Source organism: Mustela nigripes, chromosome 12 (assembly GCF_022355385.1).
Source record: "Mustela nigripes isolate SB6536 chromosome 12, MUSNIG.SB6536, whole genome shotgun sequence".
NCBI lineage: Eukaryota > Metazoa > Chordata > Mammalia > Carnivora > Mustelidae > Mustela > Mustela nigripes.
The window spans coordinates 4,290,302-4,362,390 of NC_081568.1; the positions used below are offsets into that span (position 1 = coordinate 4,290,302).

At 47.5% G+C, this 72,089-nt stretch overlaps 1 long non-coding RNA gene across 1 annotated transcript; it reads right to left on the reverse strand.

The window, feature by feature from the left end:
* Window positions 1-30,138: 30,138 nt before the first annotated feature.
* LOC132027714 (uncharacterized) lies at window positions 30,139-41,406 on the reverse strand. The gene is made up of 3 exons (XR_009407173.1): window positions 41,172-41,406; window positions 36,363-36,719; window positions 30,139-30,499 (listed from the first exon to the last, which is right to left on the reverse strand). It is a non-coding gene; the product is annotated as an uncharacterized LOC132027714 (long non-coding RNA).
* Window positions 41,407-72,089: the final 30,683 nt, after the last annotated feature.

The window sequence follows — 72,089 nt, forward strand, 5'->3', positions numbered from 1 at the left end:
GTTCTGAAGTACTGGGCATTAAGACTTCATGTGAATTTGGAGGTGACACGATTCAACCCATAACAAGATGTATTCATTCTTATTGCCATTCTACATATAAAGAGCTTAACACGATTAGCTGTGGTTCATCGAGGACTATAGAAACCACATCAGTTATTTTAGCAGAGAAAACTTAACACAGAGAATGAGTTAAGTAGGTACTCGTCATTGAGAAGGTACAAAAAGATCCTAGCATGGAGAAGGACTCACAGAGCACATGCAGGAAGCAGTTACCCACCAAGGACACTCTATAAGCCTCAGAGACTCGGATGAGGATGTCAGAAGCTAGCCCACAGTGGACATAGCTCTGGAGTTGGGGCCTCATGACAACGACCATCCAAGTTTACAACTGGGGTGCTTCTCTCTCTCAGGGTGCACCGGGTCTGGTTTGGGGAAAGGTGTCAAAACTGGAAACTAGAATGAAGAGGCAGAGCCATGTGGCAAAGGTGGATTGCCAGGACGGGCACATGAGAGGCCTGGGCCCCCCAGTCTTCCTGCCTGGAGGTCTCCCCCAGCTGTCATCTTCAGCAGAGTGTCACAGGGAGAAACCAGCACAGCAGAGGAGTGGTTTGGAGAGCGCTGGCCTGCAAAATCCAGAGTGGGAGTCAACAGTTCGATCACAACAACCCACCCAGATTCAGAAAGACTTAGTAGGTGGGGAGGGCCAAGGTCTACACCCAGGTCTGAGCCGTTTCAAACTCAGATCCTGGCTCTTTTATTTACTTCCCCTTCAGACAGATATTTAAGAATGGGTAAGTGTGAACTGCTTTCATTAATTACACTATAAACTTGGGAGAGCAGCAATTTATTAAACAGAAAAGAAGAACCATCTACTCAGTGACCAGGCTCATTAGCCAACCCTGGATCACAAGTGAAAAGTCGGCTGTGCTCCATCAACGGCAGGGCAGAGGGGAAGGAATGCTCTACAGAAGAACAGCAACTAGAACCTTGCTGACCTCAGACCTAGGCGGGGACACACAGGGTGAAGAACCCTAGTAAAGTCAGTTCACTGTTCTCAATCAAATAAAGATCAAAAAATGGGATTTATATTGCTATCTGTGAAAACAATCTAGGAGAAGGTGAGATGCTCTTCTGATAGAAAGCCCACTAAATAAATCCTTTTGTAAAAACTGAGGAGACTACCCATTCCAAATCACAAGTGGGGCTTCTATTTTTTTTTTTTAAAGATTTCATTTATTTATTTGACAGAGAGGGAGAGAGAGAGATCACATGTAGGCAGAGCAGGGTGGGGGGTGGGAGAAGCAGGCTCCCTGCTGAGCAGACAACCAGATGCAGGGCTCGATCCCAACGTCCTGGGATCATGACCTGAGCTGAAGGCAGACACTTAATAACTGAGCCACCCAGGCGCCCCACAAGTGGGGCTTCTTAATGTCGGTTATACTGCTGTCTTTTGGGGACAGCCTTACCTTTAATCCATTAGCAGATATTTTCTTGAGATGTTGAAGCTGAATGTTTGCAAATCAAATCATCCTTTGTTTTCACTTCTGTTTTGTCGCCCGAGCTCTCTAGTTTACATTCAATGAACCAGTAATAAAGCCACCCTTAGTGTCTATGCAAGCATGAATAGCATGAAAGAAACACCATAATTATTTACTTTTTCCATATTGGTGACCTTGATACAGGACATTTGTATGACTGCCACAATTTCCCATTGTTTTCTGCATGTTGTAAGTCGTAGAAACATTTCAGCCTTCTTTTCTGCGTTTGTGGGACCGTGACAGAATCGATCTGGTACCCGCTCATTTACAGCAATTAAACCCCAACAGTGAAACAGCACTATCTTTGTGTAAAGGAGATGAGAGGCACCAACAGAAGCTGAGGAGGAGGCAGACCCTTTTCTTGATTTCCTGACTTCTGACTGTGGTGAACCCTCAGTCTTGACAATCCACAGAATTTCTAACTTCTGCTTGTTTCTGTCTCAAGATAAACCCAGACCAACAACCACTCATGTGCTGCCGCCAAGGTCCATAAACCCAGATTCCATCAAGATCATCTCTGAGCCTCTGACTCCGTCAGCCTCCTCCCCAGGGAGCTCACCCTTGCGCACCCTTCCTCTTCTCTGAGCCCCTGACCCATTCCCTTCCTCCCGGGGGTACTCCCTGCAGCATGCTGACTTGGTACTCTGAGTATATTTAAGAAGAAAGAACATGGCTTCAGAGTTCAGCAGAACAGGTCTCCAACTCTTGCTCTATCACTTTCTCCCCTTGAGGGTCTCTCTTTGCTGTGTTCATCTGCATAGAGAATCGGATCACACCTGCCTCGGAGGGGTTTTGATTAAGGAAGGGCTATGATCAGATGAGCTCCATGAAGAAGTACAAACAGCCCCTCTCTCCAGCTCATCGTCCTACATCAGTGAATGTGGTGACTTGGGTTCCTGGATGAGCAACGCCTCTCACGGACAGAGGGACGGAGCCCTCGGACAGCTTAGCTACCACCTCTCTGTCTTCCGGTCTTCCTTTCAGATACTGAAGGCAGTGTTGGAATAAAACCCAGGTGTACTTGTCCAAGTCATGTTGGTGCAGACAGACAAGTGAACTCTGATTCAACAGTGTTAAAGTCACATTATGCAAGCATTCGATCACCTGTACCCGTGTCCTTGCTTCCCAGCGAGGAAGCCAGCTCCTTCACATTAAACTGTGACTACCTGGCTCAGTCCATGTAGGCTGCTGGAACACAAAGCAGCTGGGAGGGGTGTCATAACACACATGTATCTCTCACAGCTCCAGAAGTGGGGGTCTGGCACCCTGAGGTCAGGTGAGGGCCCTCTTCTGGCTGCAGATGTCTCACTGTCCTCCCATGGTGGGAAGCGCTGTGTGAAGAGCCTGTTCTCCTCTCCCTTCAGGAGAAAGAGATCAATCCGAGGAAGAGCAAGAAAGATGGAAAGAAAGGATACTGCAAGCCTCATTAGCTGAGCCAGCTTCAGGGTCTGTGCGATGAAAGGTCACCAAGCCCCCCCCCATCCCCCGCAAAATATGAGCCTTGAGAACATCGGTTTGTCTGAGAGCTAATGGTTCTGGTGAATTTTTCTTTTAGTGGCCTGGGAAACATAAGTGAATGAAGAGATAAGGTTAGTCGACAGGGAGAAACTTGACAGACTGAAAGCCCAAGCCTCTTATTTCTTCCAGATTAAAGAGGAAAATAGTCAATCACCAGAGTGCAGGTAAATGGAGTACAGGTCAGAATGCTGACATTCTGGGAAATCAAATACAGGTTGACTGCAAAAACAGAGCCGTATGGATTGATGTATTAAACCTCTCCCCATGGGTACACTTTCACCACCTTGTATACATCCTGGAAATCGATGGCACTATACAGCTCACCAGGCTGTCTTTAAGCATAATTAATTAATCTGGCAGTAAGCTACTGGAATGAAATCTACTTTTCATTACTTGTGTTCTTAAAAAATGCATGACTCAAGGGTATTTAACAATTGTTAGAGTTTTAAGGTGATTATACTTTATGTTATATGAAGAAAATTGATTTCATTTATGTGAAGTTCTCATTTTTATACTAATTTCCAAAAAAAAAGCTCAGATCATATGATAAAACTGAAATGTCAAATTCTTTTTAATTTCAGGAAAAATTTCAGATTTTAATTGTGACATCACAGGTTTATTCTCCAGAGTTCTGACCGTGGTTATAAACTTTAAGAATTATGTTAGAAATCTCATGGTGTGGGGTTCTCCTTTTTATAACCTCTATACTTCGCATTTGTGAGATGTTGAGAAGAAAGGTCATTTACTCACATTCCATGGAGGGTCTGAGCTCCATTCAGGTGTGACTGCAACCAGCCCCAAATCCACTCCCGCACCCTCCCGCCCTCACCAAGACTCCTTTCCAAGCATCTAGCCCTGACCGCGTATTTCCATCGTCTGCCCCGCCCTGCCACACCTTGCGAATCTGCTTCTTTCTCTATGATGTCATTTCCCATAACTCTCCTTAGCTTCACAGGTGGTTTGGCCATACTTCTTTTATCTCTTCAGGCTCAAAAGTGTCATTAATTTCAAGCAAGAAAAATTGATATAAATGCACACTAAGATTATTTTTAAAAACTTTAAAATCTCTGAAGAAGGGGAAATCCTAAAAACAGCTAGAAAAAATACATCTACATATATACACAGTGTGTGTAGAAAGAGACAGAGATAGTCCTTCCAGTGAATAAAAGTAACACCTGACTTCTTGCTAACAGCCACAAAAGCCAGAAGACACAGAACTGACATTTGTAATGGGTGGGTGGGGGAATAATTTTATACCCAGTGAACATATCTTTCAAGAACAAGGCCTAAATAAATACTCTTTACACAACAACAAAAAGCAACAGCACTGAGAACAGCACAGTAAAAGAAATTAGGGTAGAATTCAGGTAGTCAAAATTTTCCAGATAGTAGGTTTGAAATACAAGAAGCAAGTAATGCAGATAAAGTAACATACATATATATTATATATATATATATATATTATATATATATAATAAAATTTATCATATAAATATAATATCTCTGAAAAATTAAAACAAAATAAAATCTTTAAAAAGAACAGTGACAATAAATAAATTGGGAGAGAATAAAAGAATTAAAGCACTCTAACTTCCTTCCATTGTTCAAAAAGAGGGTAAACATAATTATTGTAAAAGTGGTGAGTTGAGTAGGAATGGTGCAATTTCTGGGATAAGCATTAAGAGAACAAAAGCAAAGTGCATGACTTTAAACCAAATAAGAGGTAAAGAGATTTGAAAAATACTTAGTTAATCTAAAGGAAGTCATAAAAAGAGCAAAAATATATAGATCAGGTGGGGAAAATCCAAGTCACAAAGTAAGATGTTACACTTAAACTCAAGTATGCCAGTAAACCCAGGAAAGAATTAAATGTCAACAGAATTTTTCCATAATAAAGAACTAAAAAATCTCCTCCCAAGGAAACCATTAGGTCCAAATGTCTTAACTCAGACTTTTTTTCCTCTAACAAAACAAACAAACAACAACAACAAAACCCAAAATGTAAATAAATTCATTTGGAGAACAATAAATGTCATTTTCTGAGATGAGCTTAGCATTAATGAAAAATCCTACAAGAACAATAGGCAAAAGAAAGTTATAGGCCAAATCTTTCTTGAATATATATCCAAAAAGTCTAAACAGAATATGGACAAACTGAATCCAGCAAAATGTATAGATATCATTACTAAATTAGTTTAACTACACAATGCAAGTTTGGTTTGATGGTGGACAATCAGTCAATGTAATTCAAAACCTTAACAGAACAAATGAAAAGTCACAGATGCAGAAATAGCACTTGATAAAGCTTTTCATGATAAAAATGACAAATTGCCTAATAAATTAAGAATAGATCTTCTTCAGTCTAATATAGAGATTTTATCAAAAAATATGCAAAGCATATTTAATGGTTAAAAAGTTGAAATCTTTTGGGCACCTGGGTGGATCAGTGGGTTAAGGCTCTGCCTTCAGCTCAGGTCATGATCTCAGGGTCCTGCTAGGATTGAGTTCTACATAGGGTCCTCTGCTCAGCAGGGAGCCTTCTTCCCCCTCTCTCTGCCTGCCTCTCTGCCTACTTGTGATCTCTCTCTGTCAAATAAATAATAAAATCTTTATTTTTTTAAAGGGGGGGAAAAGTTGAAATCTTTTGAGATCAGGAACAAAACAACAATACCTTATAGTGCACATTGCTTTCAACACTGTAGTGGAGAGCTAGCTACCAGTAAGGCAAGAATTGCAAAGAAAGAGAAAAATGTAAGACCTGGAAAAGGAAGTGATGTCATTTTGGAGATATTATGAATTTTTTTATGTAAAAAGAACCCATAAAATTTAATTAGAATTAAAAGGAAAATTTAGCAAAATTGAAAGTTTATTAAAATTCAACATGTAAAAATAAATTTCATTTCTATGTCAACAATAAAAGTCTACAAAACAAATATTAAAAATGCCAGTTTTAATAGCAGTTAGGAACACTGGAGAGCCACATGAAAAAAAAAATGAAACTGGACTACTATCTTATACCATACACAAAAATAAAGTCAAGATGGATTAAAGAAAGATCCACATATAGGACCTAAAACCATAAAACTCCTCAAAGAAAATGTTGGCAGTAAACTCTCAGACATCAGTCTTAGCAATAAGCAAAAATAAAGCATAGTTTCCCCCTAAAAATCTTAAAAGTATTAAGGCTTTTACCAAAAAAATACAAAATGTCAGTAGGAGATATTAAAGAAGACTCAAATAAATGGATAGCATTCATTGACAGACTCAATTTTGTAAAGATGTCAATTCTTCTCAGATGTACCATTAATGAAATCTCAACTAACAGTACAGCAAGATTTGGGTAAACTTGACAAACTGGTTTCAAAATTTATTGGGAAATATAGAGGGATTTGGATATGCAAGTCATTCTTGAATACTTGGAAATGGGAAAACTGTTCTGAAGCTTTATTATCAAGTGTAGCCACCAAGACAGTTTAATACTTGTTTGTGCAAAGACTAATGAATGAAAGGGAACGAGGTAGGACCTGGAAGCAAATCTGTACCTCTATGAATTCTTAAAAAAAAAAAAATTATGGCTCCATGTCCTTTAAGTTTTTAATCTGATGAGTGAAAATACCTTTTTTTTAATTCAAGTATAATTAGCATACAGTGTTTATTAGTTTCAGGTGTACAATATAACAATTCAACAATTTTATACATTACTCAGTGCCCGTCATGATAATCCTTAATCCCCATCACCTACTTCACTCATCCCCACCACATCCCTTCTCGTAAACCGTCAGTTTGTTCTCTGTATTTGAGAGTCGGTTTTTTAGTCTGTGTCTTTTTTCTTTGTTTGTTTTGTTTCTTCAGTTTCACATATGAGAGAAATCATAGGGCATTTGTCTTTCTCTTACTGACTTATTTCACTTAGTATTAGTATTAGTATCTCTAGATTCATCCAGTTCTTATAAGATTATGTTGTTTGTGGGAATGCAAACTGGTGCAGCCAGTGGAAAACAGTATGGAGGTTCTTCAAAATATTAGAAATAAAGTTCCATTTGAACCAGTAATTCTACTAGTGGGTGTTACCCAAAGAAAAGAAAAACACTAATGTAAAAAGATGTATAGACACCTATATTTAGTACAACAACTTACAATAACCAAGATATGGAAGTAACCCAAGTGTCCATCATATATAATTATATTATATATATTAAGTTATATAAATATAAAATTTATATAAAATTATATCTTATATATATTACTCAGTCATAAAAAATGGAATCCTGTACTTGCATGAACTCTTGGCATCAATCTAGAGTGACAATGGAGGTATAATTTTGATAAACACTGCTGAGATAGTTATCCATATGGAAAATCATAGATGAAATCAGAGTACTACTTCATATACCATATATCAGAAACACTTGCAGGTATATTAATGTCACTATTGTTAAAGGTAAAGGATAAAACTTGTAGACAATTATATAGAAGAACACATTCATGACTTTAGGTAGAGAAGAGTTTCATTAACAAGACAAAAAAAAACCCCACTAATCCTAAATTTAACTATATTACATTTAAGTACTCACAATTTACTAAAAGACAAGATAGAGACAGTGAAAAAGAGGGTTTCCAAGATTTTCCATTTGTTGGCTCACTTGTTATTGGCACAACTGGGATAAAGTCAGAAGTTGACAAAAAAGAGGAGACCAAATGGACATATGAATTTGGTTTGAGCATATTGAACTGAAGATGCCATGAGATGCCCAAGTGGGATCCAAACTCTTGTAGCTTTTACAACAGAAAGAGTTCACTCATGGGAATCCCGTTGCCTTTGGAGAATAAGCTTTTCCAAAGTTGTTATTCTTCATCGGCCTCCTTCCCATGATCTCACTCATACTTGTAGCTTTCAGTGTACCTGCAAAAAGGCAACTCCATAAATCTACTTTTGCTAGTTACCCGTCTCTCACCATGCACCCTTTGCCTCTGCTTACTGGAATTCATCATCTGTAAACACACACAACAATTTTCTCTCCCAAACCATATTGTCCTCTTGACTTCACATTTAATCATGTTTCTCATCATGCCGACATAAAACCCTCAAGTCACTTTTGATTCTTTCTTCTCCTTTCCTGCCTCCTCCTATAGCCAATCAATCACCAAGTCTTAGGGAGTGTTCTTTGTATGGTTATGTTTGCAGTTTCTATCCCTTTCTTCCTATTCCCACCATCTACCCTCTGGACCATGCTATCTTCAACCTCTCATTCTTGAACTCCCACAAGATACTTCTAAACCATCACTCTGCCTCCGATTCATCCATTCTCAGGTCATTTCTCTCATGACTGTATCACTCCAGTGCTCAAAAATAACCAAGGGCAGCCATTGCCCAGAGCAAACACCAGGGAGTCTGACCACATTCTGCCATTAACCTAGTGTGTTCTGTGTTCTGTGCTGCCATCAGTCATCACTGGAAGCTGGTCCTTCCTTCTGCTACCCTCTACCTCTTCACATATACATCTCCTAAATGTTCTCATTTCTGTTTTCTGAAATTCTGCTTATATTTTTTTATCATCTTGTTTAAATTGACCTGTACATGAATCACCCAAGTTAAATTAGCTCATGTCTGAAATGCTAGACTATGTCATCTCTCCTTACAAGACTAAAGTGATGTGGTTGCAGTTTCTTGTGCATGTTTTAATCTTGACTCACTAGAAAACGAGCTGTCTGTGATCAAAGGCACAAGGTCATGTTGTTTTGTATGCTTAGTGATACTCAAAAAGGTATTTTCCACATAATAGATGATAAGTAATTACTTAATGAAGAGTCCATGCTTTTAACTATTCTCTCAATCAAAATACTCACTGAATCTGGAATGGCAACTTTTTCTAAAGGTTCATCTGGTTGTCTTCTATGGGAAAGTAAGAGGGTAAATATGTTATGAATCCCTCTGAGCACCACATTTGAAACACAAAGAGATGACTTGTTTAAAAAATCCTTACTATGGGTTTCTATATCTTGAGCATGTATATACCTCACTGATAAGCATATGTCCTCCTTACATATTTAAAGGTTTTAAGAAACTATTTAAGAAAGCCCAACTTAGGGGCGCCTGGGTGCCTCAGTGGGATAAAGCCCCTACCTTTGGCTCAGGTCATGACCTCAGGGTCCTGGGATCAAGCCCCACATCATGATCCCTGCTCAGCAGGGAGCAGGATTCCCCCTCTCTCTCTGCCTGCCTCTCTGACTACTTGTGATCTCTCTCTGTCAAACAAATAAATAAAACCTAAAAAAAGAAAGAAAGAAAGAAAGCCCAACTTATTCTCAATGTGCAGAGAGACTCAAAATTGAAATATTTATTGCCCCCTCCCAAAAATTAAAAGCTTCTGCACAGCAAAGGAACAGTCAACAAAACAAAGAGGCAACCCACGGAACGGGAGACGATATTCACAAATGACAGTACAGATAAAAGACTGATATCCAGGATCTGTAAAGAACTCCTCAAACTCAACACACACAAAACAGATAATCATGTCAAAAAATGGGCAGAAGATATGAACAGACACTTCTCCAATGAAGACATACAAATGGCTATCAGACACATGAAAAAATGTTCATCATCACTAGCATCAGGGAGATTCAAATCAAAACCACATTGAGATTCCACCTTACACCAGATAGAATGGCCAATATTGTTGGAGAGAATGTGGAGAAAGGCGAACCCTCTTACACTGTTGGTGTGAAGGCAAGTTGGTGCAGCCGCTTTGGAAAACAGTGTGGAGATTCCTTACAAAATTAAAATAGAGCTTTCCTATGACCCTGCAATTGCACTCCTGGGTATTTACCCCAAAGATACAAATGTAGTGAAAAGAAGGGCCATCTGTGCCCCAATGTTCATAGCACCAATGGCCACAGTCGCCAAACTGTGGAAAGAAACAAGACGCCCTTCAACGGACGAATGGATAAAGAAGATGTGACCAATATACACTATGGAGTATTATGCCTCCATCAGCAAGGCTGAATACCCAACTTTTGCATCAACCTGGACGGGACTGGAAGAGATTATGCTGAGTGAAATAAGTCAGGCAGAGAGAGTCAATTATCATAAGGTTTCACTTATTTATGGAGCATAAGAAATAACATAAGAAATAACATGGGGAGATGGAGAGGAGAAGGGAATTGGGGGAAATTGGAGGGGAAGATGAACCATGAGAAACTGGACTCTGAACAACAATCTGAGGGTTTTGAAGGGGCAGGGGGTGGGAGGTTGGGGGAGCCTGGTGGTGGGTATTATGGAGGGCACGGATTGCATGGAACACTGGGTGTGGCACATGAACAATGAATTCTGGTACACTGAAAAGAAATTTTAAAAATAAAATAAAATAAAAAGAAATAAATAAAATCATTTAAAAAATTTAAAGAATTACTAAGTCCAACAAGAAAATATAATTTACAGTGGTTTTGAGGCCATTAATCTTTTGATTTTCTATAGTTGAGGTTAATACCTACTTTTAAAATGAGGAAATAAAGTATTATTTGGCACAACCACAAGAACAGGAGGGAAAGAAGGAATAGGAGGAGGGAACAGGGAAGAAGGAGAGGATGAAGCCATGAAACGTGAGTCTAACTATACCTTACATCACATTTTGCCTTCTTTCTTCCATCTTTGGAAACAAAATGCTTCCTGCAGCAAAGCAGGCTTTGCAATGACAGGCTACTTGGGATGGACATGTTTAATTATCTGAGCAATCAGGATAAGGAGATAACAAACAGAAAGTCATAGATTATCCAGAACACTCATTTTTGTTATTAGCTTGGATTTAGTCACATCTCAGGCTGTCACCTAGCAACATCCAAATATCTATGTGTCTATGATCAGTTCAGCAGAAGTTACCTCTTGCACAGTGAGCAAAACCAGGTACAGAAGTCATATTCTTACATATTTAAATTCCTCTTGTCTATTCCCAAGCAAGGGGCCCATGTGTACCCACTTTTACTTCTAGAAATCAGCGCATATCTGGGTCATCATTTCAGACTCTCCTACCAGGTAAGCAAACTCAGCCCTCTTGGAAGCCTCTGCGTCCTTGAGGGAAGGCTCCAAGAGCAATAAGACAATCAGGACATCTCAAGATTCTTCTGGAAGAGTTCCCATGTCCTGGGTTATTTACCAGAGAAAATCCACAGCCCAACCCTGGAATAAGTCTACACTGTTCACTACATCAAGAAGAGGTTCTTGAGCTTCTGTGCTGTCCAGAATCGCCAGTACTCGTAGCATGGCATGGTTGCTCTCAGGAGGCTCCCTACTGGCTGCATGAGTCTATTCTCATCCCAGCAATCCAGCATCAGCTGGGGGGTACTATTCTAGAGTCTCCAGGGAAAAGACCAGCGTCCTGTCCTTGAGGTTCTGGAGTTTCTCAGAATAGTCCTGCACCTCAGCTGTCCTGGGTTTGGCTGTGGCTTGAGGGACCATTGCCAGCTGGGGCTGGCTGAACATGAATGGCTGCACTGGAGGCAGACCTTCTTATGCCCTGTCCTCAGTGAGCATACTGTGAGGACATCTGGGTCTTTTAACCTTCCTTTTGTGTTAGGCTCTTACTAAAGACTTCTGAAGATCCTGGGCTACAAAGTACATGAATGACTAACTCCATTAGCTGCTCCCGCCAATGGTCCTAGCCACTCTCTTCCTAGAGGAAAAAGGCAAGTGAGCCCCCCAGTAATGGAGTCTGTGGAAGTTACTGGAGAGAGAGAAGGGAGAAAAGCCCTTCATCTCTGAGGAAGATAAAAGGAGCGAGACCATAAGCCCTGTCTCTTAAGAAATCCCTAGTCTCACAGCCCCTTGGACCAAGTCCGCAAGGACAGACATCAGAGGTGAAGGTGTACAGCATTGAACATAATTTCAGTACATAGACATTGTAGGAGAATTCAGAACAAAGATAAAGATTTGTCATTGTAGAAACAAGGCACTTTGGAGCCCCATGTAAAGTGACAGCTACTGTCTAGAGTTTATATGTGTATGTATCCGTTGGCTTCTCTCTTCAAAAATATAGCAAAAAGACCTAGTTGCTAACTGAACATAATTACAAAAATAAAAGACCTAGTTGAACCATGGCCCCCTCTCCTCCAGGGTGTCAGTGCAGCTAGGGGGTCAGCGTCTCCAGGAGAGGGTAGAGCAGACTCTTAGGGCTGCTCGTTGGCCCTGATTCCTCATCGCCCTCTACCAGTTAGTCACCTGGAGTGGCTACACCTTCAAACCCCACTGGGACACCTTCCTTACTGGGCTGGGCTGTTCCCAGCTTCCTCAAGGGCTGCTTCACCTTAACCTACCTTATACTGCTTATCTACCTCATGGTGGTCCCAGGGCTCCTCATCACTCATCTGACTTCCTGTTCGCAGCTGTCAAGGACCCACATGTCTGATGCTACATATAGCTAGATTGGTCCTGACCTCTCCTTTTCTCCCTTAAGTCACGTAGCTTCTACACTAGCATGGTTTCCAACACTTTCGAAAACACTCTTTGTCCTGTTTCCAGCCTAGGTGTCTAGGGCCCATCCCAGGGATCTGACAGCAGGTAACCGCAACTCCACGAATGCCACCCAGATGGCTGGCCGGGACGTTGTGTCTGTCATCTAACCGCACTCGGCTCGAAGACGAATCTATTGATCATGGCATTCCCTCCGTGAAGCAAGCATGACCACGCCTGAGAGAATCGCTAAGCGGGTCTGATGCTGTTAGCAATGAACGCAGAGAGGAGACGGGCTCAGATTTACAGGAGGACGATAGAGCTGGCCGCCCTCACCTCCGCCCATCCTCAGCGAAGGTTCAGTGAGTGAAGTTTCATTTTCCGTGATACTGCTCCACTTGTTCCTTCCAAAATGATCCTGAAAATGTGTCTGGGGCTGCATTTTCTCCGCACTCTAACTAAGCTATTTGTTAGTTTTCCCGTAGGCTGCTGACATTGCAGACTTACAAGAAGGTGTGTTCGCAAGGCGCTGGGCGGGTGAATTGAACCGAACCTGGTCCCAGAAGTGGGGCGGGAAGCAGGTGAAAACCCGTGTTAGGTCAGGGCTTCACCTTGGTGGGACGTGGGGAGGTCTGTCCTGTGCCAGCCCTGGGGGCTTGGTCAGCCACCCCGGGGGGTCCTGCATCCTGTGAGCAGTGCAGACCTGGACCTCCAGCGTGTGCCCTGCCCCCTGCCACAAGCCCCAGTTTCCGCAGTGAGCCCTCCTAGAGGGCACTGGTCAGGTGTTTGCTAAGATCAGTCAGGCTGCCTTGCACACCCACACTGAGAACTAACTCCAGGGCCCCTGACACTTCCAGCTGCCGCGTTCACCAGCCCCCAACACATCCCACCCCTCCCCCACCCCCCCCCCCCCCCCCCCCCCCCCCCCCCCCCCCCCCCCCCCCCCCCCCCCCCCCCCCGCAGGCCCCTCCTCTCACTGCCTTTGTTCCTGAGTCCGGGAAGGGAGGGACGGCTGTCCTATCCTAACCGTAGCAGCCCCGTGCATTCTCGAAAATGGTTGATTCCATCACTTGACTAAATATTCCTCTTCGTCTTTCCCTCAGATTCACAGCTCTTCAAACACTAAAGCCTGTCGCTGCTCTCTGAGCGACCCTCCGGAGGTAAATTGCCCGGCCCTCACTCTGCGGCCTCTCAGGGCGGGCGCTTCTCTGGGTTGGCCTCTCCTTACGGGAATGGGTATAATGATTTAGCTGAAGCCTTTCTGTCTGCATTTTAATAAATATTCGTCACTACTTCCTTGCCTCTTCCTTTTAAAGGGGCTGCTGCCTGCTCAGCTCCCCCGCAGACGCCCCTCCTCACTAATGAGCTGGCTCTTTGTGCTAATTAAGCCCCACCTGCTCCTCCCCTGCCGTCTGACTCCTGGCCTGAGAGATGCTGGTGGGTCCCTACAGATGCCTGGAGATGGTTGCCTCCTCACCCACGGAAGTCAGCTGGCCACTTCACCAAGGTCCCTAGACACAATGACAGCTAAAGGTGACAGCAAACTCTCAGCCTCAAACCACCTCCCTGAAATCTCCCCAAACAGAAGAAAAATGAAAAATCAGCAAGAACTATCCATCCACATTTCAAAAGTAGTTTAGTTTAACAATGTTAATAGACTTACAAGAGTTGTAAGGGGTAAAAAAAGAAAAAACAAAAAAGTCTTGATTTTCATTTTTACAATCATTAGAATTATTTCTCCGGGTATTATGGAGAGAGTACACCTCTTCTCTCGGCCCCCTTACCCTTAGCAGAGTCATCGGAGATGCTGCCGGGTTCAACCCATCAACCCATCCACCGCTGATACACCGAGGACTCTGCACCTGAGAGGGGCATCCTGTTCTGACCATTGCCTCGCCTTGCTCGAGGCCATTTCCGGCACACATTCCTTACCCGACACACGAGGAGCCTCGTCACACTCAGTCTCTATTGATATCTGCCTCATCATCTAATGCTTTTCCCAATGATGTGCTGTTCCATTTCAGGCTCATGACTTTTTTCTGATGTTTATCTAAATGTATGTAACGACAGACCAATGTATATAACATGTCTTTCTATAGCCAATGCTCTTCAGCCTTCAGAACACCCCTGCCTCCTCTTTATCTTCTCCATCCTAGTAAAAGCAGCAACCTTGCACGTCCTAGCAGCACCCAGTTTTCCAAAGACTTGAGTACTGTGTCCCCTTCCTTCATAAAGACTTCTGCTCAGGGCTTTCCTATGTATACAGATTGGATCACGGATCATGATACATCCGTCATTCACAAGGACACAGCCTTGGGGAAAGGTCTGCCTAAAGGGGGTGGTTAATCTGGGTTGGGTTTTTATACATTCTCTTGCTTTACTGAAACTGAACACATCCATTGACAATGGACGGGCCAGGGCTGAAGAGCTTTCTCTGGACTGAAGATGAAAAGAAAATACAACTGACCCCAAAACGCTGGTATTGGATGGCCCACACTCCAGCCAATTAGCGGAACTGGCATTCAGCCCAGCTTTGTCTCAGATACTAGAAAAGGCGTTACAATTAGATTTCCCTGTCCTTGTGGCAAAATAAGGGTCAGTTGTCTTGCATGTCCAATCATGAGTGTGCCACCCTTATTGCAGGCTTAATCCATATGCCAAGAAATTATATGGGGATCAAATGCATGCTGGCATTAGAGAATGACTCCAGATTGTTCTCAATGGTAGGATTTCATCTGAAAGTAAGTGCTGATTTACATGAATTTACATCTAAAATACAAATGACAGGATTCCCCAATGGAGAGCAGAAGGAAAGTTGAAGGCAGCTAGCTTCCCCCTTTATCTCAAAAGCAGAGGTCCCATTGGTCTTTAGAGTGGAAAACCCTCAAAGACGTCTCCATAGGCAGCCCCATACACAAAGTGTAAACTACCCGATTCCGTGCACTCGGGCCCCGTTCTGGTCCCCAGTGGTAGTTCCGAGCCTCTGTCCTCCATCTGCACTGATCCCCCGGCGCCTTCTCCACCACCTGGTACCAGCACAGCAGAAAGAGCAGGGCCTGGAGCACCCGCTTCGTTTGCAAAGGAAGAAGGACTACTACGGGGGGCAAGTGTATAAAAGCTCTGCTTTCTGGGGCACCGAGGTGGCTTGGTCAGTTAAGCGTCTGCCTTCGGGTCAGGTCAAGATCGCGGGGTCCTGGAATCAAGCCCCAGATCCGGCTGCACACTCCGTGGGGAGTCAGCTTGAGATTCTCTCTCTCCCTCTCCTTCTGTTCCCCTGCTCCTGCTCTCTCACTTGCTCACTCTCCTTCTCTCTCAAATAAACAAAATCTTTTTTGAAAAGTGATCCATACATATTAATAGATAAATGTATGTATCTCGTACCTCCTGCCTTGGGCCTTATTCCTCACGGCCCTCTGGACGTGCAACACAGTCTCCCAAGCCAAGTCAGCTGTGCCTTGCTGGGTGATACAAGAAGCAGAAATCGGGGGTTCAAGGGTGCCTTCATCACCCCAGCACCACATAGGGGAAGGGAAGGTGCCTTATTAATTAGGCACCATTTCTTCTTCAGTACAAATTTAATATTTAGACCGAACATCTACACCTGACCTTGAAAGGTTGTGTGTGGGCTTATTCCTACAGCCTGCGGAGGTACAGGCAGATGAGTTCTGGTCCCCAGCAAGGGGGATTGCTCCATGGTGACACCAGGAGCTGTGTGAACAGGTGGGCCTGCCCTTCTCATGTCATCCCTCTCAGGATTGTGTCTACCCCGGGGTCTCCAGAGTCGGGATGCCAAGAGTTCTTGCTGCTTCGTCCAAATTTCAGAGACAGCCACCGCTGAGAAGAGGAGGAATCTGATGTTTGGGATGCATGTACCTAAGAAAAGGACAGGAGGACTTACAGCAAAATCTCATTTTTTAGAGTTAAAGACGTTTCCACAATTTTCTAGCCAGAGCTTCTGTCATTAAAAAGTAAAGGATGAACACCCAACTTTTGTATCAACATGGACAGGACTGGAGGAGATGATGCTGAGTGAACTAAGTCAAGCAGAGAGAGTCAACTATCATATGGTTTCACTTATTTGTGCAGCATAAGGAATAACATGGAGGACATGGGGAGATGGAGAGGAGAAGGGATTAGGGGGAACCGGAGCAGGAGACGACCACGAGAGACTGTGGACTCTGAGAAACAGAGGGTTTTGGAGGGGAGCAGTTGGGGGGTTGCGTGAACCTGAACCTGATGGTGGGTATTAAGGAGGGCACGGATTGCATGGAGCACTGGGTGTGGTGCATAAACAATGAATTCTGAAACACTGAAAAGAAATTAAAAAATAAAAACTAAAAAAAAAAAAAGCAAACCTATATCTTTAAAAATATCATTGTTCTTCTGGCGCCTTAAGTAATCCGAAGCATATCCTTCTCACATGCTCTAGACCCAGCTCATGTCCCTTTCAGCCCTCAGCATCCCAGAGGACCAGTTCTTCTTCTGACTTGTTGCCTTTCTCTGGTCAGTGAGCCTCCGTACTTTCTGCTCAGCTGCCTGGAGTTCACAGGTCCTATCCTGAGACTGGTGAGACCAGACATCCCCTCACAGCCCAGCAGGGCAGGGCCCAAGGCTCTGTGGTCACAGGGTCACACAAGGCATCCTTCTAGGGGGTACCAAAATCACGGGCTTTGGCTAGGGGAACCATGGGGGTGTCTATCTGCAGTTATCCAAGATCACCAAGGGACACTGGACTGAGGGACAGGAGCTGATTCGTGGCCGACATTTCACGGGTATGACTTTGAAATGCGGGTGCTGACTTTTTCCTTTCCTTTGAAATGTGTCTCTCAGTTCTGAAGTTACAAAATGAATGTTCCTGCGTTGCAAGTGGATTAAGACAACGAGAAGCTATTCTTCTGCCTTCACCTGGTCCTGGACCACCAGCCTCCAACCTCCACCACAGCAGGTGCGCACCTGGATAGGGAAGCAGTGTTTCTTGTTAATAAAATATGATCCCGTTATGCACATCCTTCCACACCATGTTTCTCGTTCCTTTCCTGTGGGCATCCTTTGTGGTTAGTTTGCGGGAAGGGGGTAGGTAGAGATCTTACCCTATATGTTTGTACATTTCTTCACAGACTCACAGATCTACTTTACATAAATCGGATACATTATTATTCTATTTTAAGGTGCAGGCTCTTTCCTTTATTTGCATTTTCCTCTTCTTACCTTCCCTTCCCTCCCCACTTCACGGCGTGGAACCCCTTCTCCTGCCTCCACCTAAGGACCCCTCTCGCAACATTGTACACATTCTCTCTTAGTCACACAAGCATGTGCACATACACATGATTCCTTCTACAGAAATAAAGATGCCACGCATGCCACCGTGCAGCTCACCTTCTAGCTCAGCTGTACTTTCTAGAACTCTCACCAGCCATCCGACGGGGCGTCTGCTGCATTCAGTGGATAACTGCATGCTCGTTTGTGCAACAGATGCATCACGGGTTACTCAACCTTCCAGCAGTTTCCCTACTGATGGGCAACTAAATGGTTCTCTTTTTTGCCATCTGGAAATGGTATATGTGTCCAGATGTGCCTGCAAATGTCTTGCATTCCTCTCAGTGCAATGGGTTCCCATGGGGGAAATGGCTTGGGAGACCAACTTGGTATTGCTGACTGCAATAGCCATTGTCCAAGGAGATCCCAGTTCTCATCCTGCCGGAAATGACCCTTCCCTCATGCTCTCTGCACAGCCCTGAGGCTGCCTCCCTGAGGTTCCCAGGCAAAGTTAGTCTCTTTACCTTAATTTGCATTCTCTGATGCCTCTGAATTTGTTCTTTCAAATGTTTATGAATCATTTGGATTTGCTCTTCTCTGGATTTGCTGTTCAAATGTTTACCATTTGTCTTTAAAACAGTCTTTCTTCAGTGATTTATAAGCTCCTCCATTTTTGAACAATGATCTGGTTAAACTTCCAGTTCAGGAACGCCCCTGGGAGGGTGTGCATCTCAGCTCTGCTGCTCAGAAGCCAGACAGCAATCTCCTTCCCTAATCCTCGATTTTCTCATCTGTTGACTGGGGAGAAGTACCCCCATCTCACAGGGATATGGAAAGACATGTTAGCTAAAAATAAATATTCATAAGACAGAGGCTGGTTAATGAAAACCATCATTTCTGTTTATTTGGTTTGTGATTCTTAGACTTGACATAGGTTTTTTAATTTTTATGTTAAAAATGTGTGTTCACTTTGAATGTTAAACCTTTCATTATTTCTGCCATGGTTAGGGAAATGTCCATCTCCTTTTAGTCTGTGATGCACCTGTCCCAGCAGGGTCTCAGGCTTCTTAACCCCACAGGTACAGTTTCCTCCTAAAGGCGGGAGTCCCCTCCAGTTCCCATCTACCCATGATTCTGCCCTTCAGTTTCCATATTTTGTCAAGAGATGACCACACTTTCCTGTGACTGGGTTTCTGAATCCAGTCTACCCCTTCACAGCCAGAGTCCTGGGGCACAATGAACCCCTGAGAGCCTAAAGCCCTCTTCCTGCACAACACAGTAACTTCCTTCCTATGACATAGGCGGCTAACAGTATGAAGTGTGTAATTGGAAGTAACTTAAATGATAATTTTGATTTATTTAATACTTCCAATTGTTTTCTCTTGGTTTCAAGTTTTGCTTTCAAAAACAGTAAGTGATCATTGTTACTTTTTCAAGGATCTGAATGGAAGAGTGCACTTGTACAGAGCTTTTTCCAGTTATTACCGTGAGCCACTCTTCCAGGAGTCGCGTGGGACAGGCGGTGTGAGAACCCTTATTTTGCCATAAAATAAATTACCTAAATGTTAATATCATTGATTTGCCTTTTAGCCAGGACGTTGTCATATCCTTCCTCACCACCACTCATACTTTGATTTGTATCAATTTTGACTAATCTTTGTAATTAACTGCTTTGGTAAGTAAACACAACGCAAATTAATGGAGTTTCTTTGTATTTAATTGCTGGATTACTGTTTTCACTGAGATTGCAAATCGTTTTGGCAAATATACATTGTTATGTTTTTTTTTATTGCCAATGACTCAAGAAATTAATGATTTAATTGATTAACTCTAATTAATGACGGTGATCGATATCGGCCGCCCCAGTCTACAGATGAATGGACGGCACATCTTTCCGTCTCGTTGGTTTCGTCATGTTCTCTTCCATATTCAATGTGAAGAAAAAAAAAAAAATACCGGTCTCCAAAACAAAAGCCACTAATCAGTCATTCTGCCAAGAGTGTGTTGCCAATTCTTTTTAGACCAGACATATTTATCTGCAATCCACACCTGTTTCATATACAATTCTTCATGACTTCAGGAGATCCAGGGAAAACACTTCATAAAATGGCCTTGGCTGACAGGCCGGGGTCTGGGATACAATCTTTAATACCCTCACGGCGCTCAAGCAGAGTCTTAAAAGCCACTTGAGGATCCGTAATTGGAGACTTCTGGTGTTTTCTGACTGGTCTGCTCTGACAGGTACTGACACTCCCATTTTCGGTCATGCTCTTTTGCGGCACTCCAGATCCCGAAACCTAGACCAGTGCTCCTTGGGGATCAAATATTAACTCTAAACCACTCAGTCTGGCACTCAACATGCTCTGCCACGGGGCTCCATTCCACCTGCCCTGTTGGCCGAGCTCTATTCTATCCTGTTTAACAAGGCACACTTCTCACCCGGGCTTCCGGAGCCACCTGTTAGCTAATCTCTTTACCTCCCCACTGTCTAGAGGCTGAGGCTCAGCTGTGCTCACACTGTTTCAGTTTGAGTTAATGAAAGAGATCCATAGTTTTGAGAAAGAACTCCAAAAGCTGAGCTTACCTTTCATGCCTCTCTATAACCTGCTCTGAGCTGCAAAGACAGCTATCACTCACTTTCCACCATCTCTTCACCTCCATGTTCCCAGCAGAGCTGGGATGCTTAACTGACTGAGCCACCACAGAAAACAGCAAATGGCTTCCTGACCAAGCCTGTTGCATTAATCCTCGAGGCTCTGGGATCTCCAGCTGACCATGCACTTTCAGGACATAAGATATACCAGAGTTTCCATGGTCCTAGGCCCATCTCAGAAGCTAGGCCTCATCGAGCCTTTCCTGGGAAATTGTCTTCTGGGTTGAAGATCCCCTAGAGTTTCTCATCCCCTATAGTACTCATGCACGTACCATAATGAAGTGCTGCTGTGAACAGCTCGGCCCTCCTCCTCGTGCTGTTCAGAGTTGGCAGCTCCCAGCTGAGTACCACGTTGGAATTTGTTCTTGGTTGAAGAGAGCTGCTTCACCCAAGGTCATATGCCATTCAAAGGCCCAGCCCCCTCACACCAGTAGAGCGACATTCAAAGGAACCTTCCCAGCTCCAGAAGCACCCCCAACCCCGGGATCAGCTGAGGCCTTTCTTGTGCAAGCATGACAGCTCAGCTCCCCATTCTGCCCCTTCCTGCTGCCCTCCCTTCCAGTCAGGGTTGCATCCCGAAAGCACTTTCCAATGAACTTTCGGCCCACAAATCTCTTTCTCAGAACTGCTTCCTGGGAAACACAGCCTGGAACATAGGACTGGGGGTAGCCCCTTGGGGTCAGAGAACATTTCATGGTCCATATTGTGTTCTATAGAGAAAGTTTTGTCTTAAATATTGGAAGAGTCTATTGATGTCTGTTAAACTGAGTAGATTCGCTATGTAATGGACAAAGATGGATTACTTTATGAAGCAAATGCAGACTGTTCTCTCTTCACACTGATAAACCAACAAAGAGTCAGCAGAGAGCTAGAAAGATCTGGCAACCCTAAATGATGTTTCCATTTCCCACAAGCCAAGACTCAGAGTGTTTATAGCTACTACCAATGTCACCATTAAGCAAGGTGGCTTCTTCAAAATACATAGATAAGCCAGAAACCCTCATTAAGAGATAGAGTCCGTGCACTGACTGCCACACACTCATCTACTTTCCTGCTTTTATGTCTGAAAGACATTAGGGTGGCCTATACAAGTTCATTTTCCTTTCATGCCGAGAGGCAGGCTGGGCTGGAACATGGTATTCCTCTGGGCTAACTACCCTCCAAGTAACAGTGCTTAAAAAAATAAGAAAATAAAATAAAAATAAATGTATGCTGGCTCCTGACCCCCATAGTGAGATATTATGTCCAGGATCCAAAAGCAATTATGAAATTCACCCCCACTGACATGTCTCTGGGGGTTCAGGAGAACATGCCATAGGTAGAGCTGTCATCACACAAGAAGACATTGGAGGTCTCCAATTCACAGGGAACAAGGAACTCTTTAGACAAAAATACCTACCACTCTGTGGCCTCAGCGACAACAGGCATCAATCTCCCTCCTTTGCACAAAGTGGTCAGGTGAACACAGTCAGCTGGTGCCCCTCCTCCAGTGGCAGCATGTTCTGTTGTAATTATATAATTATGTACCAGCTGCCGTGCCCAGCACTTTCTGAGGGCCAAGAATGGTGCTGAGTACTTCACATGCACCTACCTTGGCTCATTTAATTCTCACAAAAGCCCCATGAGATTAGTGTAATTATTGCTATTTTACAGAAAAGAAAATTAGGGCTTAGAGATATCAAGTAATTGACTCCAGTCCACACTGCCAGTAGGTGGGGCAGGGTGACACCCCTTTGATACCTGGATGCTCGGCGGCACTGCCTCCCCCAGTCCCAGATCCCAACAGACAGCAAGACTGTATTCTTCATGGCAGGAAAAGCATCCTGTTTCCTGTTGGTTGTTTTCATAATAGGTGCCTCCATAATAGGTGCCTAACACACTGGCAGAAAGCTGGGGTCATGCAGGGGTGAGGAAAGAGTGAAGAAACAGAGATGATGAGGGGTTTGCATCTGTGTCCTAGTCTATTTTTAAGAGAAAGTCCCATTGACAGTAGATATCATCAGGTATCTATGGTCATAATAATACTTTACAACCGGCACAAAGATCCAAACTCATATAAGAATAAGCATTTATTTAGCTTATACACCTGTGGGCTTCAGCTGGGCACGTCACAGGTGTCTACTCCATGTCTCTCCTCTTCGTTCTGCCCCAGAAGTTCTTCTCACAGTGATGGTGGAAGGTCCAGGGAGCCAGCCCCATGGCATAGGCATTTTCCAAGTCTCTGCCCACATTGGTTCTACCGGTGTTCCACTAGTCAAGAGAAAAGTCCAGGGGTGTGAGGGCAAGAGGTTTGGGAGGCAGGTGAGAGGTGTGATTCTGGATCATACTCCAATCTACCAAGATCTCGCAGCTGTGTCCGAGCATGGTGACAGCCGTGTTGCTGTCTATCCCGGACACCCACCATTCATCCTCCAGGTTATTCCCACAACCTCCTTGGGCTGCCCCTACCTCCTGGCACCTTTAGTCACAGTGGGGTCAATAACCTACTTTAAATAAAGCAGTGTGAGAAACATGCTTTGATTGCAAATGCAAAGTAGGTATTTCAATTTAAAGCATAAAATCTTTTTCATTATTCATTGTTTCAAATCTTCCATGCTTCAGCTTCCCCTTTATATGATTAGTCAAGATCTGTCCTAGTTTTGAGTTATGCTTTTGTCACATTTAAGGCCAATCCCTTCTCAAACATTTGGTTATCATTATCCTTGCCAGATCAAACTAATAAAAATCGATGGGATTTATTTACAGTGTCATTTTTCCAGTATCAAATTATCCCTATTTTGACAGTTCTAAAATGTTAATGATAGATACATAGTAAACATAGAGAAAATAATTATTAAGTACATAGAGAATAGACCATGATATTTGTGTAGATTTGCTCGCATAGTTACATTTATAAATGTTTCAGTGTTTTGAGTTTACATAACAGAAATGTTTATGAGGCACCTAGTAAAGAAGAGGTTAGAATGTAACCCTGCTAACTTAGAGCCAGAAGCACAGAAAGCAGCAAATGGCTTCCTGAGACTTAAAATACTCTGTGTCAGCTGATAACATCAGTCTGCACCAGTAAGAAAAGGAGCCTATTCCTCATAATGCAAGGAGGCCATGAGTGAGAGCCAGACAGACAAAACACAAGCCTGGGGCCTAGCAAGAATACCTAGCGAGTTAGTGCAGCCAGGAAACAGAACATGCCTGCAAAGGCAGGGCAGACAGTCTCCACGGTTCATGGAAGGGGGACCCTTGGAGGGTCCACGAGTCTACCTGCCCAGAGAGGGTCTGGAGATTGAGAGCCAGGTTGGCGGCAATGGTGTGGTCCCATCACCAGATTCCTAGAGGACAGAACCCCTGGTTTTGAACTTGAGATAGTAAAGGTTTGGGGAACAACAGAGAGCTATTTGGGGGTCTCTGAAGTGAAGTCGAGGGGATATGCTGCAACACTGTGGCAGTCATGGGTGATGTCTAACCTCCTTTTACCTTCCTCTACCTGTGAAGCATAGTCATGTGGGCGTTTGCTTTTGTTTTATTTGTGACGCTTCCTTATACAACATCACAGAACAGAAAAATGCCCCTCGCTCCCCTGTCCCACTCCATCTCTCTCAACTACGAGGGATCCATTTTTTAGGGTTTTTTCTTTTTCTTTTTTTTAAGATTTATTGTCAGAGATACAGAAGGACACTACATCATTCTTAAAGGGACGATCCACCAAGATGATCTAACAATTATAAATATCTATGCCCCCAATATGGGAGCAGCCAACTACATAAGAAAACTATTAATTAAGATAAAGAATCATATTGATATGAATACATTAATAGTAGGAGATCTTAACACGCCTCTCTCAGAAATAGATCATTGAAGCAGAAAATCAATAAAGAAACAAGAGCATTGAATGATACATTGGACCAGATGGACCTCATAGATATATACAGAACATTCCACCCTAAAACAACAGAATACGCATTCTTCTCAAGTGCACATGGAACCTTCTCAAGAATTGACCACATACTGGGTCATAAATCAGGACTCAACTGATACCAAAAGACTGAGATTATTCCCTGCATATTCTCAGATCACAATGCTTTGAAACTGGAGCTCAATCACAAGGAAAAGTTCAGAAGGAACTCAAACACCAGGAAGCTAAAGACCACCTTGCTTAAGAATGCTTGGATCCACCAGGAGATCAAAGAAGAACTGAAACAATTCATGGAAACCAATGAGAATGAAGACACTTCGGTCCAAAACCTATCACATACAGCAAAGGCGGCCCTAAGAGGGAAATACATAGCCATCCAAACCTCCCTCAAAAAAATTTGAAAAATCCAAAACACAGCAGCTGTCTCTACTTATTTGAGACAAAGAAAGAGAGCTGGAGGGTTTGCAGAGAGAGGGAGAGGGAGAGGGAGAAGCAGACTCCCCGCTGAGCAGGGACCATGATGTGATTTGGGGCTAATGATACAGGGCTCGATCCCAAAACCCCAAGATCATGACCCGAGCCAAAGACAGATGCTTAACTGACTGAGCCACCCAGGTGCCCAGAGTTGTTCTATTTCATACTAATGGTCGCTGTTTTTCTGGAGCCATTAACCAAGGTCTCTAGATCTCTGGGCAGATTGATGCCAAGATCCAAGAAGTGAGATTGTGGTCAGGCATTTACCTGCAAGCCCCGCCCCCAGGAGGGTCAGAGAGTCATTTGCACAGCATCTAAAGCCATGGCCCAGGACTGCAAACCCCGCACACACATCTCTAGCAGAGGGACACACGAGGCTAACGGAACAAACATGGACAAAAGCATGAATTGTTGCCATTGCCAGGAAAGCAAGAGGAGAGAGGCCGGAAACATGGCTCTGCCAGCTCCAAGTTCACACAGCAACATGACAAGATGCAGTACAAACCAGCTACTCCCATGTGCAGAGGTTTGACTGTACACAAGAAACAAGAAGGGCGCAGGATCTCTGGGGCAAAATGATGGGCATGTCTTGCACAAATACAAGGTGATAGGCATGCGTGCGCTCTTAAGATGGAAGGAAATCTGGGCGGGGGGTAGAAAACAGATGGAAATACACTTGATCCTGCAGTGTTTTCGGGTATAAATGCTGGCCAATGAGTTCCAGTGAAATCTGGGTCGGCATGAGGTGTCTCAGCCCACCTTCCACTCCACCCCGCACAGGAGCCCGTCTCACGCAGGGTGACCCTGGGGACCCATGTGTAAGCACAATGCTGGGACCCCTTCTCCAGGAGACCCCAAGCCTCCACACTGAAGACAGGCCGAGCTCTGCAGCATCTGATGATTTGTGAGTCCGATCCCCAAATTCAACTAAGCAACATTGACAGAAGCCATTTCTCATGTGGTAATAAAACAGATAAATCTAAATTTCAGAAATGGACAGAAACAACGGAGAGAGTATTTGACGTGGACAAATGTGTGGCAAAATAACCAGAGGGAAACGATCAGCCATGGTATAGAAAGAGGCACTGCCATTGGGAAGAAAACAACGCAGAAGATGCCTGGGCAGATCGTGAGGGTAACGAATTGTGCGGGAATACGGCTCAGCTCCACTGCCACGGATGATGAATTCCCTCCTGAGGAAGAGAAGGGAAGGCATTTAGAATTAATGTGCAATGAGTGCCCCTTTTTGGGTCTTGGTAAGTCCACTTTGAAACAGTTTGTTCTCTTTTGAATCTCCCGTTATCAAAGGGAGCTTCAAACATTAGCTGGAAGATCAGTATCATAGGAGATTATGTGATTCTTGGGTCCAGCTGGAACAAAGGTCCCCAGAAAAAGGCTTGATCAAGGGAGAAGACACAGAGGAGGATGAGAACAAGATTGTTCTTTTGGAGTAAAAGTAATGTAATGTGGCCACGGACCCTGGTCTGGTTTAATTAGGACCTGAGTTCTAGCTGTTGCGCAATCAAGTCTGGCCGTCGGGTTGGTGGCATCCTATGCCGTCAAGAATATTGAAGGAATATTGAAGTTGTTCCCACACCTGTTCCGCATGTGGGAGTCACCTGGAGAGCTTCAAAACCACTGATGTTTGAGTCCCAAACCCAGAGACTGGGATTTCATTGGTGAGGGGACTAGTCCAGCTCTGGAGCTTTCAGAAGATTTACAGGAAGAGTCTAAGGTACAGAAAACTTGTGAACCACAGCTCTTGATACATTCTTTCTTTCTTTCTCTCCACCTCCCCTCCAATTTGTTAGGTGTAGGCAGCAGGACATCTCCAGAATGTGCCAGGAGACGCAGGCGTAGCAGTGGGAATGGAGGGAGGAACAGCTGCAGCAGAGAGACAATTGTTGATGGAATGACTCACAGGAGCCAGGTGATTCTGCTGAACCAGACAGTTCTTGTGGTGTTCTTATTAATAATCCTACATTTACGGGAAAGCAAGCCAAGGCAGAGGGTAGTTCTACCCACCTGCCAGAGATCACTGAGCTGGGAAGAGGGAGAACTAGGTTCGTCTCCCACCTGGATGCTGATGTGATTCTGCTCCTTCCGCTCGGCAAGCTGGAGCCGTGCGCCCTGCTTTCTAGAAGGCAGTTCCAGCTCCACCTCTCCTTAGCTACTCCACCTGCAGCCAGCATTGTCACTTCCAGGGCGATCCACACCCAGCCCTACCTTAAGACTGCCCCCCTACCTACCACGGGAGGTATGGGCAGCCCTGCTCTGAGGCAAGCACAGGGGACGTGGCTCCGTGCAGCTCCTGCAGAGACCAGCCCCTTCCCATCACCTGCCTCTGCTTCTCCTCTTGAGGAGGGCTGGGACCCTGAGGCCTCAGTTGCCTAATCTACCGGCCATGCCTCCTGTTTCCATTTGTTTAAACCACCTCTGCCTCCATCTCTGGGTCCCACATGGCTCAGGGGCTGGGGCCTCCAGCCTGTGCCCAGCGGCATCTGTGGGCAGCAAGGTGAAGCTTACCCCACCTCCCAGGGCTAGAGCTTCTGGGGCCTGACCAAGAGCATCCTCTGCACACCAGGCCTGGGAGGGAGCACCTGCCCTAATAGGAGCCTCTTTACTTGTTGGGTTCCTTTTAACTGGAGAAGAGGTTCTTTTAGTCTTTAATTAATTACAATTTGGGGTAGGATTACATCATTTTGTGCTTACACAGCCCGTTAGAAAATTAAGATCTGGCACTTGCATTTGGTATGCTGCACTCTCTGCTGGAAGCAATTTACTTCCCTTGAAGCCCCATCCACTACAGGATGGAGAGGAACCAGGAGAGGAATGCAGGGTGCGGAACACCCAGGGCTTCCCCAATGGTGGGGATGGACAGAGCCCGGCCCAGAAATCCAGGGAGTGGGTGGGTGGAATCCTGGCACAGAGCATGCCAGGGTCACCAGCTCACTCTGAAACATGCAGGTACTGTCCTTGGAAAGGAAACCCATCCCCCATCTGGGGCTGGATCCCAGAACTGGAAAGGATCCTGGAGGAGGAGTTCATCTACTACCAGAATACAGTGTGCACAGTGGCATTTCACAAGTGTCTTCCACACAGAAGCTGTTTCTCCGACTTTCTAAGGCTGGTGGGTGGTGTGGACCTTGCTGGTGGGAGAGAGAAGGAGCCTGAAACCCCTGTGGTTACCCAGAAGCTTGCTCAGAATGAGCTGTGAAGTCTGGCCAAATGCCAAAGCCCAATCTTCTAAAATCACCTCCTCCGTGGAACAAACAATCGGGCATTCCTGCCCCAGCCCACCTCCCACTCCACCCCTGCGGGAGCCCGCCAGCATCTCCCGTAGGCTCACATGTCTGCGAAGGAAACAGTGGTAGGTGGGCTCCAGCTACATCCCCCTGACCAGGAAGACCACAGTGCTTTCCCAGGCTTCGAGAAGACCTCGAGGGCTTGCCTCCGGCCACAGACAGCTGCCTGCCTGAAGCCTAAGTCAGGCTCAGGTGGCAGAACAAGGCCAGCTGGGCCGTGTCCCAGATGGTGAGGGAGACACACATTCAGAAGACTGGAGGAAATGCCAAGCATGCGGCTTTTGCTTTCTCTCTTTAAAAATGCAAGCCTCTGCCTTCAGAGTACAGAAGTGTGTCTGGGGCGAAGGGCAGAAAATGGAGGTCGTCAGGGTCCACATGCTGCTCCCCAGGAAGTTCCCTTGGTTTGGTCTTCACACCTTCCCACCTCTCTGAGAGGACGGGGAAGAAACGATCAGACCCTGAGCCTCCGGTTGACTGTTCTCTCCTCACTGAGTTCTCGATCCTAACAAAATAAAAATGAAAAGCTAAAGCACATGACGAAGTGTGGCAGCAGTAATCATATGGGAAATTCACTGGAACCAAGAAGTACCATGTGTCCTTCAGCAATTACTCCATAAACAAGTAGAATATAGTAAGACGATGCATGTGCTTGTGCGAGCACGGTGCGGGAGTTTTCTTTTCTTTTTTTCTTTTTTTTTTTTTTTTGCTTTTTACAAATATGACAGAAACAAATATTGAGTGTTTGTTCCTCTCAGTTTCCAGCTTGGAGATGAAATCTAGAATCAGGCCAACTGCAGCACCCCAATCCCACTGGTGTCATGGCCCACACAAAAGCACACGGCCCAGACAAGGGGGGCCAGCCCTGATGTCACAGTGGGATGTCATCAGACTACCACACCTATGTTTCCCTTCATTTCAAAATGTAGGCTAGGAGATCAGCCCAAGATCAGAAAACTCTGAGTAGATTCCGTCCCTGAAAACTGATGTGTTGGATCTTCTCCTTATGAGAAGGCTGCACACTTGGCTCCCCCAGCAGAACGCTGGGCTAGCTCTGCCTCTACTTACAATTTAGGAATTGCTCCGGGATGGGGAGACCTGTGGTGTAGAAAGGGCAGCATTCAATAGCTCAAGCCAAAGGAAGAGGTTCTCTCTCACCTGGAGAGCTGATCAAACCTCCCAAACCCCAGCTTGGAAATGAAAGTTTCCTACAAGGTGGAAAGGAGACCCAGCAAGGACAAGCCCCTGTGCCAGCAGCCGAAGGCACGCACCCCTCCTGCATGGAGGAAGGGCGCTGTTGGAGCTAGCCTTTGCAGGCAGGCCCTGTAGGACTCCTCCTGGGAGGTAGCCTCTCACCCAAGGGTCTCCACTAGGCAGCATGATGCCCCTCGAAGCCAGAAACTGGAATCCCTATCCCACCACACTCTTAAGTCTCCCATCAAAATCAGAAGCTGTCCCTTAACTCTGGGATGGTTGGTGGCCCAGGCCATCTCAATGTTTCCCCTGTGGGATTGGTTGAAAATGAGCCGGCACATCCCATGGACCTAGCTTTCTAGAAGGGAGTCACCAGGTGGTACCCACCAGCCATGTGTGGGCAGCCAGCAGAAGTGCTGCCTGTCCCCTCCCTGGTCGCAGAGGACTTCCTGCATCGCTTCTTGCTCCCCTTCTTCCTCTGGTATCCCGGCCCCTCCCCACTGACAGCCCCATTCTGCGTCCTCACTGCAGCTGCCAGGCCCCTCTCAACCACCTCTCTGTCGCACTCCCACCCCAGCAAAGTCCCAGGGCTCCAGCCCAACACAGATCAACACAGAGAGTCTTGGAGACTTCTGGAACCACGTGTGGGCTGAAAGTATGGTCTACAAAGGGCTCATCATTACTAGACCAGGTAAAGTCGCCTTCCCATGGTTGTTCCAACTCTCTAGCTCCAAGCAGTTGATTTCCCAGTGGCCTCTGGAGTCCATGCTCTGTCCGTCATGGGCCCTTGGTTGAGCTGTGCAGACAGGTGACAGCAGGTGCCCATCCTGTGAAACACTCAGGGACACAGGTCATAGGACCAACTTTATTCTTGCCAGGATTGCTTATTTTTCATTCCACAGATACCCAGAGAGCAAGAGGAAGCCATTTTTCATGGACACCTGCAGAGCATGTGGATCAACCCAGACTGTTCTCAAGTACAGTCCGCTACGAAGTATGTTGTGACTTGAAGATGTGTTAACAGCAGGTGCTGGTGCTCTCTCCTGGGTGCCCCCCGGCTTTCCTGCCAGCTGCCAGGACCAGCCTTTTCGCCTTCATTTCAGAGATAGAGAGGCTGATGCTGACTCGGGGAGCTACCTGAAGTCGCTGCAACAGCAGAGTGACTTTCCATGAGGCTGGTGGTCCGGCATGGACAGATGACCAGGACATATGCTGTTTTGACAAAGAGCAGAGAGCAATGTCTTTTTAAAGAGAATTTACCTTTGTCAATAAAAAAGAGAAAAGACCTCAAGGTAAGCAGATTATATTTTCCAAAAATGACCACAGCAACATTTCCCATTCTGCAACCTCTTTTAGAACCACCTGTTTCATCGAGAGTTGGAGTCCAGTCTCCTTCCTCTCTGTGCCTGGGTGTCTTTTCCCAAGTGCGTCAGAAAATAAACTGTGCAGGGGCAGACACAGGTGACTTCCGGGGCCGGGTCATGATAGGTGGTAAGGGTTGCACTGGGCTCCCTCTCCCTCTCTCCTTCTGTCACTCTCTCCCCTTCATGATGGGTGTTCTGGAGCCTTAAACCCACACGCAGGGAAGAAGCTAGGCCGTGCTAGAAAGACCATGTGCAGAGACCACAGGTGCCAGCTGTGTCCTCAGCTGTGACCCCAGCTGTTGGGGTGTCCTCAGCACAGGCAGCACACACAGAAGCCAAGAAGCCTTGGAGATAACCCCACCACAGAAACCGTCTGACTGTCATCCCATAAGGGACCCCAAGGCAGAAATTCCCTGGACTATTCCTGAATAGCTGACCAGAGAAAGCAGGGGAGAGATGAACGGTCACTGCTGTTTTGGGTCACTTTGTCATTTAGGAAAAGATAACAAGCACGAGGCAGAGATACACACTCTGCTGACGCATCGCTTGTCTGTTTGGGGAAAGTGAGACATTCAGTTCCTCATTCTCATCCTTCCCCAGTAACCACCCAATTCACGGAAGAAGCCCATCCTGCCAACAGAAGTTGATCAATGTACAAAAAACAATTTTAAAATATAAATATCATGAACGGGGAGCTCAGAGAAACCATGCATGTGGACAGACGTCCTGCTGCCGACACATAGGGCACGATCCTGACCTGGTGACCGTGGGCCTCCCCGCAGGGAGAGCTCGAGCTGCCACATCCACCAGGCGCCGGGTGCAGGGGAGGTCCCTGTGCAGGGCTGAGGGGTGGAGCCCTGTGGGGGAGGTGACCATGAGGGCAGGGTTGAGAAGAGGCACTCAGACATTATCAGGGAATGACGTGAGTTTCATCCACATATTTCTGTATCCAGTGTGGTTATGGGGTGGTACTACTGAGCACCTGCGGATCTGAACCTGCTTTTCTTTTACGAAATCTCATCAGTACCCAGTGAATCAGTAGCGAGAATGACCATTTTTCTTTCTCAGCTACAAGTTAAGGAATAAGGAACGGGTTGCTGCCACAAAATTTCTTACCCTACGAAGGGGAGTCACGATGCACAGAGCAGGAGACCACCTGTTACCTGCAGGGGCAGGTAGTAGTAGTAGTAGGCAGTTAGTAGGCAGTTAGTACTGCAGTTTAGCCTTCAAGTCAGTAATGAAAAGGCTATATGGTAGAAAATGCTTCGGACTCCCCGCGGGATGCTAGCATAAGTTTCAGCGATCTGTGGTGCAGGAGAGACAACTGACACCAGGCGACAGCTCTCATAAAGCTCAGACACACAGAGCAAGGGGCGCTTATTGAACTGTTGAGTAAGGATTTGGTTATAAAGAGCTCAGTGCCCTGGGCATCAAACCACCACAAAGGAAGGCTATTTTGTCTCTCCGAATGGACCCCATCCTCTTAGGTGACTCGGACTCTGAAAAACAAGAAGAGAGAAGGGGACCAAGCACCCACCTTTCTCTCCTCTTCCTGCTGAGACTCCAATAAAGTTACAGTACAATGATTACTAGAGACAGCGAGAACAACAGAGGGTGGCAAGAGAACAGGAAGAGATTCATCAAGCGAAATCCACAGAGAGAGGATAAGGACTATGCCGGCACTAATGATGGCAATGGCCATATCAATGACATGCATCGAGTGAGGCTCGGGTCTATGCCCAGTGAGACCTTGGACACATATTCTCACATCCAGAGCTCACAACAACCCTGAACGTTGCACGCAGTTACTATCTTGGTTTGTAGTTGAGAAGCTGGGGGCCCTGAGGGGTTATGTAACTGGCCCAAGGTCATAGGACATAGGAAGCATGGAAGCCCTGATGGGTGCCCAGGAAGTCTGGATTCCGATCTCATGTTATGCCCCCTGCCCCGAACCCCCAGATTCTGGTGAAAACAGAGCTCCTATATTCCAGACTCTTCCAGGTAAAGTAGATAAGATAGCTACATGGATGGATGGATGGATGGGTGCATAAACAGACAGACACGAGAATTGAATCTTACCCCAAATCCACCATCCACTCTTTTATTCAAGAGTAAGCCCTGTTAGTCAAAAAGCCTCCCCAGCAGACTCAGAGCTCTCTGAAAGTGTTCATATTCAGAAACCAGATTTCCGCACATAATGGCAAAGGGAACTTACACCAGCTATCTGGATAAATTAACCCATCCTGCCATCCTTAAAATATCAGACTGTAAGGATTGGGAGGCATATGAAGAAAACCATCCGAAAGAAAGAAAAGGGACAGACAAGAGAGACTAATAATTCAACTGACAGTTGAGGAGGGGTGTGGGGAACAGGATACTTCAGAGAAGAGACCTCTCCCAAAAATAAAGTCCCTCTAATCAAATTTCTCAGAGTGATCTGAAGAATCACGGCATCCGTCACATATGCTGCCCCAGCTCACCCCTCCTTTCCTTCGGTTCTGTGTCCCACTGTCACCACAAGAGCAAGGCACAAGAGGTCAAGAACGCGAAACACAGGGAAAAAGCAGAGTGACAGGATGGTCCTAAAGGCCATTTGAAACCAACACTGAGGTTGGTGGCAACTTTCACAAGAGTAGTTTCTGGAAGCTTTGAAATTCTACCACAAACACAGGCAAGATCTAAACCCAAAGCACAGTCTCTTGACTCTCCCTTTGAAATGCCTGTCACCTGTCCCTTCCCTCCGTGCCTCCTGCTACCACCGTCATCCGGACCCTTACCTCTTTCTCTGCTGGGTGACCTCAGGATTCCCCGAGCTGTAGGTTCTGCCCTTCCTTTGCCAGTTCCTCTTCGGCCAGGAGATCTCCTAACTCCACCGTCCCAACCCTTCCTCCCTGGATACTCCCGCTCTCCGTACAGGGTCCCGCAGGCCCCTCCTTCCTGCCCCGTGTGTGTCCTGGATGCCTGCAGCCCACACGGGCTCTGCCAGCCCCCCGACTGCTCTCCTGCCACACAGCGTGCTACCCTCTGCCTGCGGCATGCGTGTCAGGTGCTTCTCCGTGCTGACAGAGACCGGGTCTCGCACACTCGGTATGCAGGCAGGTATCCAATTAAGATTTGTAACTAATGGAGCAACAGAAGTAGAAAAGATGAACTACTTCATCTTTATGTTTCAATTTAATCAGGTATCAATACATTAGATGGATGTATATTTTCTATTTTAATTACAGGTCCCACCGCTAATTTCTGTAATTTTTCATTCCTGCAATTTTGAGAGCCCTACTTAGATATTATTCAAGTGTTACTGAATTACTAAGATCCCTAAAATGATGCGATTTATTTAAGTGTTTTTAGATGGCCAGGAAACCACAGGATAGCTGGGGGGAAATGGAAGGGAAATTCACGCAGCCCAGTGTGGAGGCTGGGCTGGGTCTGGCCCGCAGGGGCACACGCACAAGCACTGTGTGAGGAGCACGGCAGAGTGAGTCTGAGATTCAGATGTCAGCCTCGTGATTTTCCCCATTAGTGGGAGCTGAGCAGGCTCTCCGTAGCCCCTGCTTGTAAGTCTTACATCAAAGATGTTGACAGCAGTCGGTTCCTCCCTGGGTCTAATGAGCAGCTCTGGGAGCGGGAAAGCAAAGTCCTGGTAATTCTCACCGTTGCCTCCAGTGCTTTTAATCAGTGCTAAGAAGCTTCCTGTGAAAATTGGCACTAATTATGCATCCCTCAGAAACGTGGTTGGGTTTACTGCAGCTCTGCGCCAACCACGCTGTAAACAAGAGTGTTACTTCCTTCTGCACAGGGAGGACACCTGCCCCAGAAGTTGAACAAAGCAAGGGTGTGAGGGTGGCCCAGGAGAGGCCTGTAACCAGGCTGTGGGAAGCCAGAGGTCAGCAGGCAACGGAGTGCGGCATCATCAGGGGACAACTCTCACAACCCGCTCACTCCTCCCAAAACAGCCCTGCCTCACGGATCACCAGAACCAAATGCAACCGCATGGTGGAGACTTCCTGGGGACCCAGCCCTGCAAACTGCTGTAGCTTTTCTCTGCCCCTGAAGCTTACATATGAGAGACGACATCCCCAGTTCTGGTATCAGTGGACCCTGCATCTGCTGGCCTGCCTCCCAGTGGTCCTGGGCCCCCGCTTTATAGCACTCAGCTCCCCAGTTCCTGCCCAGACACTGCCTGGGTGCATCCTGGAGGCTGGCAGGGTCACCAGACCCCATTCGAGGCTGTTCTGCTGTCCCAGCTGCAGAGTGCCAACCGGAAGGCAGTTCTGCTAAGCTCACCTGAACCTTTGTGACTTGCAGCCCAGCAACGCTGTGTGGAGGACAAGACAGAGGCGTCTCGCGATCTCTGTCATTTCAGCCCCTCCTCAATTAGTCCCATTTACAGCTAACCCACTAATTATCCCAGGGACCAAGTCTCAGTGCAGCTGCTATTGAGATACAGGACCAACCCCTCCCTGAAAGGTCTGATGACCTCTAGAAGGGGACGCTGGAAAAACATCCAGTTCCATCATGTGTTGGACTGAATTGTGTCCCTAAAGTCCCATGTCGAAGCCCTGACGCTGAGCCCTTCAGAACGAGGGCGTATTTGGAGATGGGGTCTCTGAGGAGGCAGTTGGACGGGGCCTGCTCCAGCGTGACAGGTGTCCTGGCAAGGAGAGGGGGTTCGGGCACTCGGAGGAGATGCCAGGGACCGGAGCACGTGGAGAGAGGACCCTGTGGGATGCAACAGGAGGGTGGCCCTCTGCACACCTGGGAGGAGGCCTCAGGAGAAGCTAGCCCTGCCGACACTCCACTCCGGACGTGCAGCCCCCAGGAGAGAGGGTCTGCATTGAAGCCGCCCAGTCCGGCTGCTTCGTGACGGCTGCCCATGCAGACTAGGACATGTCATTGCACACACACACCCGAACACCAGCAAACCAGGCTATGCGTCCTTTCCGGGTGACGGCAGACCTCTCTCCTCCTATCCTTTGTTGAACCACTCATGCCTGTCGACAGCCCTCTTCTCTGCTCGGACCTCTGTCCCCAAAGTGCATCGTACTCGCTGCTTCACGCTGTCCGATCGTCCAGGAGCTGCCTCACTCCCACGCAGGAAGCCCTTGCAACCTGGGAGGCTCTCACACTAGTGCATTCTTGGGACAAATGTATTTACTCACTCACTGGTGTGACAGGTGTTCACGGAGCCCACACCCAGGCTCAGATCGATGTCTTGGATTAGAGATACACGTTCTTGGTTCACATGGCTCATGCGGCCTGTGCCTCCGTACTCACATGGACCCTGGGCCTCACTTCCTTCCACAGCTCTCCCCAGCCCAGCGCTCTGCCCCAGGGTGGGCATGCATACAATAGGCGTCTATCATCTTCATCCTCCGGGACCTCCTTCTTCTGAGAGCAGCACTCCCTGGAGGGACCTCTTCCTCCCGCTTCCCCAGACAGCTCTGACAGGCATGGCCCTATTTCCAAGTGCTCCTGTCCCAGTCCAGCTCCTACAACTTCTATCTGGGCTTCCTCATCCAGGACCAGAGGTCGCCTCTGGATGGCCTCTCTCAGTGGGCAGAACAGTAAAATGTGCAGGCCAGGTGCTCTCATCCACCATGGTGAGCAGAGGCAGAAGTTCTGAGAGAGAAGAGGGGGCAGGGGGAGTCAGGGGAGGGAGAGACCCAAGCCCAGGGCAAGCAAAGGATGGGAGAGGCCAGAAGACATACCGTCCTGGAGGGTTCAATGCTCATCCACCAGGTCCTCAGTTCCTGCTTCCTTGCTGCTTCTCCCACTTCTCCGTTGCTCGTTGGCATCTGAGACCCCAACCTTAGACCTCCAAGACTTTGTTGTTTATTGTAAGCTAGTCATGTTGGGTTTCAATCACGTGTGAACTTTCCTATGACGAAGCACACAATATGTTCTCGGAAGCAAATCTCACTGTGGTTGTTCGAGAATAAATGCAGCGGTGAATTTCAACATAGCGAATGCAGCTCTGCTGCTTTTCCTTCCGCACGCACATCGCTGGCCGGAAGTCTCAGCATGTTGGTCCCACTAGTGGCATCCATGAAGGTTTGATGCATCAGCTGTTAATATACAAACGGTGGTCCTTGAACACTTGGAACACCCCACCTTTTTGCACCGTCAAATCGTTTAACAGCACCTCCCCGATGGGTGATACAAAGGCAAGCTTCCAACACCCTAGAATACCAGCACCCTGGGCTGGGAACGCAGGGGAGAGGCTCGGCATCCCCAGGAAAGCAGCTCCTTCCTCCTACCGCACCCGCTTCCTGCTCAGGCGGGCTGGAGTGGTCCTTCCTGCCAGCTCCGCACATCGGAGAGGAATGGGCAAAACTGAGTTCATATCTGTGAACCATCCCAGACCCCCTTGATAAAAAGTTCGATAAATACATATTGCTCGTTGCATTTCTGAATCCTTAGGGGAAGTTGGATTCAAGGAGCGCCCCTCGCCCCTCCCATGAGATCTGCAGTGATTTCCCTAAAGCTGTGCCTGGTGGAGGGATCGCCGGGGAGGGGGCGTGAGGAAGGTGGGCTGGGCAGTTCCTACAGACCGCATGGATGGAACAGCAGGCTGCGTCCCCGCGTCTGGCCAGATGCCAATCCATTAAGAGCAAAGAGCAAAGATTTATTCCTCTGCTTGTATTATATCCATGCATAAAATTTGGCCCTGTCACTACAGACCAGTGCCAAAATCTGTTTAGTTCATTTAAATTTTTGTATTTATTTTAACTAAGCACTAGCAGAACGCCATTTGCAGTGGCATATTGAATACCTTTGTAATTAACAGTACCAAACCAGAGAGATGGGCTTTCTCCACATTCTTTTAATTAACTGAAATAGTTCAAGGACAGAATCGCAGTGATTTCTTTACGGATGCGGAATGGGGGGGTTAGAGTATACGCCACTTGCTGGCAATAATTGTAATTTTAAAAACTCAAGGATCTGTCAGAATATATTTCTGTTTTTACAGCCATTATCAGAAGTAAGAATGCTAAGTGGATGCAATGTGTTCAATATTCCGACTTAAAAAAAATCCTCATTCTATGGCAAAAAAGGTAGAGATTCCAGTTTGCTTGAATGGGGTAAATGAGAGCAATGATTCAACCTGTTATCAGTCATAGGGGTCCCCGCAGCCCCTGAAACCCAAAAGGCCGGTCCCAAGTCCCTTCTGAAGGCTCCCTAGAACCTAACAAGAGGCATTCACAGTCTCGTCCCTTTTCTCTTTGCCATGTTCCTTTTATCCAACTTCTACCTCTCCCTTCCCCCCAAAAAAGCCTCCCAACATTTTGAAGGAAATTTAAAGGAAATATGTATTTCTTCCTGTGGATCGGCTGAGCTGGAATTCCTTTCCCGTGCACTTGGGATGCCCGTGTGCGTTAGCCCAAAGTTCAGCTTCGGCAGCTGGGAGGGCCCGGGCTGCATTCCTGCTCTACTGGGGGCACGGGCACACCTCCCACGCCGCTGGAGGGCACGGGGACGCAGTGAGTTCACATGAGCACCCCTGGCCCAAGTGAAGTGGGACCCTTCTTCCACGCCCAGAGCATCCACTCAGGGACCCAGCCCAGCCCTGCTGCACCCTCATGTCACTTGAAAGACGTAGTTCCAGCCTTACTGAGCATGGTCAGCTGTGGCCCTACCGAAGAATCAGCCGCGCATCGGCCAAGCTCAGACTCTGCATGCGCAAGGCACCGGGAGACCCGCGTTCCTGTCTCTGCGAGGGGCCACCACCGTCTCCTAGGGGAGCAGGCTCTGATCCGTGCTGTCTGCACGCCACAGAAACTCCTGAGGTGCAGCACGATTCCTTTTTTCATTTGCTGAGTTGAACAGCCCCATCTTTTTCTCCTTTAATGCACGACTCTGAACTCACTTGTCACAGAGGCGGAGTGCCGAGTGAGATCCCTTCAATGTTAGATTCTTGGTCCATCAAGAAAGGGGAATCATCCTCGTGCTAAGGAAATGACATTTATTCCACACAGAACAGATCATGAGTATGCTGTCAAGTGCCAGACATTTAATAATCGCCACAGATCTTGTCTTTTTGTGGCCCCTTCCGCCAGGACAGACTGATGGGCTCAGAAGGGAGGCCTGCCCTATTTTATAAACAAGAGGAGAGAAACCATCTCTCCCCTGAGACAGGCTGCACGCCCCACCGATTTGTTCTGTCTCAGTTCTCCAAGTAAGGGCACTAAAGCTCTGCCCCAAGGCAGCTTGTCCTGTTCAGGAAGCACTTCCACCGGGGCCTCTCTGGTCCAGTCCTCATGACCACTGCTCTGGGAACAGCTGTGTGTCTGCCTGGCGACCCTTGGCGAAGAAGCCACCACCCCCTCCCTGGCCTCTTGCTGAGAGGCCAGGTCTCGGCTCTGCTCAACCACCACAGCAGAGTCTGCCCTGGACGCTTCGAGGGAGGACAGCCCCACCCCCGCCCCATTCCTCCTCCAGGCAGCTCTCCTGGGTCTGCTGCCTCCACACTGCTGGCAGTGGAGCAGGTGGAAGCCATGGGGACAGAAGGGGCAGAGCCATTGGCAGGAAAACCCCAAACAGAGTGGACTCGGTTAGCCCTAAAGAGAGGGCCTGGGGTAGTGCTTGGCCTCAAGCGGGCATGGGGCTGCTCCTGAGCCTCGCTCCAGCGAGATCTCACAGCCACCAGGGTCACCGTGCAGGGCCAGGAGGGGCTGCAGGCCAGAAGCAGACCCTCCGGGGACAGCCCCAAGAGGTCTTCTTGGGCAGGGTCTCTGTTCCATGGAGAAGGGTGTGGAATGAATGGAGCAAGCGAACGAGTGAGTGACCGCCCTGGAGGGTGACCTAGCAGACCCTTCCGCTCACTGCTGCACTCACTGCCTCACTGACAACTTCTGATGTCGGGACAGCGGAACCTACCATCTGGACTGGGGGCCCGGCTCCTGGCTAACTCCCGGGCGTCCTGCGCCCCGGGTTCTCCTGTCACCTCTGCCTGCCCTCCGCAGCGGCACACACCCCCCTGCGGCAGGCGGAAACCCTCCGCCCACGGCCCGGCTCCCAGGCGAGAGGTCGTATTCCCAGAGAGGCCACCAGAGTCCCCCGGCGATAACTGGTCAGCACGTCAATCTGCTTTCCATTTTGGGAAGAGAAGAGAAACCCAGCTGAAGACGGCCGTGGGGCGTCCTGCAGGAGGGCGGGCTTCGGGGTGTGACCCCCGAGAGAGCGACCGGTCCGTCCTTCCTCCCAAGAAGCTCGTCAGTGATTGTAGGGAGCACGTGATTCAGAGATGGGGCGGGGGAGGGGGAGTGCAGGGGGTGGGGGAAGCAGGCGGAGACAGATGATCGACAGATGATTGCAGAGACAGAGCCATATGCCCGGGGTGTTCTCTGTTTCGTGTTTCTTACCACCGAGATGGGGCAGGTCCAGAGCCCGCCAGTCCGATGGCAGAAAGACACAGGGGTTGCAGGACTGAAATCCTGCCATCTATGGAAACACCCCACGAGTTCTGAAGAGAGACAAGAGGAGCGGGTCTAACACCCCACCTGCAGGATGGTGGAAAGGTCCTGCCCTCGAGGCCACAATCCTTTTGCCTTGAGGCCTCTCTGCTCCTTCTTAGAAGCCCCCGACCTACGACCTACGGGATAAAAACACGAGCCTGAGCCTGGGTCCTCCCGTGGCACCTCACCGTGGATGATTTCTGGCAAAGCCAGCCTGCCGGGCTCTCCCGTCTCACTCCTCCCCGGAGGCTGCGAGTGGCCCTTTGTGCAGGATGGGACGGGCCCCCACACAGCCTGAGAGAACTTCCCTCTCGTTCGGGTTCCACCGGGGCCTAATTAGGAGCTGGGCAAACCCAGCAACTAACAGACACAGATGAACAGTTCTTCTGGAGCCATGGGGTGTGCGGGGCATCTGGTGGGCCCCACAGACACAGACGCCCTCACAATACCCCAAATCCAGCCATTAAGGCCCCAGAGGGTGGCCTGTGCAGCCTGTGCGATGAGGCACAAACCTCCTCCCTCCCTGGGCACACGGCGTCCGCATTTGCTGCACCTCATTAGATCTGTTCCGGGGTCACGGTCAGCCACCACAGTGCTGTGCCGGGGTTGTTGGGGCAACAAGCAGAATACAGACATGACCCAGCCACAGGAAGGGGTGTGGAGTGAGCGGGCACCATGTGGGTGCAGGACATTTGTCTGACTCTGTGTTGGGGGTGTCCCTTGGAAACTAAGAAGCAGGAACCCCTGTCCTTTTTACCTAAAAAAAGCCCAAGATCATTGAGACCACATATATCTCGTCAAAACTTCTTCTGTTGGTGTCCTACATTTTCAAAGATGCGATTTATTTAGCAGGACCAGATAGCCTCATTTCCAAAGCCGCAGCTCTCACGGTGGCATTCGGAGGCTGCGGTGGACTCCCAAAGGGGGCCGGCTAGGGGAGCCTCCCGGCCTCTGTCACTAGCTGCTTTCATGCTCTGTTCCCCAGTCCCAGGCCTACCTGGCCTCATCACAGGGGCTGGGAAGCATTTTGACCTGGGACAGGGTAACACCAGGGCCGCCTACCAGGGTCTGAGGTGATGACTCCGGGAGCTGACTGGTCCAGCAGTTCAAGCGGAGAAGGAAGCCTCTGGCCTCCGCGCTCGCAGGCGCAGTGGCAAGAAGGTTCATGAGCTCTCGTCCAGCACAGTCAGAGGAGTGTCAGGCAGCACGGGGCCCCCGGGCTCCCCAAGAAAAGGCTTTCCTGTGTTAGAGTAAGCTGCAGAGCCCCCCGTCAGGACTAAAGTGCCATTCTGCTCATGTTTCCTGGCCTTAAAAACAAAACAAAACAAAACAAAAAAACCCACTGGTTTAAGGAAATACCTCCATACACTTCCTGGTTTTACATCCGCTGCAATTTTGTGACAAAGGTTAGGAAGACATCATCTATTGTTAGTTTTGCACAAATAAATCTCTGATTTTGTTCCGTAGTCGCCCACCAAGGGAGCAAATTTGACTGCTGCTACCTCTAGTCAGTCACCATGTCAGTGCATTGCCACACCGCAGAAGAACACTTTGGCCCTGATAGACAAGGCAAGGGTTGCTTCTTTTCTTCCATCTCTTTTGCATCCCAAGATTCTGTGCAAATTTATGGCTCAGCTGTAAGAAATTGAGGATACCAACAGAAGATCCAGAACCAAGATCTGAGCTACCTTAAATAGAGGATCTCCTCAACTCCAGCACAGGACATGGCCTTAGGTTCTAGAACATTCTTCCCAGGATTCTAGGAAGCTGAGACGCAAAAGCATGGACTTTGGAAGGTGTCCTCTGTGCATTCTTCAGGTGCTTTGTTCTGGGCTGAAGAAGGTGGTCAAGGTCTATCAGCTTATGGGCTGGTTCCAGGTCAACATGCATCCAAGAGACCAATGAGCCTCCACAGCCGGTCTAGAACCTGCCCTTGGCTCAGTCGGGGATGATCACAGGAATAAACATTCTCCAAGGAGATTCTGAGTCCTCACAACTCAAGGGAGAAGCTGAGTCTATGGGGCTGTCCTAGAACAAATTTGGACCCCTTGAGTCAACTTTGGGCCATACTGAACTCCAAGCCAAAGCCCATAGAAAAAGTAAGGAGTATATGTTGATTCCAAACTGACAGAGCAAACAAGGAAAATCTGAACACGGGTAAAGCCTGGTTGTACTTCTGTACCTAAGAAAACGACCGCAGCTTCTCCCCATATTCTTTTCCCATTCTCTGCAATGGGATATCAAGAGGCCACTGCTGGGAGCAGGTGCAAGAACCATACCTTTTATCAAGGAAGCTCTCCTAAATTCTGAACTCTGAAAATACATATTCAGTGTTCTGGGAGACAGACTATGTCCAGAGCACTGATTCATGAAGCATGGCCAAGACTGTTTTTCCCTCTCAGGCCTAAACTATGACCTAAATTTTTGTTTTGGTTTGGTTTCTGGCTTGGCTTCTTTTGGTTTGTTTTACGTTTTTCATTAGGTTGTTTGTAAAAAAGAAAAAAATAGTATCTGTTATTGCCTTGCCTGTATCTCTGCCTTTTGCAGTATGATTTTTTTAGCCTCTCTCGCTTATAGGTGGAATTTATGTCCCTAATATTCAGATCTGACCTCCCCTCGTGATGTTTCTTGGGCAACAAGATGTGGCCAGCCCCAAACCTAGTGCCCAGCCCCTTGTGTCTCTGCACAAACACTCCAGGAGCAAGCCCGCACTCATCTGGCAAGGATGGGAGACCGTGCGGACACCAGCTGCCTTGGGAAAGGCCATCCTGCTCTGGTGAGTCGTTGGCCCATGCACACGGGGTAGCCCCGCCAAGATCAGCCACGCCTGGCCCAAGCTGGAAAAATAACCCAGACAAGCAAAATGGTTTGCCCGAAGCCACCCTCTTAGTGGGTGAGATTATCAGACACTGAAGCTCAAATTACTTTGATTCCATGGTAAAATGGTTCTGCTCAGGTCATGTTGCAATCACCTACAAGCAATTCTCTGACACGAGCTAGGTGTCCTCCTATTCAATTCAGCTCTGAACGGGCACCTCACCACCTGGAGAGATCATCGGATCCCACAGGCTAGAGCTCAGTCCTACAAGACTGCCCACCCACACACTTCAGACGCCACTCACAAGCCCAGGCCACCCGGGCTTCTGACTAGCCTTCTACAGAGTGGAGGTTCCTTAAGTTCGTTTAATTTGCTAGAGAACTCAAAGAAACATGTACCTACCAGAGTATCAGCTGTTCATAAAAGTACACAACTCAGGAACAGCCAGATGAAAGAGATGTCTAGAGTAAGGCATGGGGACATGGTTCACAGCCCCCGTGCCCTCCCCAAGTGCACCTCTGTCCCCGAATCCCCACATGCTCGCCGCCTCTGAAGCTCTCCCAGCTCCATCCTTTTGGGACTGCGTGGAGGTTCCTTACATCAGCATGGGTGATTGAATCATCGAGCACTGGTGACGACACAGCTTCCAGCACCTCCACCTCTCCCTCCCAGGATGCTGGCGGCAGCACCAAAACCTCCAACTCCCCTAGCCCTGGGCTGGTTCCCCTGAACAACCAGCCCCATCTTTGGGTGGGGTCCAAAAACCACCTCATTAACCTAACAAAAGGCACCTTTATTGCTGGAATCACTTAGGAAATTCCAAGGGTTTTAAGAGTTCTGTGCTAGAACTGGAAGAGAGACAAAATATATATTTACTAAAAACCACATGACACATGGGTACATTCTCTCCAGTTACTACAAATTACAGACATCTGGACCTCAGTTCTACACTCGAGTCTGGGATCTAGAGCTTGTACTGAATTACCAGATTCCAAAGACAATTATTTTAGTGACCCATCTTACTTTCTAGAAATTGATATAGGGACATGTCCTAAGAACACTTATTTCTGAATATTTCTCTCCAGATAAGCAACCCCAATCTATAGAGCATATTTGTGTGCTCTGTGGCTTACGTCAGTCCTAGTGAGACTGCCTTCTTTAAGTTCTCCCTGCCAAAGTGATTTCCCAAATTATGTGCCAACAAGATAGTTTCTGATGGGATACAAAGTGGTGACCTTGCATTTTCCTGAAAATAGAGTTTAGCTACCATTTCAAGAAAAGCAAAAGGTTTGGCCTTAGCAACAGTAAAACTAGAAGGAACCAGTGGGCTCCTCAGCAAGGGGGTACTTTGAGATCTACCAGCACCTGAGAGTTTTCATTCCAAGAACTCATGGCTATGCATTGAGGCTGGGCTCCTTTTCCAAGTCTCCAGGGCCCACTGCTCTCCTGAGAGGCAAGACTCTGATAGAGCTGTCTTGGTGATCTCCAGAGCTGGACACCCCTGCCTATGCCAACATATCCCTGGTAACCATGACCAGCATGGGTCTTTTCTGAAATGGAAGCATCTGACATGACTCCAGCTCATGTTATGGGGAGGGATGCCATAACATGGGAGTGGAGCCTGGAGAAGCAGCAGGTGTTTTGGAGATGCTGTCCTGCCACAGGTGCAGCCGTCAAGCTCTGAGTGAGAAAGTAAAGTAGCATATTTGTCAAATTCTGAAGAGCTCATGAAACACCTTCTCAAAAACATTCTCTTGGATCCTGCTAATGACCCTAAATATAAGTGTGATTACAATTACTCTCACTTCATGTGAAGAAAACTGAGCCGTAGGGAGGTCAGGCAACTTGGTCACAGCAAGAAAAGAGCAGAACCTGGGACCACACACATCGCCTGCGATGGAGCATTCTTTCTCGTAACATCACGCTGACAGCAGATTTCCCACTGACACGTCCTGCTGTCAGCTCTACAGAACAAAGAGTAAGGAGCAGCCACGTTTCCTGTACCAGGAGCCCAGCCCACTAGTGAGGAGGTGCGGAACAAATATGTCGGCAGGCAAGCACGTGACCGGGAGCCATCTGAGAGCTCCTCCAAGGGAAAGGTGTGGCTTTCTCCAGTCGCAGAGCAGCAGGCTTGACTTGGTAGAGTTCCCTGGCATGACAAGGCCACTTCCCTTTGTAAATCTGCCTCCATCAACCCAAGCCCTGTGGTGAGCATCCAGGACCTACCAGCACCTGGCACCCACCTGCCTTCACGAGCTGTAAAGCACTAGCTCTCTCAACTGTGTTCTTCTGTGTTCAAAAAAATCCTTCTGCCTAACATCTTTTGTTCAATCTTCTAGCTCAGCTGTAGGGAAAATAGTCACAGAATAATTGAGAGTGAGCATTCTTTCATTCTTGTGAATCGTCTCGTGAAGACTGACGCCTTCTGTAATGTCTCACCGATGAGCTGGCCAACAGCTGCCAGCGGCAGACGACTGTGGCCATTTTTTTTATTCTATGATGACTGTTACTTCTCCTGAGTGCCCTGGGCTGTCCCAATGGCCTTTGTGCCAACGCTGAGAAGGTTGCTGCCGCGCTGCCGTTAAAGAATCAGGATCTCTAGCATCTTCATATCCACCATTTATGTTGATCCAAAGGCAGCAGATATCAGAAGCCGTGTCTTTACCTCCTCCATGAGCTGGTTCTTCTGGATCACAGAGCTCCCTTCCAAACAACCCTGCATCTATAAAGGAGACTCTGGATACCTGTTCACACCTGGATCTTTGAGCTCTTTCTCTGTGGAAGAAATCAGATCTCCAAGGACTGCCATGGTTACCTGGCATCGCGGCTCTACTCCTGGATCCCTGAGTCCTGCATCGTGTTCGTGCTGTAAGCCTCATACCGTTTCCTCTAAAATACAACCAGGACCCTTCCCTCCCAGGTGCTCTGAGCGCGCTCTGATTGGAGCAGCCATCCTACTTACCAAGTCCTCCTACCGCTCCTGGAGCAGTGGCTCGTCCAGCAGACCGTGAGTGTTCACATCCCTGTTAGCTACGAAGGCAGACCTGCCGACCATAGACGTCCGCAGCCTCCGTGAAGGCTCCCCTCCACTCCGTGCTATCCCTTATTCATGTTTCCTTCTCCCATGGGCCCCGTGTCCTCCCTGACACGTGTGTTACCTTCAGAGAGTATCAGCGGCGCCTGCCAGCTTCGAAGCCAGGCTTGTTCAGCATCCCGGCGGGGGGCAACCTGCGGTCCCATCCCCCTGCTCCCCAGCCACATGGGGCTGCACACCACCCTGCCCGTGGGCTCTGAGCTCCGTGAGAGCAAAGGTGGGTTTCCTCAACCTACAGCCTCACCTGCACTACTTCCAGCCCAGAGCAGGTTGTCAAAAACATTTTCTGAACTGTCCCCACCTGGAGGGTTTTGAAGCTCCAAGGGGCAATAGAGGCATCCATGAGGCCCTCGAGGGGGTCGTGCAGAGGATGTCTAAGAGGGTGTGGGGAGAACAGAAACAGCCATTCCACCCGGAGGAGTGAGGCCTGAGGCCTGAGGCCTGCTGCCCCCGGAGAGGCCGGAGCCCGTCGAGCAGACGCGGTGGGAGCAAGAGGCTCGGGGACCTTCAGCTTCGCAGCGGACGTTACGGCATTCCACGGCAGTCCGGAGCACCTGGACCTCATAGGCCCCGGGCGCCTTTGGGGACGAAGCCATTCCAAGGATATGTCCGAAGCAGGAGGGAAAGAACACAGGTGGTTTGATTCACGAAGACAAGCCAAGCTCGGGGTGGAGAAAACTGGCAACAGCTGAATGCGTTTACATTTTTTTCTTTGACCCATGATTACAATCTCAGGTTTAATTTAATCTCTTAAAATAAAATTTTAAAAAGGACCTTGGTTTCCATCAATTTCAAAATTCACTCCTGAGATAACTATATTGGTAACTTAAAATAAAAAGGTAGAGAAGAAAAAATAGCCCAAGTTTAGTCCTACTGACGTCCTCGGCTGTCACCCTGCACAGAAGCCGGGACACCCCAATAAGACAGGTGCCCTGTTGGTCTCAGGTTCCTTCTCCCTCACCTGGGGTCCTGGCTGCTGGTCTCCTCAAAACACATTCATGAATATCAAATGGCCTGCAGGTGAACAGTGGTTTTGCGACAGGGCAGGGCCAAAGCAAGACTTATTACCGGCCGTGGACAGCTCCTTCCGCACGACCACGTTCGCACGGGCGGGTACACACTTGGAAGCAGCATCAGGTCCTCCTAAAGTGCCTCATGAGGGGTCAGGGCAGCAAAGCTGGTGGGAACAGTGATCTTTCCCGGTCTGCAAGGAGAACCACGCTACATGCAGGCCTCACCCTGCCCCAGACTCACTGAGGTTTTAACCAGTGAGCAATTAGCGAAGAGACACCGGCCGTGTATATTCGGCTGAGTCGAATTCCACTGGCATTCAACCCTATATAAAAAAGTTAGGAAGTGAAATTGTGCATGAGACCCAGGCTCTGCTCCTGGAAAACACTATTCCTAAAGTCACAACTAAGACAATGGTAATAACAGTACTCAACCCTCCCGGAGCTCCTGGATACAGACCAGACCAGGCCCAGAGCCAGGTGACCAGCGTCGCACGGAGACTTCCAGAGGAGACGCACTGCTGCTGGGCGGGCCATGGGGAGGCGGCCACAGTCACAGTCAACACGGGTCAGTATCTCCTTCCTCCTTGTTTAAAGTACAGAAGGACATGTTACTATCCGATCAGTAAACTGCTTGTGATGCTGACTACATGAATAATTTCGGGCTTTGGGCAAAACGGTACACTGACCATGTCTCCTGCTTTCATTCCAGAAAGGAGAGTCCTGGAAAAAGTTGTGAAGGCCCCACGCACTTTCACCAGCTCTCCTGTCATGCATGGGCACCGGCTGCTTCCACGCTGACCCCCGCCCCAAGACCACCCTCAGGGCGCTCCCCTCTACCCACCGTGGCCCCGCTTGCGGCCTCAGTGGAAACTTCCTCTCCTAAGCCCACAATGACAGTCACACACTACAGCTCTGATATCTTGGAACAGTGTTCGCTTGTCAACTGCCGGGGGACATGTCTTCAGCCACACCTGTCATTTTTTTAAAAAAATATTTCATTTATTTATCTGTCAGAAAGAGAGTGTGTGTGCACACAAGCAGGGAGAAGGAGCAGAGACCGAGGGAGAAGCAGGCTCCATGCAGGACCCGACCCCAGGACCCAGGGATCACGACCAGAGCCAAAGGCCGCCGCTTAATCGACTGAGCCACCCAGGCGTCCTCCAACACACCTGTCATTTAGTATAGCCTCTGGGCTTGGGGATCCCCAGACACTCATCTCTTTGACCCAGATATTTGCTAAGTTAATGGAATGTTCTAAAGAGGCAAACTCTGGCCAGGCAAGAGACATCAGATCTCTGGCAAGGAAGCCTTAGGGACTTGGGGAGCGTTGAGACCTGCTAATAGCCCCTCGGAGTGTGGCAGGAGCCTCTGTGTGCAGCACACCTGTTGTGGATTTAGGGGTCATGGTGAATTGGAGTGAAGAGAGATCTCTGTCACAGTGAACGTCCCCGGGGAGCAGAGTGGGGTGAACAGCACCGGCCGTGGGGACAGGCTTTTCCCATGCGCTGCTGCGCCGGGTGACCCCATGTGAGTGTTCCTCCAGTGCGTGCAGACCGCCCCAGGCCACTCCCTGCCTCCCACGCTGGCTAGCCGTATGCGAACACAGGCCAAAGCAGGCAGATCGTGCACGAGGTCTCCAACAAGTCGCAGGCCGAGGACCTGAACCCGTGCCTGCAGCAATTCACGCCTCGCTCCTGTCACTCCATTGGATTGTGACTCATTACCCCGTGGGCTTGGGTGACGTTTACTAGCAGGGGCTCTGTCTTCATCCCCGCGCAACGTTCCAGCTAACAAGGTCCTAGAAGAGCTCCGCATTCAGTGCGCTGCCTCAGAAACTTTTACACGACAGTGATCTGAGAGTAGCATGGTAACCATAATCTAAGATTTTATCAGAGAAAAAAATCCACATTTAAGGTAAAAGCCATTCTTAGAGGTCAGGTAAGAAATTATTTTCTTATGAGTTTGAGAAAGCTATAAAATAAATGACTTGAAATGACATATTATAAGATACAAGAACAAAAAGTTACTCTTGAAGTCCAAATTGGGGGCGCCTGGGTGGCTCAGTCAATGAAGCGTCTGCCTTCGGCTCAAGTCATGATCCCAGGGTCCTGGGATCGAGTCCCGGATTGGGCTCTCTACTCAGCAGGGAGCCTGCTTTTCCCTCCTCATGTTCACTCTTTCTCTCTCCCAAATAAATAAATAAATGAATGTCCAAATGGGGGAGGGAGATAAAAACAAATTCAGGAACCCAGGGAAATATAGAATTGACTGACTGAATGAGCAGTTCCGTGGTACATGTATTCTGGATGGAGGATGAATGTCAATAACCCTGAGAAAGCAGCCAGACAGAGTTTGTTTAATTTGACAAAGCTTCCAGCTTCCAGCCTTATAATGAAAACGAAATTTAGACTAGGCAGGAGTTCTCTAAGCTTTCAGCAAAGCTGGGAAGATGGGTAGTTCGATGCCCTCCTTGGGGCCGGTACACCCCAGCACCCAGGTGCTGTGGACGGTGCCTCCCGGCGAGTCACGCTGTGGCCTTTCTGGGTGCTCTGGGTCAAAGTGTGTCCTCTGCAAATTCATGTGTTGAAGCTCTAGTCCCTCCAGACTTCAGAATATGACCTTATTTGGAAATAGGGGTTTTGCAGAAAGAATTAGATCCTACAAAGGGGGTTCATGAGGGTGGACCCCACCATCCGACTTCAATCCCAGTGTGTGGCTTTCACCCCCACGCATGGAAGCAATTCTGGGACACAGGATGGGTGTCATACGATTCAACTCGATTCTGACACTGTGTACCCGGAGCTACCATCGGAGCGCACGTGTGCACGGCCCAGGCCTCCAGGCGGCTCCCTGCTCGCCCACGCAGACACCAGTGCCCGTCTGGCTGCCGCCTGTGCCTCTGACCGGGATTTTCCGCCGACACCGTCCTCCGGGTTGGTAATGTGCTAGAGTGGCTCCCAGAACTCGGGAAACCGGTTACTTATGAGACCCCTGGTTTACTGTCTAAGAGAGAAGTTAGGAACGGCCAGAGGGAAGCGAGGCGTAGGGCAAGTGCCGTGGGCACACTCTGAGGGACGCACGCCAGCTGTGTCCTCCCCAGTCATGAAGCAGTCGCAGGAATCCAGACCCAGTGACATCTCAGCACGTGTTTACCTTGGTTTCTTGCACGGCCCACAAAGTGAAACACAAGACAGGCCACACACCAAATGAGAGAGAACAAGGGGCAGGAAGATAAGGAACCCAAAGCAAAGTCAGTGTGTGGGTTCACAGCGAAGATGGGGCTTCAGTCCAGCCTAGACAGCTCTCCGTACTAACTTACTATGTTCCCTCAGGGAAGGACCTCTGTTCTGCGCAGAGGTCAACCACGCGGAGCCTTCAGCGGCAGCTGGCTTTTTGAAGTGGTCAGACATAGAGGGGTCGGTGTCTGAAGAGTCTGGCAGTTTGCTGCAAAAATCCTCCCTTTTCAAAGAGATTGAATCAGTCGTGGGCCCCAGCGGACCTCCCCTGCTTCTGTTTGCAGTCAGTTTCGGGGAGTCGCCGGCGGGTGCTGCTCTCAGCGACATCTGATGGCTGCAGCGCCCTCACTGCTTGCCTCAGTGCACGGCACAGACCCCTGCGTGGCATCAGTGACTCCGTCTGGCTCTCTACCACACGGGCTGGGGAAAGGCTGTGGGCCTCCCTGATCCCGCCGGGCCATTACGCTCCCACATGATCGCCCACCCAGAAGCTTTTGAACCCCGTCCTTCTGGGTTTTTATGGAAGATTCATTACACAGACAAGACTGACTAAATCACTGGCCATTGGTGATCGACCAGTTCAGCCTCCAGCCCTTCCCTCCCCAGAGGCTGGGCCACACTTGAAGTACCTGCTCTTCCTCCCGGCAACAAGCCCCATCTGGAGGCGCTTTCCAAAGGCCACGTCGTTGACACAGCAAGACACCTTTATTGCTCTCAGCACTTAGGAAATTCCAAGGGGATTTAGAAGTTCTGTGCCAGAACTAGAGACAAAGAGCAAATAAATATTTCTTCTTATAAATCACAATAGCATAGCCCCAATCCAATATGCCTGTGTCCTTATGAAAAGGAGAAATTTGGACTTGGAGGAAAGATGATGTGAGGAGGCACAGGACGTCTACAAGCTGAGGAGAGAAACCTGGACAGATTCTCCTGGACGCAGAAGGAACCGGCCTGCTAACACCTTGACCTTGGGCTTCCAGCCTCCACACCCTGCGAGGCTACACACGTCTGTTGTTCAAACCCCCAGTGGGCTGGCGATTTACTAAGACACGGGGTGTTGCCCCTCGCTGCAGGGAACAGCAGCTCTGCCCCAGGCTGGAGTCCCAGGGACGGCGCTGCAGTCACAACAAGCTGCTGCAAGGAGAGAGAAGCTCGGGCTTCTGCCTCTCTGCGGACCACCCAGGGCTCCGTGGAACCCACCCTGAGAGTCAGCACCAGCCGCTTCCCCACCCCCCACAGCCTGGCGTGAGCCCTCACCTCCCACCTCCCGAGAGCCTCACTCCCTCCGGGAGAAAGCTCCGCAGACAGCTCCGCCTCAGAGTCTGTCTCCCAGAGCAGCCGTAACCCCGCACTGGGTCATTATGGATATTGGTCTCTCCTGGAAGCTGGTTTTATTAGATTTACATCGACACCACTGCTCGGAAGCAAAACTACACTCTAACGGGTCTGAACCCAGGCAGGATGAGTCCCAAGGCTGCCTGGACACCCTCCCCTGTCTGAACCCCAGAGGATTTGGCCATGACTGGCACCCTGAGGACAGCCGTGCATCAGCAGCTCAAGGAGCTGGAACATGGAGACTAATATTTCTGGCGGCTAATGGCAGGGAGGTGCCTCTGCTGGCGGGGCCGAGACAAGACGTATTGGTTCCCATGAGCCGAGGTTCTGCGGACAAGGATGAGCAGACTCCCTCTGACCTAACACCAGGATGCAGGGAGCACAGAGCTCACCCTGCATCGCTGCCCAGGAGCACAGGGGAGAGCAGCAGGGGGCCCGTGGACCCGCCGGGGGGGGGGGGGGGCTGCACCCATGCTGGGGCTTTGCCAGCTGGCCATTCACAGGAGCACACTCAAGCCACCAGCTCAGCACCCACCCTTGTGAAGGGACAGGAGTCCTTGCTGTGTCCTCACGGGTTGTCTGAGTGGGAGGGGGGAAGGGGCCCGAGGGATGCAGGAAGGAGCGGCAGAGACGGTTGACCCAACCAGGGGCTGGTCTCCTCCCACTCTTCCTTCCACCGGACCCCTGCATCCAAGCCCTCTGGTCCCCCAGGTCTCAGGCCAGTGCAGAAGGAAGAAAAGCCCAGATTGACAGATGTGCAGGGGTGGTCCCTTCCGGATAACCATGGTTTCTCGGGGTGGTAGCCATTCTGCCTTTGAAAGCCATGCTTATGAAACAATTGTTCCCTGTCTGGCTTCCGTGACAAGTAGGAATCAACCGTAGTCCCAGAAAAGCAAAAGAAAGCCATTTCATCATGGGGGGAAGAAAGCATCGGGGTCCCAAGGCTGCCTTCCCATGGAACAAGGACGGCATCAGGTGCTCTAGACCCTCCCCACATGTGAGGTTCTGTCCCCAAGGCCTGCCTCTCACTCGGAGGTGGGATGGGGGGCAGAATTTAAGGCCGGAGGGAGCAAGAGGAGGATACTGACCAGCCAGCCACACTGGGGGGGCAGGCACTGCAGGAAGCGCTTCCAAGCACGGGGGCCCGTTCAGCGCCAGGTGGGAGCTAGAACCCCTGGCCGCACATACTCTCTGTGATTGAAAGTCGACTCCCAGGGCCCCGAGCAGGGCCCCGAGCAGGGCCCCGAGCACTGTGCATTGTACAGGACACCTCTGGGGGCCGTCAGGCAGGCGGCATCAGCGGCCTGCCCCCCCCAGAAGCAGACAGGTGAGCGTTTCTGCCTGCTACATCACGACACAGCAGTCACCGAGGAAATCACCACCGCCAGACTCCAAGAGGAGCAACACGGGGCTCCGACACAGAAGAGGCCGTGAGGTCAGCTTCCATGCAGGGTCGGTAGGTCCCTCCTGTGAGCCCTGCAGGCCCTCTGGTCGGCCTCACCTTCCCTGTGCCGCACGAGCAGAGACAGGACCCCACCCCCACCCCACAAGGGACAGAGAGGGGGGTGAGGCTGGCCAGGTACCACGTGACCCACACACTTAGGAAGAGTCAGGCAGCACCCGCAGAGTCTAAAGCAGGAAACAGGGGCGCCTGGGTGGCTCAGTGGGTTAAGCCGCTGCCTTCGGCTCAGGTCATGATCTCAGGGTCCTGGGATCGAGTCCCGCATCGGGCTCTCTGCTCAGCAGGGAGCCTGCTTCCCCCTCTCTCTGCCTGCGTCTCTGCCTACTGTGATCTCTGTCTGTCAAATAAATAAATAAAATATTTTAATAAAAAATAAATCAAGCAGGAAACACTCCTCCCGTCCACAGTGACAAGCCCTGCCCACTGGGAGGGCTCCATCTCAGGCTGGCAAGTGCTCCAGGCCTGGGGCTCATTCTACGGTGGCCCCAGAGCGGGGTCACACGCCTGAGTGCAGGAGACGATCTCTCCCACCCAGGGCTTTTAACCTCATTGTTCCTCTGCTGCCCGCTCCTGACCCGGACTATACAAATAACCTCTCAGAGAGGGGATCTCATCAGTCTGTTCCCGTGGATAGCGCCTGGGGACGCTGTGCTGCGAGGGGGTGGGGGTGGGGTGCAGGGTCAGACCCCTTCCAGCGTATTTGGCACAGCGCCGCCAAGAGCCGTGATCAATCCCCGGGAGAGGTGAGGTGACTGCGGTCACAAGCAGGCCTGTGACAGGCCTGAGAAGGACAACCAGCCAGGTTGGTGGGGCTCCCCACTTGATTCAAAGGCACCCAGAACTCTAACCCTGATGATGACTGGCTCATGGCCGGGAAGGGACAGGATGAAAGGGGCTCTTGAGAAAAAGAACACTCACCCCAGTCCCCGGGCTCGCCTGGCTCTTGGCACACCTGTTGGCCTCCATCCTCTGGCCACCAAAGCCCCTGAACATGTCTCCCAGGAAAGAGGCCATGCCACCAGCCCAGAGGCTTCTTGCAGCTCTTCGCCGGCCTGCAGCCTCCAAGCCTGGCCTGCACACCCGGGCCACTCACCTCCGCCGGAGCTCCCGTGGGCTGCCCCCCACTGCGGATGCTTTTCCCGTTGCACTTCCTCTAAGCGCTGGCAGGAGGCCCGTCTTCCCAAGTCCCAGTCAGGCAGCCTGCGTGGAGAGAGAGGACATGGGAACACCTTCATGGCAGGTTTTTCATCTCGCGTTTTCACCACTGAGAACTTGGTTAGCGGCCGGGGGAGGGCATCTCTGAGGACAGGTGAGCCCGGCTGGTGGGCCACTTGCCGGGGAGCGGGTGGGCGTCCTGCCCATTTCTCATTGTCAAAGTGCTTGAGCCCCGCCTAACTGTCTGCTGCCAGAAGCCGTCCCCAGAAGCAGAGGGAAATAACACGGAGACCGCCAACAAGGCAGCTCTGACACCAAGGAGACGGATGATAAACTAAACGATGACTCTCTGGTGCGGGCAGAAGACCAAGCAGGAGGGGTCGGTTACCACATTTCCAGCACAGCGCGCGGTAGAAAGAGCTCTGAGGCTTTCGGTGGGTCGATAGGGAAATGGAGACCTTAACCAAGGGGTTTAGATGAACCCCCAGTGTGAGGTGTTCACTTAGTGGCCCACGCGCCAGGCGTGATGGAGCTGATGGGTTTCATGCAGGCGTGCTCCTTCCTTTATGGCGCCACGTGAGCCGCTCACCACGTTCTGGGCCATGCTGACACGTCGCTCGGTGCAGCACGACCTGGCTTTCTCACCGGTGGAATTCGCCATCGGCTACCCCGCGATGCCTGCCTCCACAGGCTATTTCCACGGCGGGCTGAGGGCGAGACATCGTCCTGGAACCTGGGGGTGCAGAGCGGCTCCACCCGGCACCAGCCCCCAGGCTCTGGCACTCGCACACCTGGGCTGCAGGTGTGGGGGGCCTGTGCTGCAGGCGCCATGCCAGCCACACTGGTTCCTAGCCCTGCCCAGTTAGGACCCAGTCTTTCATCACAGTGAACTTCCACGTGAGGACACAGAGATGTGCCTCTGGGTAGCATCCAGACCGCAGTCTCAGAGGGCAAGAAGAAGGTCATATGATCACGAGCTGTTACACAGAAAGCGGCCTGGCCACGCAGCTCAGTGAACAACACCCAACGAGGCCATGTGATGTTTCCTGAGTTAAGGGAGGCTCCTGGGCGGGAGCTCCCGTCTCTGACTTTGGTCAGTGTGCCCGTTCCTAAAGGTCTCAAGACCTCACGCGGCACAACGGCCCCGTAGGGTGTGTTGGTGTCCAGCATGGACAAACTCAAGCCCACGCAGGTAGTAACCTTCACCAATGACCTCAAAACCCTCTGTATCCAACTTCAGAAAGAGAAAACAGGACATATGGAATCTGTATGTTTGGGAAGTCACTTCTGTCTGCTCTGGGCTCTAGAAAATGTGTAGCCCCTAAAAGGACCCCTGGTACCATGTGGCTCCCCCTGAGTCTGGGGGCCCTAGTACATCTACAAGGACACCCACAGTACGGCATCAGCCCACCAGGCCTCCTGCCACCCTCCCGTGAGGCCTTTGCCCTTCCCATGTCTTAGTCCCTTAGGGCTGCCTAACCAAGCACCCACACTGGGTGGGCAAACACCAGAGTGTGCCTCTCCCAGCTCCAGAGGACAGAGGTCAGCGATGGGGGGTGGGCACCATCAGGCCTCCCGAGGCTCTGCAGAGTGTGTGTCCCAGGTCCCCACCTGCCGCACTCGCACAACCCTTGGCACGCATCTCCCTGATCCCTGGCTTGACCTTCAAGTGGCCTTCCCTTGTGCATGTCTATGCTCAAATCATCCCTCTTCACAAGGATACAGATCACGTTGGATGAAGGCTACCCTACCGGCCTCATCTTCACCAATTACCTTTGTACAGAACCGATCTCCAAATAAGGCCACAGTGGGATGAGGACTTTCAATGTACCTTTTTTGGGGGGGTGGGGGGGCACCATTCAATCTATAACATCTGGTATCAGTGGGAGGCCAAAGAGATCCCCCAGCTTCAGGGAGGCACAAGGATAGGTGAGCCCTGGGAAAGAAGCTGTCTCTTGCACTGGGTGCCTGAGACATCCTTGGCATTACTCCAACCTGAGCCCGGCTGCTTGTTTTAATAAAAGAGCCCCTAGGAGCGCCTGGATGGCTCTATTGTTAAGTGTCCAACTCTTGATCTCAGCTCAGGTCTTGCTTGATCTCAAGGTCATGAATTCAAGCCCCATGTTGGGCTCCATCTTGGGCATAGAATCTACTTTAAAAAAAAGAGAGAGAGAGAGCTCTTAGTCATGAAGGAACTACCACCCTCTTTGGACCCATGGAGGAACAAGACCCAGGACTTATATATCCCTCTTCCCTCAAGGCCTTTTCTCTCTCAGGAAACTTCATAGTCCCTTGGGCAGCCCTGGTGACCTCCTACTGGCCAGGCCAGTGGTCGCACAGACAGCAGAGTCCACACTGTGGCAGTGTGATCTCCAACTGGACCCCTGCTGCCCAGGCATGACCTCAGGATGAGAAAGCATGAGATCAGTCATTTGTCATCAGAAACATGCCCCCGTTCCTTGGTGTGGTGAGTGAATAGGGGTGTGTTGAAAAGTGCAAGGAGATCAAGCCGTCCTTCCAGGCAGCCAAGAAAGTTCTTCACGGTGGCACGTCATTGTCCACATGACCAAGAGGAGAAGAAGGAACAAAAAGAAAAAAAGAGCACAAAGAACTGTAGAAACACTTCAGTAAGTCTTTCCCCAGAAACTACCCTGGAAGGAATGAGTAGGGAAATCACAGCACCCTTGAGAAGAAAGATTATCTGGAGCATCCCCTCACTGTTCACCGAGGGTCTTCACCTTGGCCGCCACCCGCACGGACAAGCATCTTTGCTGCGTTGGCATGTCAAGGAGCTGAGGCTCTCGAGCCAAATGGCCCTGAACTCCAGCTCTGCCAGATACTCACGACGTGGTCTTGTTCACATTGTGTCTCTTCTCTGAGCTCTGGTTTCCTTAGTTTTAAAATCTGGGTGAGAACGGCTCCTTCCTGGCTGGTTCGTTATGAGGGTCCCGTGATGTCGGTGCTCTCAGCATATAGACGTTCCCCGTTCCTGTTCATTCTTCTTTAGCCCTCAGACAATTCGATTTTTATGTTTCATTGTATTTTTAGTGTCAGATACTGTACAGCCAATGTTCAAATCCTCCTGGAAAGAGAATCCACGCAGGGCAACCTGCAGTGATCCGGCGGCGGGATTCTGAGAATGACGTCTGGTGGAGCCTGGCTGGGGAGCTGTCCAGTCTTGGACCCCGCTGGGCTGATTCCCTTCAGCTGCAGAGCAGGTGGGGACCTGCAATGCTGCCTTGTCCTGGGGACCAGGGAGCTGGTGCCCTCTCCCAACCATTCACTTCTCCATCCACTCACCCGGGGGTTCTTCCTTAACACAAATCCACGAATGCCAAACCTCCGCGAGAGACCCACGAGGATTTATTATCTTGTTTGGCACTTTGCGTCCATTTCTTTCACAGGGCTTCAAACCGTTGGAGCACTGTTGTCTTTTCATCTCATTCAGTTCAGGGCCTTCTAGTCCAATTCAATCTGTTCCAGAGATCAAGTGATAACCTTTGATTCCATTTTTGGTTTTACCACTCCCATGGGGCAAACTCATGAGCTTTTGGTTCAAAGCATTTTGAAGAACAAGAGTTTCCAGCCCACCTTGGATCTCTATCTGCGTGGCATGGATGCTATGTCCCATGGTATTCCTTGGGCAGGGCCTTCATGGAGCACACTTGGAAACTCTACAGGGTAGAAAAGAATGACATCCAGAAGAAGAAATGCAAACAGTAGAAGGAACAGGAACATCCTTTCTGATGCGGGCTAAGAGAACGGGATTTGAGGAAGGTGAGCTGAGTGGGGAGGACACCTAAGAACCTGCAGGGTCATATCAAGAAACCTGTATGCAGCTGGACCTCACTCAGGCAGCACTCACGGGAGCTCAGTGCCCTGGATACGCCTGATGGCAGGCAGGGCTCCCCATGCCTACGCAGGACGAATCATACTCAAGCTACGGCTTGGTCTGCCCCAATTGCTCTAACAAAACACTGTAGACTGAGAGCCTGAAACAACAGAAGAGTATTTTATCCCCGTTCTGGCAGCTGGATGCCTTAGGTCAGGTGTGAGCATGGTGGCGTGTGGTCAGGCCCTTCCTCATCCTGCACATGGCCGTTGGCTCACTGCCTGCTCACCTGGCTTCTCAGAACCAGCATTGAAAGGGACACACATAGATCGCTCTTTTTTTTTTTTTTTTTTTTTGTCTTTTAAAGGATTTATTTATGTGTTTGAAAGTGAGTGAGCTGTAAGCGGGGTGAAGACAGAGAGAGAGAGAGAATCTTCCAACAGACTGTCCACTGCACACAGAGCCTGGCTCGATCACAGCACCTCAAAATCACGACCTGAGCTAAAATCAGGAATCTGCGGCTTAACCACTGAGCCACCCAGGCACCCCTCTTCCTCTTTTCATAAGGCCACCCAACCCCCTGGATTAGGGCCCCAACCTTATGACCTCGGTAAGTTTTAATTACCTCTGAGGGTATCTCTATATTCAGGGCTTCCACATGGGAAGTTTTGAGAGACATATTCAGTCCACAGTATCCTTAAAAAAAAGAGGAGAATAAAGAAGGAAATAAAGAAAAAGAATATGTGTATACATATGTCAAATTAGCAAGGGCCCAGAGATAATAGTTAATAAGTAAAAGACTACAAAAGAACCACCACCACTACTTCATAGGACAACTTTTATTTTTAATTTATTCCCACTATCCTGGCTCATTTTTTTTATATATAGATAATTTTTAACCTATTTAACATCACAGTGAGCTGTCCAGTACATCAAATTCCATAATAACCTTCTAACCTGAACTTTTTGATACATACACCTGTGTTTTTCTTTTGCATTTCTATTTTTTGTATTTCTTTTTTTAGATTTTAGTTTAGTTTAGTCTAGTTTATTCCTTTTTTATTTTTATTTTCTAATATTCATATAGAGTTGAACTTCAAAGTAATCCCCTTTCCCCAATCAATACTACCCCTATAGGTAAACCAATTTTTAATCCCCCTTTATCTTAGGAAAGTTGGGTCCTTTAACAAAGATATCAAGATACATCCAGGAAGAAATAAAACAAACTTCCTCGCCCACATTGAGAATTTATAACCATTCTCCCATATTTTTCTTCCACCACTCTTTCTGTGTTTTTGTGTTTGTCCTGATAGTATATAAATCTAACACTTGGGGTTCTTTTTGATGAGGTTCTTCCTTTATTTGCATATATATTTTTTTCTCTTGTCATATACTTTTATCAGCCTTTTTGTTTGTCTGTTTTTGTTTGTATACTTCATAAATCTTATCTTGGGGCCCATTTGGGCTGAACCTTCTCTTTCATCTTCCCTTTCTTTCCTGTCTCTCTCTCTATCTTTTTTTCTTTTTCTTTTCTTTTTTTCTCTTGTTTGGGTGGGGAATCCTGATTGCTCAGAAGGGTTTCAGGATGCACCTTGACTGCACCACGGTTGATACATCCAGCTACATCTGTTCAGTCATCTCCCACCAAAATGACTAGGAGGAAGAATGCCCAACAGAAAAAAAATACAGAGGATGGACCTTCTGCAACAGAGCTAATGGCTAGCAACATAGACAATATGTCGAAAAGAGAATTCAGGCTAACAATTATCCAGGCAATAGCTAGGTTGGAGAAAGCCAAGGATGACCAAACAAAATTGATTAGAGCCAAGCTGAAAGCGACCAGAGAAGATGTTCACAATGTTAGGGCAGAGCTGAAAGCTACCAGGGCTGAGGTTCACAATGCTCTCAATGAATTCCAATCTAATCTAAATTCTCTCAAAGCTAGGGTAACTCAGACAGAAGACAGAATTAGTGATCTGGAGGACAAACAGATAGAGAGAAAGGATCAGGAGGAAGCCTGGAACAAACAGCTTAGAAACCACAAAAATAGAATCAGGGAAATAAATGATGCCATGAAACGTTCCCACGTCAGAATTATTGGAATCCCTGAAGGGGAGGAAAAAGAAAGAAGTCTAAAAGATATAGTGGAACAAGTTCTTCATGAAAATTTTCCCAATCTCCTGAATGGAACCAGTGTTCATGTACTAGAGGCCGAATGGTCTCCACCCAAGATTATACATTCCAAAAAAACATCAAGGCACCTGATAGTCAAATTGAGGAATCATAATTGTAGGTATAATTTCTTGAAAGCTGCTAGGACAAAGAGGGTCCTTACTTACAGAGGAAAACCCATCAGAATAACGTCAGACCTGTCCACAGAGACCTGGCAAGCCAGAAAGGGCTGGCAAGATATATTCAGGGCACTAAATGAGAAGAACATGCAGCCAAGAATACTTGATCCAGCAAGACTGACATTCAAAATGGATGGAGAGATAAAGAGTTTCCAAGACCAGCAAGGCTTAAAAGACTATGCAACCACCAAGCCAACACTGCAGGAAATATTAAGGGGGGTCTATAAAAGAGGAAAAATCCTAAGAATAGCATTGAACAGAAATATAGAGACAATCTACAGAAAGACTTCAAAGGTAACATGATGTCAATAAAAACGTATCTATCAATAATCACTCTCAGTGTGAATGGCTTAAATGCACCCATAAAATGGCACAGGGTTGCAGGTTGGATAAAATGACAGGACCCATCCATATGTTGTCTACAAGAGACCCATTTTGAACCTAAAGATACACCCAGACTGAAAGTGAAGGGATGGAGAAGCATCTTTCATGCCAATGGGCCTCAAAAGAAGGCTGGGGTAGCGATTCTCATATCAGACAAATTAGATTTTAAACTAAAGACTGTAGTCAGAGATACAGAAGGACACTACATAATTCTTAAAGGGACTATCCACCAAGATGATCTAACAATTGTAAATATCTATGCTCCCAATATGGGAGCAGCCAATTACATAAGAAAACTGTTAATCAAGATAAAGAATCATATTGATACGAATACATTAATAGTAGGAGATCTTAACACACCTCTCTCAGAAATAGACAGATCTTCGAAGCAGAAAATCAAAAAAGAAACAAGAGCATTGAATGACACACTGGACCAGATGGACCTCATAGATATATACAGAACATTCCACCCTAAAACAACAGAATTCTTCTCAAGTGCACATGGAACCTTCTCAAGAATTGACCACATACTGGGTCATAAATCAGGACTCAACTGATACCAAAAGACTGAGATTATTCCCTGCATATTCTCAGATCACAATGCTTTGAAACTGGAGCTCAATCACAAGGAAAAGTTCAGAAGGAACTCAAACACCTGGAAGCTAAAGACCACCTTGCTTAAGAATGCTTGGATCCAGCAGGAGATCAAAGAAGAACTGAAATAATTCATGGAAACCAATGAGAATGAAGACACTTCGGACCAAAACATATGGGATACAGCAAAGGCGGCCCTAAGAGGGAAATACATAGCCATCCAAACCTCCCTCAAAAAAATTGAAAAATCCAGAACACACCAGCTGACTTTATACCTTAAAGACCTAGAGAATCTACAACAAATCAAACCAACTTCACACATAAGAAGGAAAATAATCAAGATTAGAGCTGAGGTCAATGAGGTAGAAACCAAAGATATAGTAGAATGTATCAATGAAACTAGAAGCTGGTTTTGTGAAAGAATCAATAAGATCGATAAACCATTGGCCACACTAATCCAAAAGAAAAGAGAGAAAGCTCAAATTCATAAAATTATGAATGAAAAGGGAGAGATCACAATGAACACCAAGGAAGTAAAAACTATCATCCGAAGTTATTATCAACAGTTATATGCCAATAAGCTAAGCAACCTAGATGAAATGAATGCATTCCTGGAAAACTATAAACCCAAAATTGAACCAGGAAGAAATCAACAACCTGAATAGACAGATATCTAGTAATGATTTTGAAGCAGTGATCAAAAACCTCCCAAAAAACAAGAGCCCAGGACCTGTTTCCCTGGGGAATTCTACCAAACTTTCAAACATTACCAGACATTCTCCTGAAGCTGTTTCAAAAAATTGAAGCAGAAGGCAAACTTCCAGACTCTTTCTATGAAGCCAGCATTACACTGATCCCCAAACCAGGCAAAGACCCTACCAAAAAGGAGAATTTCAGACCAATATCACTGATGAATATGGATGTTAAGTTTCTCAACAAGATCCTAACAAACAGGATCCAACAGCACATTAAAAAGATTATCCATCATTACCAGGGGGGATTCATCCCTGGGCTACAAGGATGGTTCAACATTCGCAAATCAATCAATGTGATAGAACAAATTAATAAGAAAAGAGAGAATAACCATGCGGTCCTCTCAATTGATGCAGAAAAAGCATTTGACAAAATCCAGCATCTGTTCTTGATTAAAACGCTTCAAAGTATAGGGATAGAGGGAACATTCCTGAACTTCATCAAATCTATCTATGAAAGACCCATAGCAAATATCATCTTAAATGGGAAAAGGCTTGCAGCCTTCCTGTTGAGATCAGGAACACGACAAGGATGCCCACTCTCACCACTCTTGTTCAACATAGTATTAGAAGTCCTAGCAACAGCAATCAGACAACAAAGAGAAATAAAAGGTATCCAAATTGGCAATGAAGAAGTCAAACTCTTTCTTTGAAGATGACATGATTCTTTATATGGAAAACCCAAAAGACTCCACCCCCAAACTACTATAACTCATACAACAATTCAGCAATGTGGCAGGATACAAAGTCAATGTACAGAAATCAGTAGCTTTCTTATACACTAACAATGAAAATACAGAAAGGGAAGTTAGAGAATCAATTCCATTTACTATAGCACCAAGAACCATAAGATACCTGGGAATAAACCTAACCAAAGAGGTAAAAGATCTGTACTCGAGGAACTACAGAACACTCATGAAAAAATTGAAGAAGACACAAAAAGATGGAAGACCATTCCATGCTCTTGGATTGGAAGAATAAACATTGTTAGATCCCATTGGAATGTTTCTTTCTCTATTTGTTTTCTTGGAAGAGACTTATAAACCTGCACTACTACGACTCTAAACACCCTTTCTACAAATCCTGTGAAACTCCGTCTCCTGGACATTTAAATGAGAAGATAAGCATTCCAATAGGACATGCATGCCCAGCTTTGGCTGGGACTCCAAGCTCTAGAATTATACCACATGGACTAGATGTCATCATCGTGAGAGCGAACACAGCGCATTTGCTACACTCATGGTTTCGGGCAGGTGTACCCAGCCTGGGACTGGCGTGCCTCTCCTCCCCTCCTTGTTCAGCTCTACAGGCTGGGGGAGGGGACTCCGCATTGATTCTCCCCAGATAGGTGAGAAATCTCTGCCATGTGCCAAGAGCCACCCCTGGACCTGTCTGATGATGGCCTGAATCAATCCACCCAGAAAATCCAGAGCTAACCCCCTCACCAAGCACAGGGTGAGCTGTGGGAGTTATTCCTCACTCCATGAATTGATTTTGACAAAAGCATTGAGCATCTGCCAGGAATGCGTCTTGTGTCCTAAGAGATCCCCCTGACCTGAACCAGTCCTGTCTGTTAGCCTGTCCCCCTCCTCCTGCTCCAGGACCCCAGAGACATACTGCTCTGAGATGGCTGTGACTCAGGCAGTCATGCCTGGACTTGCATGGCGTGCAGGCTCTGGGCAGGGCAAGGGAGGGGAGAGTGGCTGGGCTCTGCTGCTGGGGCCAACCTTCGAGGCAGGTCCTCCTGGATTTGCCTTCCTCAGCTTCCTTCGGCACCCGGCAACTGTCCTTTTCAGGAGCTTTTCCGTGAAGAGAAGAGATGAGATTGCTCTTGCATTTCAAAACATCCGAAGGCTGTCCCTGCCTTTCCCTTGGGCCAGTTGAGATTCCTGATGAAGATGCTCTGGTTTTTCTCCTTTCTTACCCTTAACTAGCAAGATTTTAATGAGATCCTCAGATCAAATTGGGCCTTTTGCATCATAATCATGATTGTCATGCATTAGAGAGTCATAATTTATTCTTTTGTTGATCAAATATTTATGGGTTCCTGTAAGTGTCTGTACATTTTACATTAAATGGTGGTTTGGTCTTCTATGGGCTGAATCACAAAGTGCCATCTGCCCCCACAATACTTTTTCTATTTATAAAAATTCTGTTTTTTTTGTTTTGTTTTGTTTTGTTTTGCTTGTTTGTTTTTCTGGAAACGGGCTAGGTGACTTGACAGATATATTTATTCCATGTGTAAGGCCTCTTCTAACACATTGTTTGTGTGCAGGAAGGGAACGCCCTCACTGACTCTCTGCTCAGCCCTGGGTCTGAGTCTGTGGTTGGCTCTACTGGTTTCTGCTTTTGGTATTGTCACCTGAGAGGCTCCTGTGAGCAGTAGAAGCTGCGTGCTCCTTCCAGCACCTGTCATCCAGAAAGAAAGTCTTACTACAAAATTCTCCCTGAGGAAATCTTCCACTCAAGTAAACACTCTGGATCCAGAACAAACTAACTTTAACCACAGAAAAATATGGTTCTGCCTCATTTCCTTGAATCCTCAAGAAAGGAGGCTGGGATTTATTTAGTACATGAATTATCCATTTTTAAAAAATAATTCTAATTCACTAACTAAAAATTAGTTGAATAATGGCTCCAGACAGAATAAAGTTATTGAAATTATTTTCTGAACTTGCCTTTCAGGGGAATGAATTTCAAAATATTTCTAAATAATCCTTTCTAACTCAAACACAATTTCTTAAATTAATACAATTAATGTCTCTACTTAAAGTTAAATATTTTGAATAAATAATAAGCTTATGATTTTAAAAAACAAAATGGAGAAAAAACTGTCACTGCTCAATTTCATTCTGTGCTTGGACAGAAGCCAATGCTCAGTCATTCCCATTAATGCATTCATCGCATTCTTTGCTAAAAGCCACATACAAATGTGTATTTCTAAATTAGATGTTACCCAAACATCCATTTTGCATTTAGAGATTTGGTTTTAACTAAAATCTGTAGAAAATCAGTCTTTTAGAAGAACATGGATGGTGGTTGTGCTAACATCAGCTTTCAGCTCTAGGCTCTCTGGTTCTTGTTCTCATGAGGAAGCTGGCCGGCATCTCCTGTGTCTCCTGTCCGGGGGTCCCAGGGTGCGGTTGGGGCCTCTGCAGCCTCAGGAGCCCTGTGTGCCTTCACTTGAGAAACTGCCCTCGCCACAGAAACAGCTGGAACTTAGACGCAGGCTGGCTGCAACATCAGCTAATGAAATCTGATCTCAGGGCAGGAGTGGTACGAGGTTCCCAGGGTACCAAGGCACATACATCCCATCATGGATGTTGCCAGACACCATGACCAGGAATGACCCACAAACTCCCAACTCCGGCTCCGAGCCTCCTTGTAGCCTCGCCCTGTAGGTGCCCCGCTGAGACCCTCGTCCCGGGCCAGCAGGAACCCAGATGCAATCAGTGCCTTGTGACAGATGGATGAATTAATGAATGGATACAAGAATGCTTTCCTGAAATCAACAGGGTTTTCCATCACCTCTTCTCTCAGCCTTCATAATGGTTTTCCAGAAACTCACTTAAAACTGCCAATTCTAACATTCTCCAAATTTGAATCAGATATTCTGCCTAGCTGTGGCCATTTTAGTGAAATATACAGACACAAAACAAGCCTTAGGATTTATTGGTAGAGAACAAAAGGGATATTGGGGACAAGTTCATAAGTAGTAGAAAACCCCTTGCTATGATTATACTGCATCCTCTCCACCCCCCAGCAGACCCTTCCACTGCCCAGCTCTGAGCTCTCGGGGCAGATGTCCTAGACCTGCATCTTCAAGACTGCCTCAACTGACCTCTGATTTGACATTAGGTTCATTCAGGAAGTCACTGACAGATTTGGGACCAGCAAGGAAGAAAGGTTAAGGTATTGCTTCTTCACTCTATCCCTGCTATAGCCGTATTGCCCTGGCTGAGTGTGATCCTGCCACCCTCCACTCCACTGCTCCCCTCTGGAGCTCCAGCCATCACCGAAATGGAGCAGAGGTTGGGAACAGCTCCAGTGTTCCTCCTCCCTAGGGGCCTGAGCAGCAGCTGCTGATTCTCTCAACCCCACCACACCTCTGCAGTCTGATGGACACAGATCCCTCTCTACCCCATGATAGCCAAATGAACCCAAAATTTAAGTACAGAACTTTAGACTATGCAGTCTAAAATAAAAGCACTAAAATAAAACACAAGTTACTGTTTGGGGATCTCGGGCATCCAAAAGACTCTCAAGCTAGAACTGGAAGTCATGAAGGAAAACAGATCTCTGTCTAAAAACAATTTGACTTCTGTACTCTTAAAATGCCATATGTGACAAAGGTAACAAGACCTCTTAGCAAACCCTTCTGCCTTTTTACTCAGCACCTATCATCTATCCCTCTCTATTCTTGATTTCTAGTTGAACATGTTTTTTTCTTCAGGAATTCATTTAGCCAGGTGTTTCTGAGGAAACAGCTCACTCTTATCCCTGGCATAGCCCCTCACGGCTACCTCCATTGCCCTTCTCCAAGACCCTGGCCACACATTGTTTCTCCTTCGCTGTGTACTTGGCCTATGAGAACTTTGGATGGTTGGCCCCTCCTTGCCCTCAAAGTTAGTTTACTCTCTCTCTCTCTCTCCCCTTTGCTCAAAATGATGCTGTTCATTCTCTCATCACCCATTCATTTATTGATTCTATCTGTACATACTCTCACGATCAATAAAGGCTTCAATGTCTATATCCAAGACAAAATATGTTGAGAACTGTTTAAAAGCAGATTTGTCTTGAGACAAAGCCCTTATCCACGAGTAGGAATCAGTCTCCTAAAAAGAAAGCAGCCTAAAACATCAGTGAAAATCCCCAGCACCTCTCTTGACTGTGGTCGTCTGGGTCAGGGGATCCTCAAAATTATTTAACAAGATCAAAATATAAAGAAAGGAGGACAAGGAAAAGAAGAGAAGCTCAGATTCATGACATCTGTTTAATATGATAAGAAAGAAGAGAGACATTTTCTATTATTTATTACCTCCCCTTGGGCAGCCAGATCAAAGCTCCAGCTTTCTTTAATAAGAGCAGATGTTTTAGCAGCAAACTTTCTGTGGCTGTGGACATATGAATGCCAAACAACTTTTCACCTGTGGTCAGTATGGAAGCATTGGAAATACCATGGTTTCCCCCCTTGATGGAAACACAATCTGTTCTACTTAAGAGTCCTTCTAGCTTTTGAACAGTAGAAACAAACAAAATAAAACAAAAACAAAAAATCAGAGTGCCTCACTGATGTCAGATGTTGGCAAGTCATACTTTCCTACTGGCCAATCAGAATGAAACCTTCCAACTGTACATCAAGTGTCCTATGGGAAAACACAAGGCTCTCCATTCTTTTCCTTAAGTCTGAATTTCAATTCCACCCTATATATGACTTGTCCCGCCCTTCTTCAGGTTGGCTTTTGTGGGTAAGACCCTTCACCCACCCCCTCACCACTAACTCCCACTCTTCCTGATTACTTCCCCATGGTCACCAAGAGCATTAGACCATCCTGGACTTCCTGAAACATCCTGCTTTCAACTTGAGTATCTATGGCATATACTTGGATAAAGAGTTCAGAATAGTTTATAACTAAAAGACAATTTTACAAAAGCTATAAATAATTAAAATAAGTATATATTAATAAATTATGTATATGTGTATCTTCACAACCATAGCAATTATTACTTATATATTTTTGTTATTAACATACCTAGGTATTTTAAATATTCATTTTAGGTTATTTATTTTATCAAAAGATTGATATTTGTGGCATTTAGCTTACATCTACTGCTTTGCTTGTTTCTTTTTGGGAAGAGCATCCACCTTTTAGCAAACTGACCCCCAGCTCCACATGGTTCTCTCAGAGACCATCAAAGAGAAGCAGAACGCAGCAGAACACAATGGTTAGAGGGTGGGGTCTGGGGCAGACCCTACAAGATTAGTACTATTATTCTTCTTGTTAAACAGATGAAGAAATTGAGACATTGAGATGTTCTTTGTCCCCTAAGTTCAGACAGGTCTTTTCTCTATTCATGAGAAACTAATACAGACCCTGCTTCCCCAAGTTTTCAATTATCAAGGCCCATTCAAAACATACCTCTCCATGGTCAATAAGAGAGAGAGAAAAAAAATGCCTTACTTTTCTGTAATGCTGAGCTATTTTCCTAGGGCTGTTGTAACAAATTACCACAAAGCCAGTGGCTTGATAAAACAGATATTTACTTTCTCACAGTTCTTGTGGTCAAGGGTGTCAGCAAGGATGTGTTCCATGCAAAGGCATGAGGGAAGGATCTTCTATGCCTCTTACAGGTGCTGGTGGCATCCAGGGATCTGTGGCCTCAGTGGTCTTACAGATGCCTCACTCTGACCGCTGTCCCCATCTACACATCACCTTCTCTGCCTCCCCATGTGGTCTTTTCTGTTATTATGAGGTCATAAGTCATTGGATTTAGGATCCACCTTAAATCCAAGGTAAGCTTATTTCAAGATCCTTATGTACACCTATAAACACCCTATTTCCAGTAAAGTCATATTTTGAGGTTTCAGGAAGATGCGAATTCTAGAAGGACAGTATTCAATCCACTACAAATGTTTACAGCTAAAAGGGAAATTTCATATTCACTTCTTTGCCACATCTCACCAAAATCAACTCCAGTGACAAGCCACTTCCTTGAATTCAAGCCAACTTTGGGGGCCCTTCTGTGACCCACTTTTTTTCCATATGTACCCCAATACTTGTCTAATATTGCCAATCTGACTATACCTGATGGTAGTTCCCCAGAGGGGAGATGAGGTATTCTTGACTACGTAGACCTATGTAGCTTCTCCAATTACATACTGAGTTGAATTGTACATGGCTTTGTACATCTCAGTGTCATACACAAAATTCTCCCTTAGGTTAAGAATCAAACTACACATAGAGGAAATAGTGGAGAGTGCCAAGAATATATGGAGGCTGTCAGTCTACCCATTTACCTATCTCACCTACTTACCAATATACATATTTATTTGTCCATCCATTTGCCGATTTATCCATCCATCCAACCATCCATCCATCCATCCACACATATGTACATTTACCTATCTATGTATCATACATTTACCTATCTATGTATCTAAGCTACCTATTACTTACCTTTCTGTGAAAGAAATGAATGAATTATTTTGTAGAAAAAAATATAAGCTCCACATGAGTGGGGATTTCTGTTTATAACAGTGCCTGGAACACAAAAATTGCTTAATAAATGTTGAGTACATAAGCATGATATTTCAGACTTGCACATTTTATTAACCTTTCTTTTTTAGCTACTCTATCTAACTCACACCCCCAAAAATAAATATTAAGGCCCATTAAAATTCAAGTGAAAAAGCTCTAGATACAGATAAAAATCACAACTGCACATCAAAGTTAATGTCTTCATTATTAAAAAAATTAAAACACCTGTAAGTAAAACATAAAAGCTTGAAGTGGTTGTTTAAGAAGCTATTTTAAAAGAAACAAGTACATCCAAAAACATTCGTCTGAAAGTGTCCCTTCAAAAGTAGATTGGCTTCAGATGATATTATTTAATTTCATGGAATGAAACTGAAGAGGAGCAAATAAACCCATTCTGTTTATTTTATTTTTGACATTCAGTTGAATGAAATGAGGCTCTGACTAACAATAAGCAATCAAAATCCATGAGTCAGAAATGGAACTAAATAACACATTTTTTGAAAAGCCACTAACTGTTAGATGCCTGAAAAATACATGGCGATTGCATGATCAGGACTGCCAGTCTTTCAGATGATGATCCCGACACTTGAAGGAGCCATTTTTTCTATTTATTCTGAGTTCTACGGGTTTTGTGATATTCCAGTCTCTTCCTGAAAGAACAGACAGCATCATCTGGTTAAGGGATGAGGTCATGGTCTGTTTGTGTTTCTGTCCCATCACCTGAAAAACTATCTATAACCTGATGTTTCCTTCCCTTAACCTCTTTTCCCCTCACCTACCCTTTGTTCCAGAACCATGGGCTTTTCCAAAAGGGACAGCCCTGTGCCTCCTGCCTGTTCAAAAAGGAACTGCCCAGCCCCTTAGAGCCCCATGCTGGGTTGTGTGGGGGGGTTGGCTCTTCCCCATGTCTTCCCAGGGCTCCCCATGCATTCCCAGCAGGACTGTGCCCCAAAGCCCCCTTCTCATCTGAGCTGAAATACTTTCCTTCATCCCTCTTGGTCCTTGTCATCTGCTGTTTTCTTCACAGGAGACACTGCACCCACTCTAGGTGTAGTTGTGTCTGTTTCCCCCACTTGAACCTAAACTTATATCTCTAGAGCCTAGAACAGAGATTGGCACAGGAGAGGAGCACAGTGAACCCCTGTCCTGCTGCAGATCAGCATGGACAGAGGGAGGGAGCTGGGCGGGGTGGTAGATTAGTGAGGTCCATGCAGGGCCCAACTATTTCAAGTCTTGTAGACCACGGCAGTGAATTTAGATTTTATCCTAAATGTGTTGAGAAGACATTGAAGACCTTGAACAAGGGAGTAACTGGATGTGTACATTTCAAAAGGACACTTTAGCCATTGTAAAAGGTATCACAGGAAAGTATGAGTAGAGTATAGGCAGGTAAGACAGAAGATTATCATTGGTAACCCAGTGAAAGATGCCAGTGAGTCCTGTCAGACTAGGCATGATGGTAGGAGCCAGACAGATTCAGATTTGTGTATTCTTTGAAGCCATGGCTGAAATATAGGGCTAATGGATTGGAGGTGGGTATAAGAGAATGACGACCAAGGAGGACCCCAGACAAGTGCCCTCCTCTGAGCAGGGAAGACGGAGGGAAGAGCTGGTTCAGAATGGGAGGTAATGAGAACCTTTTCAGACATCAAACATCTCTCAACACACAGATAGAGCAAGGAGACTCACATCTGAATGTCTGAAGATCAAGGGGAAATGGGGGGGGGATAATTTGGGAGTCACTATAGCATATGATGGCATTAAAAGTGAGGCATTGGTGAGAACACGTAGGAACGAGGATAGACGGAGAGGACAGTGCAAGGAAGGACTGAACCACGAGGCTGTAAAGAGGAGGGGGACCAAGCCAAGAAGGGTGAGAGAGCATGGGGCCAGAGGGTCAAACCCTACAGGAAAGGTGGAGGCTTACCTCCTACAGGAAAGGGTAAGGCTTTTGCTCTAACAAGAAGCAAAGACATCCAGAGGAAAAGGGTATGCAGAATCTCAGGCGGTTCTTATTTTATCTTCCATTTTTCTTTACAGTGAGATAGAGCACAGTTCAGTCTTCAGCTGATGGGCATGGGCCAGAGCAGGAGATACTGATGCTGAAGAAAGAAAGGATAAGATGAGCTCAGACCTGAGCAGTTAGGGCTTGCGCAAGAGCAGTTACAGTGGAGATGAAATAAGCACTTATGTCCACAGGCTTTCAGGGACAGAAGACAGAAAGACCCGTGAGTGAAAAGGATTAATGGATAAGAAACAATTCCCTGGTGACAGAGGAAGACAATAAACCCTAAAACTATGAAAATGCATGGCCCATAAGTATCTACAATTTGGGAGGGGAACAATTGAGTGTCCCTCCGTATTTATTCTATATAATTGTTTTTAAGGTACAAAGCAAAGCAAACCTCTGCTTGTTTGGATAAGCACTGCACATTATTGCTTGTGGACATACATCCCTGGTTTCTGAATGTGTGACTCATGTAAGAGGAAACGGCCAGAAAATGAGCCTGTTCACGGCTGTCCCTTGTCTGTCACAGCATCCACTAAAGCTTCAGGTGGTGGGTGCCCGGTTCCCAACAGCTTTCGTATGAACTATGTTTTCCTCAGTTCTTTCCCATTTTTATGTTTCGGGAAGATATCTGTCCCATGGCGGAACAACGTCATTACCATCTGTCTTACCATGGGTTTCTTTAAA